Raw genomic sequence first — 72,089 nt, 5'->3', positions numbered from 1 at the left:
CAAAATATGTGTTAGTAAGCTTTTGCTTTAACCAAGTTCATCTTATATTCTTGACGAAAGTCAAAAGATGATCATGTAAAAATCGCCTTGTAACATCTTAGATGATTTGTGCGAGACAGTGTAGATGGGGGAAAGCGATTTGCTAGTTTTAAAGGAATTGAGGAGACGTCCGTACGGAGGAGACTCCTCGAACCGAGCGAAATGTTAAACCTCACACAGATGCACCGCTGCAAAGGGGGTGCTTTAGATTCGAGAGATCAATCTTTAGTACTCCGGCCTAAATCAAGACAATGACCGTTCCAGAGTAAATTCGGTCACAAGAGAGGATGGGTTGATCTGTAGGAGGGAAGCTAGGAAATATGTGGAATCAATGGTAATCAAAGATTGTGGGTGTGTGAATTCTGAATATGATAAGCTCTGAATGATTGAAATTGCTCAATTGAGAGTAGTTGCTCAATTGATGAGTTGATGATCTCGTGTTGTCGATGAGACGTGAAATTGATGATACTTTTGATGTTGATGATTCAATCATGATTCGGAGACTTATTTATATTGCTGGAATTTTTAGACACATGATCCCATGAAGTGTGACAGTTGATGGAATCAAGGAGTAGGGAAGTGGAGATTGTGTTTGAAACCAGTTGCTCAACGTGTGGAGACTTGGTCGTTTTTCCACCCACTAACTCGTGAATTCCTTCAACTGATTGCACGACTTGCTCACATTCCATCGTGTGTTTGAACACACGTGTCGTAGACCGCCAGACCAAAACCCTAAGTGATATCCCCCCAAAGTGACACGATTGACGTCTCGTGGTATGTTAGTCAATTGATGACTTCGTGGTTTGATGGGACGATGAGTCCATGTAGTTGCTGAGTTGAACATGATGTTCTGAAACTCATGAGTTGAACATGTCATGAGACAGAGGTATAGTTCTTACGATGAAGCGAGCAAGTATTGCTCATTCGATGGATCGTTGAATATTGATTGTTGAACCAATATTCTTTGGTTTGAGCAAATATTTATCATCTGAGAAAATGTTGCTCATGTGATGAATTGTTGAATATTTGATCGTCTAAGTATGTGTTGCTCATCTGATGGATTATTGGCAGCGTACCAAAAATATTAATTAGAATACTGGTCGTTGAATCCGAGCATAATTAATAAAATTAATGACCATGAGGTCATCGTAAAATTATTAAGGTTGGAATCTGGAATGATGATCCTTGGATTCAGAAACCCTAATTTGATCAATTCATGGTTCGTCAGAATTTTAACCATGGGACGAAGGAGGGAGTGACTACATGGGACCGTGGATCAACCATGTAGTGTTCATATGCTCACGTGAGCAAATACAAAGAACTCCTGAAGAGTTGACGATTTGTTGGTGAAAGATTGATCAAATGTTGGTTTAATCATTTATTCGAAAATGCTCGTCTGAGCCTTAGGTGAGAAAACCTAATTAATTATGATGGAGTGAGGGACCGACCATGGGGTCATGAAACCGGCCCTGGGTAGTCACGTGACCGCCTGATGATCGCTTCATGAAAAATCCAAAGTGTTTGGAAGAGTCTTGGACCTAATACATGCAATTGTGCAAATTAGGTCAAAACTCTGAAACTTGATGGGACCGGCTTCTGTAAGCCAAAGAGCCAATCTTGGTCGGTCAAGATAGCATGCTCATGTCCCCAAGGCGTACGCGTCTCAGTCCTGAGAATTTTGATATTTTCGGGCATGCAATTGAGCATCCATTCGAGAAAATATGCCAAAATTAGGGTTTCTACGAAACTGGGGAAAACACCATGAGATGATGGAAAATAATTATAAAATAAGGAATAAGGAGGCGTGGGACCGCTGAGGCCAACGCATGGTCGACCGGTCGTAGCCACGGTCTCGTGGTGCCTTTTCCTTAATTTTATAATATTTTGATGATTTTATGAAAAAATCATGAATTTTGAGATATTTGATGAATTTAGGGAGTTTCCATGAATTGAAGGAGTTTTCATGAGTTCAGGGAAGCAAAAAATATTAAAATAATAAAAACAAGGGCGTGTGGGATCGTGGAGGCGTGGCCGGCCGGCTAGGTCCCGGTCCCACGAGTTTCCCTAATTTTTATGTATTTTTAATGTATTTTTCCATGATTTGAAGGTATTTTCCTAATTTGAGAGAAATACCATGAAATCAAGGAGTTTCATGGGATGAAGGAAATCCTAAAAATAATAATAATAAAATACATGGGCGTGGGGGACCGGCTGAGGCATGGCCGGCCGGCTGGGGCCCGGTCCCACGTGTTTTCTTAATTTTATATTATTATTTTTAATGTATTTTTCCATGATTTGAAGGGATTTTCCTAATTTGAGAGAAATACCATGAAATCAAGGAGTTTCATGGGATGAAGGAAATCCTAAAAATAATAATAATAAAATACATGGGCGTGTGGGACCGGCTGAGGCATGGCTGGCCGACTGGGGCCCGATCCCATGTGTTTCCCTAATTTTATATTATTATTTTTTATGTATTTTGAAAATACCATGATTTGAAGGATTTTCATGAAATCAGGGAAATAATAATAATAAAATAATGAGGAACCATAAGGTGTGGGGTCGGTTGGGACCAAGACATGGCCGGTTGGCCAATGATCACGCCCCACACTATTTTTCCTTAACTTTATATTATTTTCATGGGTTTATGAAAACACCATGAAGCCGAGGAGTTTCTCGAGACGAAGGAGATTTGATAAAACGAGAGAATTTTCATCAAATCATGGAAAATAATAAAAATTCATTAAAAATATAAAACTTGCGTGGGATTGACCACGACACGGTCGGTTGGTCGTATGTCCGTGCTCCCAACACCCTTGTCAATATTTCTAATTATTTATTATTTTCTTCCCTATTTTGCATAGGCTCATCGTTTCGTTGTATTTTGAAATACTCGTTCGTGCGGTGACTGTTAGTGCATTGTCGATGAATACACTTTCACCATATAAATCGGGGCTTACTTAGAGGTAGCTCAGACGCCCGGTTGTTGATTATTTATTACTAATTGTGGAATTCAGTGGAGAATAATTCACGTAATAAGATGTTTATTATTAATTCATAGGATCAGCTGAGGATTCGACTACGAATTCAGAATAATAAAGTGAGCATTACCATTCCATGGGATCGTAGATTCGACCATAAAATCAGAGTAATTAAGTTTTATCTATTACTATTTATGAGACCAGTTGTGGATTCGATCATGAAATCGGAGTAATGAGATAATATAGTTATTGTTATTCTATGAGATCAAGCCGTGGATTCGATCATAGAATCAGAACAATTGTTTATTGCCATTCCATGGGACCAGTCGTGGATTCGACCATAGAATCGGAGCAATTCTTATTGCCATTCCATGGGACCAGTCGTGGATTCGATCATGGAATAGGAGCAATAATAGATTATTCTGGGAATTCAGTAGTGAATGTCACGGCAGAATTAATCTTAATTAGGAATAATTAACTTTGTGGCTCTATACTAGCAGAGCAAGCTGTCTAGGAGCATTAATTATCCCGATATGAGCTTGTCGGTAAGTCATATCCTTTATATAGTCAGGGTAAACTCGTTGTTTGTTCCTGAAGACGTTACCGCTCTATACTAGCAGAGCAAGCTGTTTAGGAGCCGTCCATCTCGTGATGCTATATAGAAATAATCACTGAAAGTATTCAGTATTCATGAGATATGTCGTTGTCCAGTCGTGAGACTACATATCTACATGTACTCTAAGAGAAAGTACTCTCCGTTGAGAATTCGATGAGAGACCCGTGTCTCGATACTCACGTCTGATTGCTGGATCAGAGCTTCGTATAATTATGAGTTCACGATTTTAGACCTTGTCGAAAATCCACCATCTAGATTAAGTCCCCTGCTTACTGAGAAAAGCGGTGTTCCTCAGTCAGCATTAACTGGTGATTTTCCAGCCATAAATAACAATACCAGTAATTGAACTTAGTTGTAAGTTGAGACGTTACCGGATTTATAGAGCATGAGCAAACCACGAATTGACGAAGGATTCAATTTCATGATTGGAGTGTCGTTTGGTGAGCATAAATTGGTGTTGAACCGCTGGTTTGGACGACGGAACCTTGGTCGTTTAGGATTTGCGGGCCGGGCCCAATAAGGAAATCCTTGGAAAATTAGGTTTTGGAAATAAAAAATTGTATAAAAGGAATTAATCCTTTTTTTAAAAAAAATTCTCCACGTCCAGCTCTCCATAACCTCTCCTCATTCACGCCAGCAGCTCGAAGTTCCACCGCCACCTGATCGCCGCCGCCGTCGCCGGCCAACTTCCGGCCGACCAGGTGCGTGCGTTTTTTTTTGTTTTTTTTTTGATGTTTGCTGATGTTGTGACCTTCATGAGTTGTTTATGTTTTGATCATGATGAAACCATATACATGTGTGTTTTTATTGGTACGAGTTTTATGAAAACCCTCGTTTTTGAAAACGTATGTTCGTTCGATCGTTAGTTTTGAAAACTAACTATAATCCCTGATTTAGGAGAGATTTTTTTTTTAATATATGAAATTAGGTCCAGTGATAAAACTTAGTGTATGAGCTTTCATGTGTACCACGGTTTTATCATAAAAGGAGTAAATTTTCACGAAATCGAAATAATCCTTCGTTTTAAAGGCAAATTACGACGACTCGAAGGGAAATTCATATGATGAACTTGTGTCCAGTGATAAAATTTTGCTTATGAGCTTTCATGTAAATACAAAACTTTATCATATGTATAACTTGTGAGTTTTCACAGTGTTTTGAAATAAACCTTCGTTTTAAAACAAATAACGACGAAACGAAGGAAAAATAGTTTTTTTTATATATATATATATGCAGCCGTGACATATATTATACAAAATATGATGATATATTTTATTTTCATGAGTTTGTTTTCATTAAATAAAATCCTTGAGAGTTTATGTATGCAAGTTGCATTAATTGCTGCTTTTTTCGAAAAATCAAAGCGTGTGTTTTGAGGAACCTTCGAAGATAGACAACATATTTATAATGAAATATTTTATTGTTATAAACTTCATAGGTCAGTTGTGTGAATGTTCACATTATGAAAATTGTGTCCGTGATTTTATGAAAAATCAGTTTCGGAAATTAAATAAAGTTTCGTTCGTTTTTGCAGTTTTCGAAGAGACGAACGATTTTGAGGTGTTAACTCTTACGGCATAACTACTACCATTAGTAGAATTGTAAAAAGGTAAGAGTTCAGAGTTACCTTTTTTGCTGATGTTGGTTGTTTACATAGTAGTAATATTTGATCTTCCGGTTCCATAAAATGTCGACCAACAACAACAGCAATTACGATTACTGGTATTCCTCTTCTTTCTCTGGCTCTTCTGATGAGGATTCCGATGCTCCTGTAGAAAAATCAAAGTATAGGGTTCCCCATGAAGGGGCGAAGCCTAATGTTCCCTTGGGTGAGCGAAGAGTCTCTTTTGCTGAACTCAAGAACAGAGGAGCTGAAGACAAAAAGGAGGATGCCCGTCAACGTGAGAAAGATCGCACCCGACGTAAGAGACATAGGGTTGAGGAGAAGCGTCGATTCTTGGATGGAGTGCCTTTTGATTCCGATGCTGATGCTTCTGAAGAAAAGATCACATGGGAACCATCCGAGCGTTACATTAATCCTGATCGATATGAAAGAGAGCATCAGAGGATGATGAAGAAAATTGAAGCTGAAGCTGTATCAGAAGATGACTCGGATTCAGATGATGATGATATTATATTCCGTCCATCGGACTTTACCAATGATTCTGACAGTAACTCTGAAGAAGATGATTCCGATAAGGATAGTGACGATGAATCTGACAATTCGGATGAGTCCGACGAGTAGTTTTACTTCCATCTTCTTTAAACGTTAGAGCATTCCCTTTTAGTCTTCATAGTGGATATCTTTCTTTTGACTGTTTAAATGACTTTACTTCAATTAAACTTTTCTTCTGAATGATGAACATTTTGTTAACGTCGATTTCTTCTAATCCATGACATGGACCAATGCCCATACATCCAAATTCATCATGACTTGTCGATTTTCATGAGAAGTAACATAACGCACGGATGAGAATTCATGACGTGTACAAGGCCGTGTGGCTTATTCTTTGACCCGTGATGTTCAGTCCCCAGTGCGTTATTTTCCTCCGCGTCTTCAGTATCGATCTTTGAATCCTAGGGTTTCAGTGAAACACGTAACTGAGTTGACTATTCGCGAGTGATGACTATCGCCTAATATATATATCTTCAAGACTCCAAATCTACGATCCACGCAAATATTTCTTCCATTCTTGAGTCAGTTTCATCGTGCAGAGAAGTTTTGGTCCTACCTCCTTGCCGTCATGTCGAGCAATAGCATTTCTTCTCAAGATGATCTTCAGTCGAAGCGTGAAATAGCAACGTCTATCTCAGTAAGTTGTACACCTCTTCTTCTTCTCCTTTCTAGTCTCTGTTCGATCGAGATTGTTGATCACAAGAGAATGATTTGTCGTAGGACTGCAAGAAGAATGCTACTCCTCATAATCCAAGGCCTAAGCGGACTGTTAGAGCTCCTGCCCGGTATGGATCGGCTCGTGCTGAAGCTGGATCGTCTGTAAGTAACCTATGACTCTTGAGATTGTACTGAGTCCCGGGATTAACACTCCTTCGTTTCATCGTAGGCGGATGTCTGTGTCGTCGTCGATGCTAGACGAAGAAAGAGTGGAAAGTCCATGACCGTGGTTGATGTTGAGGAAAGCAGCAACCAGGCATGTGAAGATTCTGCAGGATCCGTGGAGACTGGAGACAGTGTCCATGTTCGTGAATACCCAACCGCTGGACTCTTATTCGAAGCTCCATTGATTAATACCTTCCCAGATAATGAAGTGGTCGGTGGATTCGTGATTCCCAAATGTCATGCGCCTCTGTACACCAAGATTTGGAAGAGGTATGGTCACATTGCTACCACAGAAGTGTGGAAAGGTTTTCTTCCAACTCTTTTAACCACGGTAGCGGGGCTATTGCCGATCATCGAGGAAATGAACCAGATGCATTTGCGAGACGTCAAAAATCATGAATTGCACAAATGGGATGAAATGATATCGAATTGTGAGATATTGCGATTCAATGTAAGCTGGCTCCGTCGTCGTCTTGAGATAATCAAGGTTCATAAGGCGGCAGAGGCTGCCGATGCAATTTCCATGAATGCCGCTTTACTGGATGAGGAGAGGATACTGACTCTGGAGTCAGCAAGGGTTGAGAAAGCGGTCGAAGACTTGAAGGCAAAGACCAAGATTTTTCAGAAGAAGCTTGACGAGGCTTCTTACAAGGATTATCCGTTGCTGGATGGTTTGCTCTGAGTGAGCATTTGTGGTTGTTGTTTTTCTTTGAATAAATCTGAGTTTCTAGTTAGGTGAAACAGTTGATCATGGTATGAACGAATTTTGCTCATTTATGAAATGTTTAATGAACAAAGGAGCATTCGCATGCTCTTTGGAGGAATGAAATTACATTTTGGAAAATGCCTGAAATGATGAAGAGGTAGTTTGTTTCATGGATCAGGCATAATAAGCTTTGATCCATTTGCTATTGATGATGTTTCCTTCCTTTCCTCCATCGATTGCTAAAATTTCGTAGTATCCGCTAGACACTGCTTTGATAACAACATACGGTCCTTCCCATTTAGGAGAGAATTTAGGAGCAGACATGTCTTGTTGAATGTGCTTTGCCGTCTTTAATACCAAATCTCCTACTTGAAATGTTCGAGGTCTTACCATTTTGTTGTAGGCTCTGGAGATCCTCTGTTTTTAAGCTTCCACATATTTTTCCACCTTGGTTCTCCTTGATTCAAGCATATCTAGCTCAGCGATCCTTGATCTGGAAATTTCAGCCTCATCCCATTGTACACCACTGGATGCTGCAATCCTGGCTGAGGGAACTTTGATTTCTGCTGGAAGTATGGCGTCGGCTCCATAGACAAGGGAATATGGTGAAGTACCGATCGAGCTCCTTGGTGCAGTTCTGTAAGCCCATAGATCCATGGGTAATTGCTCATGCCATGATCGAGGATTGTCATGAATCACCCGACTGATAATCTTGATCAAAGTCTTGTTGGTACTTTCTGCTTGACCATTTCCTTTTGGATAGTAAGGTGTGGAGAAGATTTGTTTGATCCCATATTTATTGAGCAGCTTCTCAACATTTTGATTGGCAAAAGGAGTTCTGTTATCTGTGATGATATGCTTAGGAACTCTGAATATGCATATTATGTGTTCTTTAATGAAGGCGGCAATCGTAACTCCAGTGGTGCTTCGAAGAGGAATAGCTTCGACCCACTTGGTGAAGTACTCTGTCGCAGTGATGATGTATTCATGTTGTTTTGAAGATGCTGGATTGATCTTCCCAATGATATCTAGTCCCCAGCTGTAGAAAGGCCACGTACTATTCACAGAATTCAACGGGAGACAAGGAGTGTGGATGAGATTACGATGGTTTTGGAATTGGTGACACCTATGAACGTGTGCGGCTGCATCATCTTCCATGGTTGGGCAATAATATTTCTCATGAATTTGAAGAAATAGTTTCCTCTTTCCTTGATGTTCTCCATCATGTACTTCCTTCAGGATTGTAGGGATTTCATGTTCGGCTAAGCACCTCAGTAAATTCCCACCAAAGCTTTTGCGGTATAAGATCCCATCGAGATAGACGAATCTCTTAGCTTTCTGAATGAGTTTGACTGCTTGCTTCTTTTCCTGTGGTAGTTCGTTATCCCGGAGGTATTTGATGTAAGGCTCCTTCCAGTCCCCGGTGCGGTGGACTGTCAAAATCTTCAGGTGATGAGGAGGTGTTTGGCAATCAGGACAAGATCCTTGTAAATATCTTGACTGAGTTTCCATGGATGGCAAGTAGTATCCCATTCTTTGAAGCTTTCTGTAAAGTGTTACCACTAACGTTTGCCCGCAGATTTCTTCATGTATGCGCTTGAGTTGTTCTTCCGCTTCGTTGCTCCCAAGACATCGTGATAGAGATCCATTAGGGTTTCGATAGTATAGTCCTCCATGGAGCAAGAAGTATTTCTTCAACTCTTTGAGGCTGACTTGGCCTTCTGAAACAGAGCTGCTCAATTCATGAATGATGGGTGCTCGCCAATCGTTTCCTAGAATGTCTTCTATCGAGTGAGCCAAGTTGAAGATACGGTACGCCTCTGTACAATGATCGTTTTCTCTGCTCCTTCAAATTGCAGCTTGGAGGCGAGAGTTGCTAAGCAATCATCATGCCTATTGTTAGTCCGTCCAGTATGGACGATCGTTGCGTCAGCAAAATAGGTCAACAGTCGCTGAGCTTCAGTTATGAATGGAGCAAGTGTGATTTTCTTGAGAGAATACGTTCCATTCATCTGGTTGACCAATAATTTTGAATCCCCCCTTATCTCAAGGTGTGTTGTTCCTGCTTGCTTGGCCAAGGATAATCCTAATAGGAAGGCTTCATATTCTGCTGAGTTGTTGGTGCAGTGGAAATCAAACTTGAACGAATGTGAGAAAACTTCACCAGATGGAGACACCAGTATTATACCCGCTCCTCCGGTGTCACTACTAGGGGTGGCAGATCCATCAAAGTATAGAAGCCATGTTTCTTCCTTGATGACCAAGATGTTTGGGAATTCGCCGGGCACTTCTTCATGTAGTGTTGTTGTGTCTTCCCCTGGAAACGCAGCGAGCAAGTCTGCGACCGCTTGACCTTTGATGGCTTTAGGTGGCGTGCAAGCTATGTCAAATTCTGACATCTGGAGTAGCCACTTCGCTGGTCTCCCTATCAAGGCTGGATTTGATAGAAAGAAATTTATGGGATCAGCTTTGGAGATGAGTACGAACCTGTTAGATAGTAAGTAATGTCTGAACTTATGGATTGCATGTACCAATGCCAGGCATTCCCTTTCGGCCTTTGGATATCGGAGTTGAGCATCTCTCATTGTGCGGCTGAAGTAGTAAATCGGTCGTTCGACGCCTTCGTCGTCTTCCTGAGCGAGGAGTGCGCCGATGGCGACGTCACTGGAGGCTGTGTAAAGAATCAGAGGTCGTCCCTGCACTGAAGACCTCATGATGGCCGGTGACAATAATATTTGTTGTATTTTATGGAAAGCTTCTTGTTGAACAGCTGTCCAGGTGAAGCTTGCTACTTTTTTTAGCAGAGGTGTGAACGAAGCAATGAGTTGAGCTAATCCAGGAATGAAACGTCGAATATAATTTACCTTGCCCATAAATCTCTGTAGTTCCTTCTAGGTTCGTGGAGGAGGCATGGTGGTAATAGCTTTTGCCTTGTCTGGGTCGACTTTGATCCCTTCAGCCGTGACCAGGAATCCTAAGAATTTTCCAGAAGAAACTCCGAATGCGCACTTTAAAGGATTCATTTTTAATTTGTATTCTCTGCATCTTTCAACACACCTGCCTTAGAACTTCGATATGAGATGCTCGAGTCTTCGATTTTACCACCACATCATCAACATAGTCTTCTACTTGCTTGTGCATCATGTCGTGGAATATGGCAGTCATGGCTCGTTGATAGGTGGCACCAGCATTCTTTAATCCAAAGGGCATCACAGTGTAGTGCAAATTCCCAATGGGAGTACGGAACGCAGTCTTGTTGGCGTCATGTTCATACATCTTGATCTGGTTGTTGATAGGCACATTTTTGTGTCTTATATAATCTCAATTGTATATATTATCAGTGCTCGATTTTATATTTATTATGGCTTTTTATGTCCCTGTAGGTATTTTTGGAGAAATAAGCTTTTGCGGCGAAATTGGCTAAAAAAGTGGCTTTTGCGCTCGTGGGAGAAAATTACTATACGGACTCTCACTTTGGATAAGGGGAGGTCATCTTCTTCATTTGAAATTTGAATTTTGGAGGGAAAATAAGAAAAAATTTGGGTTGAAGAATTGAAGTTATTCTAGGGAGATTCAATGGCTGAAATCAAATGGGTTTGTCCCTCTTGGATAAACAGGGCTGGTAATGGTCTTATTTTTTCCCAGAATTGGCTAGACAATCCGCAGGAGATGAATCAAGTTTTATAGTTTTTGGCGGGAAAAATATGCATGCAACTGGCAGAGTTGGGGATTGAATTCGATCGATTTCCAGAGTGATTCAATGGCTGAAATTGATTGGGTTTACTCCCTAGGCCTAAACAGGTCTGGTGAAGTCTTTTGTTTGAACCCAAATTGACTAGAATAGCGGGAAAAAGAAATAGAAGTCAGGTTTTGCACGGGTCTCTGTATGACTTATTTTTGGAATTCTAGGAAGACTAAAGGCAAGAAACTCTTCCCAAAGATACATATCTATCTAAGGAATAGCTTGAGATAAGTTGGAAAGCTCAGAAACGCGTGAAAAAATTTTGGGAAGAGATTATTGCCGTAACTACCAAGAAAAGAAGAGATTTCGAGAAGTTTTGGGGAGATTAACGCTCTGTTGGCTATATATAAGTTGTTGGGAGTTCATAGAAGGGAGTCGAGACTTCGGGGAACCGAGCTGAGGGCTTGGTGAAGCTGCAGAGGTGAAAATCAAGAGTTGCAGATGAGACGTTTCTGCTGCTGAAGAACAACGTCGTAGAACACTTCGCAACTTAGCAAGAAATCGTTACCTAATCTTTCAAATCCAATACCTTTGTAACAGCTTTACAACAACTATTCCTGTTAGAATTTATTTGTAAGGGCAGCTTCCGTAACAGTGGATTCTGTAACAATTATATCTGTTACAGATTCACTTCTTCAATAAAAACACCTATTTGAGCCATGATTAAATATTTTGAGCGTGATTTTGACATGAGGAGCTAAACCCCTACACTGGGATGATGGAGGAAGCCCTATTTCACAATCACTTGGTAATTATAATTGATTCTTTATGACTTTTGCACTTGTTTTAATCGATTTATGATTTTTCTTGATTAGTTGTGATTTTGTTTGATGTCGCATGCTGGGTTTTAGGAACTTTTGATGCGTCATGCTTGTGATTTACATCTAATGCTTTATAAAATCTACTTTTGGCAAAGAAAAGAGTCAACAAAAGAGCTAGAATTGTTATGAGTCATCATATGAACCAATTGAATGTGATTAGTGGTGAAATCCTAAGTCTCAGTACCTCTCGATATTCGTGACAACCTTGTGAATATATTTTTAGTATTTTTATTCTTAGTTCTTAAATCAAACCTTTACACAATCCGAGTTGAACGAACTTTACTACCACTTTCAAAACTACATCAATTTTTGGCGCCGCCGACACGGATTTGTATTAGGTTTTAGGTTTTAGATTTATTTTATTTCTTTTAGAATTTTTGTTCTCTTTTACGCCTTTGGTATTTTTCGATTCTTTTCAGATTGGAGTGAAGCTACAAGGAAAGAAAAAAGTACTATAAAAGGAAAGCATCGCCAAAGAAGGAAAGAAGAGAGGAATCCGAAAGGAGTGAAGAATAATATTTTGTATATAGTTATTTTGTTTTATTTTTAGAAACTGTAAATAGGGTTTTAGTTTTTGTAATTTTTCTTTTTATTTTTGGACACTTTTTGGACTTTATTTTTGGACTGGACATTATTTTTTAAAACCCTATGGAAGTGTTAAGATTAAATATAAACTGTTTGCAGGGAAGGACGACAGTTATGATACTGTCTCGGTCCCTCGGGTTCGTACACTGACATCGGAGTCGGTGGCCTGAGTCGACTTCAACGGTTCATCGCCCGTCTGGTACGGGAGGTAAGACTCTATCCACCCATGAATCCCCTGTCAGTGGGTTTTATTTTGTGTGACAACTCACACCCCTGCAATAGAATGTCGAACTGGTATTACAAGAGCCAATACAACGAATATCCGACTGAGTTTCAAAATGGACGTTACTACTTTGACCATAATGTGAATAGTAGTTGGGAACATCAGCCTTTTCAAGGTTATGGATCATACCTTGATGAGCCCAATTACTATCCACACACGCACCGGTCATACGAGCAAAATTCTTATATTTCTCCTTTAGAAGAGTCCCTTAGGAAATTAGAGGAGTCGATACGTAAGTTAGCTGAGATGAATAACTTAGTTTATGACGAAAGAGAACTTTCTATAGAGGAATCCTTCAAGTTGATAGCTGAGACGAACGAAAGAATTGCTCAAAATAATCTTAATTTCCAATACAGTGATTCCAATAGTACCCTTGAAAATGAAGATAGTTATTTGCATAATCAAGATGACGAGGATAAAATTGGTAACACTACTTGTTTAGATGAGGTTCAACCATTTTCATGTTATTATGATGATTATGATGTAGATAGTGTTGATGAAGAATTTGAAATATGTATGCATAGTGATGAGGAATTTGTTACTCCAAATAAACTTTATGATGATAGTGTTATTTCTGGTTCAGATCCCGATAATTTTAATGATTATTCACCTATTCAAAAGGACGAGGATTTGATTAGAGATACCACTTCTTTAGATGATGTAGTATTTCCTTTTGATTACGAAGTCGATAATGGTTTAGAGGAACGAGTTTATTCTGAGAATACCGTTTTAGAGTCTAGCGATTTAGAAACAATGGTCTTAGACGAAGAAAATGAACTCGTACAACTATTAAATATGAGTGAGGATGCGTCACTTGAGTATAACCTAGAAGAAGCAATTGACTATTTTCAGGATTCCAACGATATAGAAATTAAGGAAATTGTAGCTAGTCTATCTAGAGATACCCAAAACTCTAAGTTTGGGGGTGATTATCATTCTCCATGTGCCTTAACTCTTAGAAAGGTCCCTCACTTCGGACTTGACATATGTGCCTCAACCATTTTGCAAGATTATCTTCATACACGTTTTCCTGAACCTAGTGATGTCCATAAGGAAGTTCAGTTGTTAGAAACCCATCCTCTGGTTGATGAGGTTAGACCAGGATATGATACCAAGAGCGACTTTGTTTTCCCACCAAATATTTTTCAACCAATTGTGGGAACGTATAAATTTCAGATGTATCAATTATTTAGTTTTGAGACTAAACCTAATTACTTTAAGAGATTAGGGTCGATACATTTGCTTAAGATTGACCACCAGTTTCATCGTGGTCGATTGTGTGAGTCAAAACTGATTGACTTTAAGGATCCTCAATTATTCAGGTTATTATTATGTGCTTTTAAATTTTTACTTGAGTTTCTTCAGACTCTAATACCTGAACCGGATCTTAGCTTTGAGGAATTCCAACCCATGAAAATATTTTATTTGGACCCAGTTATAGAACTTGAACCTGAACCACAGCTAGATGTAGTTGTCTTAAACAGGAAACTAGACAATGGTGTGATTTATTTGTTTATTTTCTTGACAGGTTGCAGATTCCTTTTATTTGTGATAGCTTTATTTGGTTTTGATGACCCACAGAAATTTCGGCTATTAATTTATGATTCTATGAGGTGACTAATCCTTTCTTAGTCTGGCTGAAGACTTTAAACTTAGCACTTCTTGGGAGGTAACCCAACATTCATGCGACACGGTAATATCTTTCCTTATCTCTTTTGCTTCAAATGGTAACAGTTTCTCCTTGTTCATGCTTTTAATTTCATCTTTAGAACATTGAGGACAATGTTAGATTTAAGTTTGGGGGTATGGGAGAAACATTTTAGTTGTAGTATGAATAAATAAACTCCAGAGCTTAGAAACTTATGCCTATTGAGGATTGCACTAACTAATCTAAGTGGATGGAAGCATTTTGATCGTAGGAGTTGAGGAACCAATCTGATTAGATGGAAACATCGAGAAGAGTCTATTAATAAAAGCACATAGCTCAGGTGTTGGAAATAACATGATAATTTCACCATATCTCTTTGAGTCCTTTTCACTTCTATTTTTATTTTATTTTGTTTTTAAACCATGTTTCTCTAAGTGATAGGTGGGGCCCACGATTCAAGTTGTTACCAATGCTAGGGTGAATTAGAGTGATTGAGTTACAAAGAAAAAGAAAAAAAAAACAGACCAATTAGACCAAAAGGATCAAAAAAAAAATCAGTGAATAAAGTCGACCACTGGTTCCCTTGTATATGCCAGATGTGTCGAACTAGAATTAGGAGTATCGATCACTGGTTCCCGTGTATATGCCAGTGTTTTGATATTAGTCAGACTAGTATCTCAATCCATTAGGATAGGTTCATTTTGGCGGAGGCCTTCAGACAGATATGGGAAACGCCGTTCACTTAGTAAACATCAAAACCATCTATGTTTTTCTCTATATCCATCTTCTTGATCTATCCATGTGATTAGTTTTGACTCCGGATATTGATGTCCATAGTGCGACTATCTGAGTAGAGCGCTGTCACTTTATATGAATTTTAGTATGCTTGAGTGCAAACTCGTGTACAGCAATTGGAATTTCGCATCAGGGTACTTCCTCCTGTAGTCAATAAGTATGCCAACCAAGGAGATTCTTTAGTGCCTTCCAAGGTTCTGCCTAGATAGCTAGGGTCTGGAGTGTAAAGGTTTTTTGGGTATATCTCTTGTAAGACCTCCGGAGACAACACTCCGCCACTAGGGACACTTAGGGGTTTAAAGGCTTATTGCATACGCTAAATGCAATCGACGATGCCTGCGTCAGTGAGTTAGGATTTTATTTTATTTAATTTACTCGAGGAATAGCAAATAATAAGTTTGGGGGTATTTGATAGGCACATTTTTGTGTCTTATATAATCTCAATTGTATATATTATTAGTGCTCGATTTTATATTTATTATGGCTTTTTATGTCCCTGTAGGTATTTTTGGAGAAATAAGCTTTTGCGGCGAAATTGGCTAAAAAATTGGTTTTTGCGCTCATGGGAGAAAATTATTATACGGACTCTCACTTTGGATAAGGGGAGGTCATCTTCTTCATTTGAAATTTGAATTTTGGAGGGAAAATAAGAACAAAATTAGGGTTGAAGAATTGAAGGTGTTCTAGGGAGATTCAATGGCTGAAATCAAATGGGTTTGTCCCTCTTGGCTAAACAGGGCTGGTAATTGTCTTATTTTTGCCCATAATTGGCTAGACAATCCGCAGGAGATGAATCAAGTTTTATAGTTTTTGGCGGGAAAACTATGCATGCAACTGGCAGAGTTAGGGATTGAATTCGATCGATTTCCAGAGTGATTCAATGGCTGAAATTGATTGGGTTTACTCCCTAGACCTAAACAGGCCTGGTGAAGTCTTTTGTTTGAACCCAAATTGGCTAGAATAGCCGGAAAAAGAAATAGAAGTCACGTTTTGCACGGGTCTCTGTATGACTTATTTTTGGAATTCTAGGAAGACTAAAGGCAAGAAACTCTTCCCAAAGATACATATCTATCTAAGGAAGAGTTTGAGATAAGTTGGACAACTCAGAAACGCGTGAAACAATTTTGGGAAGAGATTATTGCCGTAACTACCAAGAAAAGAAAAGAAGAGATTTCGAGAAGTTTTGGGGAGATTAAATCGCTCTGTTGGTTATATATAAGTTGTTGGGAGTTCATAGAAGGGAGTCGAGACTTTGGGGGACCGATCTGAGGGCTTGGTGAAGCTGTAGAGGTGAAAATCAAGAGTTGCAGAGAAGACGTTTCTGCTGCTGAAGAACAACGTCGTAGAACACTTTGCAACTTAGCAAGAAATCGTTACCTAATCTTTCAAATCCAATACCTCTGTAACAGCTTTGCAACAACTATTCATGTTAAAATTTATTTGTAAGGGCAGCTTCCGTAACAGTGGATTCTGTAACAATTATATCTGTTACAGATTCACTTCTTCAATAAAAACACCTATTTGAGCCATGATTAACTATTTTGAGCGTGTTTTTGACATGAGGAGCTAAACCCCAACACTGGGATGATGGAGGAAGCCCTATTTCACAATTACTTGGCAACTATGATTGATTCTTTATGACTTTTGCACTTGTTTTAATCGATTTATGATTTTTCTTGATTAGTTGTGATTTTGTTTGATGTCGCATGCTGGGTTTTAGGAACTTTTGATGCGTCATGCTTGTGATTTACATCTAATGCTTTATAAAATCTACTTTTGGCAAAGAAAAGAGTCAACAAAAGAGCTAGAATTGTTATGAGTCATCATATGAACCAATTGAATGTGATTAGTGGTGAAACCCTAAGTCTCAGTACCTCTCGATATTCGTGACAACCTTGTGAATATATTTTTAGTATTTTTATTCTTAGTTCTTAAATCAAACCTTTACACAATCCGAGTTGAACGAACTTTACTACCACTTTCAAAACTACATCAGTTGTACCCACTATAGCCATCCATGAATGAGAACATACCGTGACCACTGGTTGCATCGACGAGCATGTCAATGTTGGGTAGAGGAAAATCATCCTTTGGACAACATTTATTCAAGTTCCTGAAGTCGACACAACATCTGATTTGACCATTTTTCTTCGTAACAGGTACCACATTTGCTAGCCAAGTTGGATGAAGAATAGGCTTGATGAACCCTGCTGCCAACAGTTTCTGGATTTCGACCTTGATTTGCTCCTCGACTTCGTGTCTAAATTGTCTGGGCGGTTGTTTGACAGCTTTGGAACCCGGGACGATGTGCAGGTGATGGGTGACGAGTTTGTCATCCTGACCCGGCATTTCTTCGTACGTCCAGGCGAAGACATCTTGATATTCTTTCAACAATTTTATCAGCTTGGTCCGCTCCTCTGGTGATAGTGCTGAACTGATCAGGATTGGCCTTGGATCGTCTTCAGTCCCAATATTGATTGTTTCAAGATCGTCAGTGGTAGAGTCAGTGTCGTCCTGTAGTTGTGGTGGGGCATCCTGGACTTATTCTTCAAGTGATAGCTCACTCTGACACGATTCTTCATGGTGGGAAGACTTTTCATCGTTCTCCCCGATTAATTGCTAATCTTTCCGTCGGCGATAAATGACTCTCCCTTCTACATCTCGATCGGTAGTGAAGTTTGACCCTGGAGTTGAGACTTGACCATTATGGAGTTTAGTCGGTGTAGTAGGTGACTTGATCATTTTAGCAGCTGAGGATAACGGATCGTTATCAGCCTTCTCGATAGTCTTCCGGCTTGGAAGTGGAGTACTGCGAATCCTGCTTGAAGGCTCCGGGACGCCCTTTTGAGATTCAAGGAACTCAGTGTCATAGACAGGAGCATAAGGAGATGATGAAGCCGGAATGCGAACGATCTTGTTGTCGAGCAGAGCCTTCATGCATTGATGGTATGTTGAAGGAACCACCTTGTTATCATGGAGCCATGGGCGACCCAGTATTATGTGGTAGTCAGGTTCTTGCTCGATCACATGAAACTTTGCTTTCGATCGAATCGGCCCAACCCTCAAATATATGTATGCATATCCATATGTATGGCTTTGACTTCCTTCAAATCCTGTCATTAGGATGGGATAGCGAACGATTTTACCTTGAGGGAATCTGTCCATCCTGAGAGTCTTCATAGTGACAATGTTAGTGGAAGCACCGGTATCGACAAGAGCTCTTCTAAATTCGGTGCCTTTGATGAAACCAGTAACATACAATGCTCGGTTGTGTTCTTCATCTGTCATGCGATCTTCTTCTCCAAAAGAGATGTTGTCGATTGAATGCACAGGCACTAAGGAGACTTCTTCAACTGACGGTGTTGGTGACGTTATTTGCACGCTGGATGATATCTGGTTGAGTGCTGAAAATGTGTTTGTGCGCTGATCCCTGGAGAAATGTAGGAGTTCACATAGATTTTCAATCAAATGTGTGACCTCTTGTTCCACCGGCTTCTCGTATGTGGTGAAGCTGTTGACTTGAGGGTCAGATGACGCTTCAGTCCCCGGTGTTGAGGCTTATGGAGCGGAGATACCGCCTAACTCGTATGTTAATCTGATGAGAAATTCGAGGATGTGGTTTATCGTCTCCTTCATCAGGTTCATGTTCCTGGTATGGACCTCTAGGATTTGAGCTAACTCTGCCAAAGTCGGGATCCCTCTGCCTTCCATGCCGCCAGGTGTAACATGAGGAATGTCGCCGTTTGAAATATTCTGATCTGAATTAGTTGAATTAGTCCTAAGACCAACCATCTTGTGGAATTTTGAGATTGCAACCGAGAGAATGATCTCCCACTGTGGTCGCCAATCTGTAGATGGGGAAAAACGATTTGCTAGTTTTAAAGGAATTGAGGAGACGACCGTACGGAGGAGACTCCTCGAACCGAGTGAAATGTTAAACCTCACACATATGCACCGCTGCAAAGGGGGTGCTTTAGATTCGAGAGATCAATCTGTAGTACTCCGGCCTAAATCAAGACAATGACCGTTCCAGAGTAAATTCGGTCACAAGAGAGGATGGGTTGATCTGTAGGAGGGAAGCTAGGAAATGTGTGGAATCAATGGTAATCAAAGATTGTGGGTGTGTGAATTCTGAATATGATAAGCTATGAATGATTGAAATTCCTCAATTGAGAGTAGTTGCTCAATTGATGAGTTGATGATCTCGTGTAGTCGATGAGATGTGAGATTGATGATACTGTTGATGCTGATGATTCAATCATGATTCAGAGACTTATTTATATTGCTGGAATTTTTAGACACCATGATCCCATAAAGTGTGACAGTTGATGGAATCAAGGAGTGGGGAAGTGGAGATCGTGTTTGAAACCAGTTGCTCAACGTGTGGAGACTTGGTCGTTTTTCCACCCACTACCTCGTGAATTCCTTCAACTGATTGCACGACTTGCTCACATTCCATCGTGTCTTTGAACACACGTGACGTAGACCGCCAGACCAAAACCATAAGTGATATCCTCCCAAAATGACACGATTGACGTCTCGTGGTATGTTAGTCAATTGATGACTTCGTGGTTTGATGGGACGATGAGTCCATGTAGTTGCTGAGTTGAACATGATGTTCTGAAACTCATGAGTTGAACATTTCATGAGACAGAGGTATAGTTTTTACGATGAAGCGAGCAAGTATTTCTCATTCGATGAGTCGTTGAATATTGATTGTTGAACCAATATTCTTTGGTTTGAGCAAATATTTATCATCTGAGCAAGTGTTGCTTTTGTGATGAATTGTTGAATATTTGATCGTCTGAGTATGTGTTGCTCATCTGATGGATTATTGGCAGCGTACCAAAAATATTAATTATAATAATGGTCGTTGAATCCGAGCATAATTAATAAAATTAATGACCATGAGGTCGTCGTAAAATTATTAAGGTTGGAATCTGGAATGACGATCCTTGGATTCAGAAACCCTAATTTGATAAATTGATGATCAATTCATGGTTCGTCAGAATTTTAACCATGGGACGAAGGAGGGAGCGACTACATGGGACCGTGGATCAACCATGTAGTGTCCATATGCTCACGTGAGCAAATACAAAAAACTCCTGAAGAGTTGACGATTTGTTGGTGAAAGAATGATCAAATGCTGGTTTAATCATTTATTCGAAAATGCTCGTCTGAGCCTTAGGTGAGAAAACCTAATTAATTATGACGGAGTGAGGGATCGACCATGGGGTCATGAAACCGGCCCTGGGTAGTTACGTGACTGCCTGATGATTGCTTCATGAAAAATCCAAAGTGTTTGGAAGAGTCTTGGACCTAATACATGCAATTGTGCAAATTAGGTCAAAACTGTGAAACTTGATGGGACCGGCTTCTGTAAGCCAAAGAGCCAATCTTGGTCGGTCAATATAGCGTGCTCGTGTCCCCAAGGCGTCCGCGTCTTAGTCCTGAGAATTTTGATATTTTCTGGCATGCAATTGAGCATCCATTCGAGAAAATATGCCAAAATTAGGGTTTCGACGAAACTGAGGAAAACACCATGAGATGATGGAAAATAATTATAAAATAAGGAATAAGGAGGCGTGGGACCCCGAGGCCAAGGCATGGTGGGCCGGTCGTGGCCACGGTCCCGTGTGCCTTTTCCTTAATTTTATAATATTTTGATGATTTTATGAAAAATTCATGAATTTTGAGAAATTTGATGAATTTAGGGAGTTTCCATGAATTTAAGGAGTTTTCATGAGTTCAGGGAAGCAAAAAATATTAAAATAATAAAAACAAGGGCTTGTGGGACCGCGGAGGCGCGACCGGCCGGCTAGGGCCCGATCCCACGAGTTTCCCTAATTTTTATGTATTTTTAATGTATTTTTCCATGATTTGAAGGGATTTTCCTAATTTGAGAGAAATACCATGAAATCAAGGAGTTTCATGGGATGAAGGAAATCCTAAAAATAATAATAATAAAATACATGGGCGTGTGGGACCGGCTGAGGCATGGCCGGCCGGCTGGGGCCCAGTCCCACGTGTTTCCCTAATTTTATATTATTATTTTTTAATGTATTTTTCCATGATTTGAAGGGATTTTCCTAATTTGAGAGAAATACCATGAAATCAAGGAGTTTCATGGGATGAAGGAAATCCTAAAAATAATAATAAAAAAATACATGGGCGTGGGACCGGCTGAGGCATGGCCGACCGGCTGGGGCCCGGTCCCACGTTTTTCCCTAATTTTATATTATTATTTTTTATGTATTTTGAAAATACCATGATTTGAAGGAATTTTCATGAAATCAGGGAAATAATAATAATAATAATAAAATAATGAGGAACCATAAGATGTGGGGCCGGCTGGGACCAAGACATGGCCGGTTGGCCAATGGTCACGCCCCACACTATTTTTCCTTACTTTTATATTATTTTCATGGGTTTATGAAAACACCATGAAGCCGAGGAGTTTCTCGAGACGAAGGAGATTTGATAAAACGAGAGAATTTTCATCAAATCATGGAAAATAATAAAAATGCATTAAAAATATAAAACTGGTGTGGGATTGACCACGACACGGTCGGTTGGTCGTGTGTCCGTGCTCCCAGCACCCTGGTCAACATTTTTAATTATTTATTATTTTCTTCCCTATTTTGCATAGGTTCATCCTTTCGTTGTATTTTGAAATACTCGTTCGTGCGGTGACTGTTAGTGCATTGTCGTTGAATACACTTTCACCATATAAATCGGGGCTTACTTAGAGGTAGCTCAGACGCCCGGTTGTTGATTATTTTTTACTAATTGTGGAATTCAGTGGAGAATAATTCACGTAATAAGATGTTTAATATTAATTCATAGGATCAGCTGAGGATTCGACTACGAATTCAGAATAATAAAGTGAGCATTACCATTCCATAGGATCGTAGATTCGACCATAGAATCAGAGTAATTAAGTTTTATCTATTACCATTTATGAGACCAGTTGTGGATTCGATCATGAAATCGGAGTAATGAGATAATATAATTATTGTTATTCTATGAGATCAAGCTGTGGATTCGATCATAGAATCAGAACAATTGTTTATTGTCATTCCATGGGACCAGTCGTGGATTCGACCATAGAATCGGAGCAATTGTTATTGCCATTCCATGGGACCAGTCGTGGATTCGACCCTGGAATAGGAGCAATAATATATTATTCTGGGAATTCAGTAGTGAATGTCACGACAGAATTAATCTTAATTAGGAATAATTAACTTTGTGGCTCTATACTAGCAGAGCAAGCTGTCTAGGAGCATTAATTATCCCGATATGAGCTTGTCGGTAAGTCATATCCTTTATATAGTCAGGGTAAACTCGTTGTTTGTTCCTGAAGACTTTATCGCTCTATACTAGCAGACCAGGATGTCTATGATCCGTCCATCTCGTGATACTATATAGAAATAATCACTGAAAGTGTTCAGTGTTCATGAGATATGTCGTTGTCCAGTCGTGAGACTACATATCTACATGTATTCTGAGAGAAAGTACTCTCCGTTGAGAATTTGGTGAGAGACCCGTGTCTCAATACTCATGTCTGATTGCTGGATCAGAGCTTCGTATAATTATGAGTTCACGAATATAGCCCTTTTCGAAAATCCACCATCTACAAACAGTCATTTGATGTAGACTCGGAATGTTTCATATTGATCATTCTGAAAAAGGGGGGGGGTCTAACAACCAGATCCAATATTTCGCTTAGCAATCTATATGGACTAACTCAAATATACTTTTAAGATAATTAACTAGACAGTCAGACTCAATCTTAATAAAAAGTATATCAAGGAGTTATATCTCAATTTCTCGATTTAATACTTACTCAAGCAAATAGAAATCTGCGAGTCTAACTGAACACAAGAGAAATTAACTTGAACGGTACCAAATACCATTGTTCAAGTATCAATCAATTTCAATTAACAACCAAAGGTTGGATTTACCAATTGATCGATTCAACGCACAACCTGTGATATTTCAATTATATAACAAAATATAATGCGGAAATGAAATAACACATACACCAGAAGTTTTGTTAATGAGGAAACCGCAAATGCAGAAAAACCCCGGAACCTAGTCCATATTGAACACACACTGTATTAATCCGCTACAGACACTAGCCTACTACAAACTAACTTCGGTCTGGACTGTAGTTGAACCCCAATCAATCTCACACTGATCCAAGGTACAGTTGCGCTCCTTATGTCTCTGATCCCAGCAGAATAGTACACATTTGATTCCGTTAGATGATCTCACCCATAACTAAGAGTTGCTACGACCCAAAGTCGAATACTTTAATAGAAAAATTTGTATCACACAGAAAAGTCTACAGGAATAGATAAATCTATCTCCCACAGACTAAAAGTTTTGTTCCGTCTTTTGATAAATCAAGGTGAACAAGAACCAATCGATAACCCAGACTTATATTCCTGAGAACAACCTAGAATTATCTATCACCTCACAATAATCTAAATCGTATGATGGCGAAACTACGGAATCACAAACGATGACACGAAGATATTTGTGACTACTTTTCTATCTTGCCTATCGGAGAAATTAATCTCAAGCCAATGTTACGATTGTACTCAAATACGATAGAAACGGCAAGATCAGATCACGCAATTGCAGAGAAAATAGTTGGGTCTGGCTTCACAATCCCAATGAAGTCTTCAAGTCGTTAACCTACATGGTCTCGATATAAACCTAAGGTTAAAGGAGAATCGAATCTAGCTTATACAACTAGTATCACACAGGAGGTGTAGGGATTAGTTTTCCCAGTTGCTAGAGTTCTCCTTTATATAGTCTTCAAATCAGGTTTGCACTCAATGCTACCTTGGTAACAAAGCATTCAATATTCATCGTTAGATGAAAACCTGGTTAGATTCAAGCTAATATTTTTCAACCGTTAGAACGAATCTTAGCTTGTTATACACACATGAAATGTAACTTTATTTAGGTTTGAGTAACCGTACCTAAACGTGTACAAGTCGTTGGTTCAACGATAGTTAACCATAGGTTAGCCATATGAGCACTTTCATATCAACCTTATTCTTCTTTACCACAACTAGTTCAAATGACTCAAATGAACTAGTTAGAGAGTTGTTCAATTGCTTAGATCTCATAGAAGTATACAAGACACAATCGAAACAAAAACAGTTTTGATTCACTCGAATCGGTTCATGAACATTATAGCTACGGTTTGCAAAGATTGCATTCCTTAAAATATAAATGTCTTAGTTCACGAATTAAACTGTTTTTAGAAAATAACCTACTTAAGTCCGCATACTGGTACGCGGACTTAAGTACCCAAATTAAGTTTTTTTTCAGTTCACAAACTCCAGCAGAAATTTACGGGATGTGAACTTACGACAGTGCGCGTACTGGTACGCGGACTTTAGTTCTGGTTTTCCTGAGCAGCAAAGTACGCATACTTTGGTTCAAGGAATAAGGACTTACACACGTATGTGTTACCACACAATGTTTATATCCTTCCAAGGTTATGTATTCTAAACTCTCATTTCAATCATTGGAACATTCTTAGAAGACGTTATATAGTTGTTGTTCACAAACTATTTTTCGTCAAAACGATTTTCAAGTAATTGAAACTAATATGACTATCGTCACTAGTAAAGATGAACTTGGCCAAAGCGAAAGCTTACCAACACATATTTTGAGAAATAGATAAGCGGGATAAACTCGGCTCGAAATAGTACATGTGTATAATCAAATTCTATATAGCAATACGACTTTTGTCTCAAGATAGGAGATAAAGTAGACTTTTGAGTGATAGATAAGCTCAAGTCTCCACATACCTTTTTGTCGATGTAGTTCTTCGTCTTTTCATGATGAAAACCGTGGAGTCTAGAGCTCAACTACACTTTCTATCCTAGTCCGAGACTTAGCTATTAGTAGACTAGAAATCAAGACTTATAGTTTTGGCAACTAAACTTGAAAAACAAGCTTGAGATAGCAACGCTTGCGAGTTCGACCGAGCAGTGCTCTAACACATTCGATCACGTGAAAATTGCTTTGAAGCTAATAGTTTGTGTGAGACAGCTATTGTCGTCTACTAAGAATGTTTCGATGATTGAAATGGGAGTTTCGAACACTTAACCATAATTAGATTTAAGCACAGTATGCGTACTTGAATATGTGATAATCCAACACCGGAATGCAGTATACATACCCGTATGCGTACTGGCAAGGTCAGGTAAATTCCGGAAGCTATAGTATGCGTACCTGTAAGCGTACTGGCGAAGTCAGTTGAAGTCCGGGTACTATAGTATGCGTACCTATACGCGTACTGGATTTAAATGAAGTTTGGAAGTATAAGACACTATGCGTACCCGTTTGCATACTAGAAAACACAGTCCAAGTTCGGCTACTTAGGTATGCTACCCGTTTGCATACTTGAGTGGGTTATGTTCTAAAATCGGTTTGTTCATGAACTAATACATTTATATAATAAGGAATGCAATCTTTTGCAAACCGTGGCTATAATGTTCATGAATTTATTCGAGTGAATCAAAATCGATTTTCCTTCAATCGTGTCTTGTATACTTCTATGAGAATATAAACAATTGAACAACTTTAGAACTAGTTTCATTTGAACTAGTTATGGTTAAGATGAATAGGGTTGATATGAAAGTGTTCATATGACTAACTTCGGTTAACTATTGTTGGGCCAACAAAGGTGTACACGTTTAGGTACGGTTACTCATATCTAAATGAAGTCACGTTTCATTTGTGTGTAACAAGCTAAGTTAGATTTAACGGTTGAAAGATATTAGCTTGAATATAATCAGGTTTCAATCTAATGGTGAATATTGAATACTTTGTTACTAAGGTAACATTGATTGCAAAACCTGATTTGAAAACTATATAAGGGAAAACTCTAGCAACTAGGAAACCTAATCCCCACACCTCTTGTGTGATGCTAGTTGAGACTAGAGTCGATTCTCCTTTAACCTTAGGTTTCTCTAAAACCCTGTAGTTTAACGACTTGAAGACTTCATTGGGATTGTGAAGCCATACCCAATTATTTTCTCTGTAGTTGTGTGTTCTGATCTTGTTGTTTTCTATCGTGATTGAGTACTATCTTCTCTAAGATTTGCTCGAGATTTAATCTCCGATAGGCAAGATAAAAAGTAGTCACAAACATCTTCATCTCATCATTTGTGATTCCACAATATCTTGTTTCACTACCATACGATTAAGATTATTGTGAGGTGATTGATATTTCCAGGCTATTCTTCGGGAATATAAGGCTGGTATATCAATTGGTTCCTGTTCACCTTGATTTATCAAAAGACAGAACAAAACTCATAGATATATCTGTGGGAGACAGATTTATCTATTCAGTAGAATTTTCTGTGCGAGAAAGATTGGTTTATCAAGCCTTCGACTTTGGGTCGTAGAAATTCTTAGTTGTGGGTGAGATCATCTAAGGGAATCAAGTGCGCAGAATCCGGTGTGGTTCTAGAGGTGTAAGGAACGCGACTGTACCTTGATCAGTGTGAGATTGGTTAGGGCTCAACTACATTCCAGTATGAAGTTAACTTGGAGCAGGCTAGTGTCTGTTGCGGCTTAATACAATGTGTTGTTCAAATCTGGACTAGGTCCCGGAGTTTTTCTGCATTTGCGGTTTCCTCATTGACAAAACTTCTGGTGTCTGTGTTATTTCTTTTCCGCATTATATTTTCTGTATAATTGAAATATCACAGGCTGTGCGTAAGTTCAATCAATTGTGAATCCAACCTTTGGTTGTTGATTAAATTGATTGACACTTGGATATTGGTTTTTGATACCGTACAAGTTATTTCTTATATTCAATCAGGCTCGCAAATTCCTATTTGTTTGATTGCAAATTGAATTGAGAAATAGAGATATAACTCTTTGATATACTTTTCTTAAGATTGAGTCTGACTGTCTAGTTGATTCTCTTGAAAGTATATTGTAGTTAGTCCATAAAGATTGCTAAGCAAAATTTTTGTTGTGGTTGTTAGACCCCCGCTTTTTCACAAAATACAACATCACAGAAGATGAATGCATTTGTCGTAATTATGTTTTTTTTTACCCAAGATTGTATCGATGGTGCACAACAACATGGCAACACCATGTGGGAAAACATATTTCGTAAATATGAAGAACAAACCATGAACATCAATTATCGTGATGCAAAAGGGTTGGCCGAACGCTTCATTTTAATCAATAGGGCAGTCTCCTCTTATGTTGGATCGATAATGCAAGCCAAGAGAGGCCAGGAGAGTGGTCTTGTGGATTGTGATGTTGAAAGACAGGTTTGAACAATATGGTAGCGAAAACATGGCAAACAGTTCGCTTTCGTATTTTGAAGGTGTTGAACAAATACAATCCAGAATTGTTAGCAGCTAATCAACAAGTACCTGAAAGGTCACCATACAATTCTTCTCCCTCAACACCAAATTCTTCACCATTTTCAACCGGTCCATCAAATTCTTCACCAGATACCCCAAAAAACTCAAATATCAACTTAGTTCTCAATAATAATGATGCTAATAAAAAACTTATAGGAAGAGAGCAAGACTTGCTAGAAAAACAGCTCAAGAAGGATGGATTTAACATGGCGGAGTTTATGGAACATCAGAAGACCGTTGAGAAGCAAAGAGTAATTGATAGGAAATTTCAAAACAGGGATAATAAGAAAAGTCGTCTTTCTCAAGAAAAATTGTGAATGACTATGACAAGCATAACATTCTTCAAGCTGACACTTCAATTATGAACCCCCAGCGAAAACATGTGTGGCAAATCGAATTTGACAGGATTCAAGTACAGATTGAACAACAAGCTGGATTTAATAACAATCAACCTGGTGGTGATGATGATGAGGATGAGTACGATGTAGTAGAACCTCTAGATTATTTATGTATTAATTTAAGTTTTAATTGGAAGTGTTGCATTTTAATTTGATACGTTGTTATTGCATTCTATTTAATATTAGTTTGAAATGAAAAGTTGATTAATTTGAAATGTTGTTGTAGTCTACTTAAATAATTTCACTCACTTACTTAATATTGATAAAACAAATTAACAGAGAAAACTAAAATATATAACTTAATAATTACGCCCACCCGCTCTTCCATAATCTACCCAAAGATTCACTCTCAGATCTTCTCTTAAACCGTCATACAGATTCTGGTTTGGAATGTAATTAGTCATTTGCACATACTTTCTTGCAGGCATGCCTCTTTGTGGTTGAATCTCAGGCCTCAGATCTTCATCTTCATAGTTAGTCCACTTCTTATCGCGACGGGTTTCCTGAACTATCATGTTATGAAGAATTATGCAAGTGAGCATAGTCTTGTGCATTTCACGAGGACTTAACCCACGATATGGCCCACAAATGATAGCGAACTTCCTCTTCAAAATTCCAAAAGCGTGTTCCACATCCTTGTCACTGCCATATGGCGATTGTTAAAATGCCGGTATGAATGGCCCAATGCACCGACATGGGGCTGACGGTAACATTGAACCAAGGTTTACCATTTTGGGTAGATATCATCCTCAAGATAATACCCATGAGTGTACTAATGGTCGTTGATCATGAAATGGACTTAGGGAGAAATTTCTTACTTCATATCTTCAAATAGAGTCGACTTGTGCAATACATTAATATCATCTTGTGAACCCGGAAGACCAAAAAAAGTGTGCCATATCCAACAATCAGAAAAAGCAGCAACTTCAAGGATAACGGTCGGTTTCGGATAATGACCCTTATATTGACCGGCCCAATAAACAGGGCATCCTTGCCATACACAATGCATACAATCAAGACTACCTAACATTCCTGGGAATCCCCTTTCCTCATTCTCCTTCAATATTTGTCTAACATCTTCCCCGGTTGGTTTTCGTAAATATATTGGACCAAAATGATTAATTATTAACTCACAAAACAATGAAAGGTAAGTTAATGACGTTGTTTACCCATAAGAAGGTACGCATCGTTCGCATCTCCTGGTTTGTATAACCTAGAATATTCAGTGCATCAAACTGATAATTAAGTTGAGGTTCTACTCGACAAAGCTCTTCAATAATCTTTTTCACCAGATGCCGAGGCATGCAGAATCGACCTTAAAAATTTTAATCAGAGTGCACACAATTGGGATGAAAATAATCGTGCATCAGCTTCTGGTGGTAAAATTCCCTCCCTCGATACTATATCTTCATGAGAATACTTCTTTTGGCTCTGGAACTTTAGGTATTTGGCCCTAATGTACGAGTATCAGAGTGTCAATTAGTTTATTATCTTCAGCTTCCTCATCGCCAAGTTCTTGCAATTTCCTCTGATGCATTTCTTGTTGTAATCTAAACCGATTCATAATAACATTCCTCTCTTTATTGGATCTAGCCATTGATGATTATGGAATTTAAAATCGCGGATACAAATACAGAAACTGGTAAAATATATGTATAAGTAGGTGTGAGTGATTTGAAGAAGTATATGGGCGTATATATAGGAGAAAAAGGGGAGAAATAAGCGTTGAGCGGTATAGTGTCAAAAGAGCGATGGAATTTATGACGCCAACGATATTCACATTATCGCCAGCGCTTGGTATATAGTGTCTAAAGAGCGATGAAATTTGTGACGCCAACGATATTCACATTATCGCCAGCGCTTGGTATGTCAAACATGTTTTTTTAGCCATGTGCATAGGAATATAGGCCTAAGCAGGGCAGGCTGCCCAATCAAATCATGGTCTCCACAAAATGGAGTGGTGCCCAAAAATCGTTCATAATAGTGATCAGTTGAATGCTTTCAGTTTACAAAAGACATGTTGAACGTAGTAGAGCTTAATAATATAAAGGACGCCCCAGTTTGTAAGCCCAACAGCATATATAAAGTACTTTGGATATATGAATATTTACAGGATGCTCAACAACATCACATGGAGAGTAATAGATCTTCTTTTTCTTTGTTTTGAGATAATTCACTCTAAATCCAAGCTGGATCGTTTTTCTTATACATCTTTCAGAAAGGAGAGTATTGACTTTTTGTTCTGCAACTTGAGAAGACTAATGTTCTTCCTGGTTAAAGCAGTTGTAACTTGAGCTGGTCTCGGTTTTTGTAACCTGCACAGAAAGATTTGTATATTGGGCTTGAGATCAATATGAGAGCAAACATAAGCGGAATACGTAGTTAAGAACTCCTTTCAAAAAGAATGCAAAACCAACCTCTTCTGCTGAGGTATGAGAAAGTCCAGGTGTCGGATGAGAAACAAGTGATGACCAAAGAATAGGATCCGCCAAGGGATCAATAGTGCTGTAGTTAGTCATGAGTGGTACTGATAGGAAAGGAGTTCTCAACGGAGACAGAGTAGTCCTTTGGAATGGCAACCAGCTCATGCCTAGTGTTGTTGCTCCTCCCATCAGGTGTCTCTCATTCCCACCACCACTAACACCATCTCCACTAGTTGATTCCAAAGGGACAGGATCGCGAAATGGCATCTCTGTATTTGTGTTCTCGTTGTTCGTATTTTCATCATTATCTTGTTTTGAGGCTTTCTCTTGCAAACTCTTGTAGGCAGCAGACTGCGATAAAATATTCAAAGCTGAAGAAACTTCTTGATGCTTCTTCTTTCCTGCAGGGCCATGAGAAAGCCCTAAACGAGGCATCTGGTATGGCTCTGTAGGCTGGAGACCCCACTCACCACCACCAATATCTTCCAAACTGCCATGCTTTGTTTCATCGAAAGATTTACTTAGACGGCAGGTTTTGCTCGGCCCCCACCACTTGATGTAACCCGTCAGGTCAACTTTTCTTTCTATGCAAAACCTCCCTGGATATTCACTTTCTGCAGTACCACCCTCGCCTGTTATATATATATTAGAGAGATGACAGACATTTATAAGTCATAGTAATTGGAGACAGCAGCTATTAAAATTATGAAGTTGTTCATCTAGGTTAGCATGGATAGAATTTACCGTAGTGTAAGCTTCCACTAAATTGCTCCAGACCTCCTATTTGACTAAGGGAAGATTCCCACCGACTACTTTGACATGGTCTGACACAAATGATAAGAGGGTAAGATTCCATTAGATGAAACATGAGGGGGTAGTCTATCGATGAGCGGTATTTGAATAATGCTCTCATTCATAAAATGATTTGTAGTAATTAGAAACATGAGGATGAACTTGATGCCAAAACTAATAACCCTGTTCCAATGTAGTACTTAATTAAGATGTATCATAATGTACTGACATGTGAAAGTAAGAGTGGCATGCAGAGCATAGTGAAGGATCAAACCATAATATATTTAAACCATACCTAGAAAGCCCACGGTATTTAGCCATCCCTCTTGAGAAACCACTACTCTTTCTGCAATTTGTAGGAGTATCACGTAAGCAATGACAATGATCTGATAGAGCAGGAATAATAAAGTTTAAAATTACCTTCTTAGAGATGCAAGATACTCCTCTCTTGAAATGTTTTGCATCTCATCCAGATCTCTTGAATAGTCACTAACCTGCTCATTCAGATGAGTCAAGGCCAATCAGAAGGAATATGCATAGAAAGAAATTGGACATCTAATCCAGAAAGCGTATGCATGTGAGGTTTGGACAGAAACCACCACAGCACAGGGCTAAAGTGGAGATGATTCTACAACTGCATGTCGGAGAGGAAGATATCTCCACATTAACTCCCCGTGTGAAACGCTGGATGAATGTTCTCAACCAACGAGATGCAAACAACACTAAAAAGTTCTTTTTGTAGAGTTAAGGACACAAAATGAAATCTCACTGGAAAATTAATGAGTGTGCCAGGACCCCAGTATTTTAGAGCAGCAAGATCATACGCTCTAGCTGCAGCCTCCTCATCATCATATGCACCTGAAACAAGGTCCAGCGTCAAATCAAAAATGCTAAAGGAGTATCGAATATTCGAATTGCTACTCGACATTCCAAACTAGGCATTATTAAATCACACCAGCAATAACTGAATAGATCAGGGACAGCGAGTATCACAGTTCATGGAACTTACCCAAGTAAACTGAAGAATCAGCCCAAGCCAGCCGGTTTCATGCAAAGCACATAAATAACATCAGTCATCTCAAAATAAAAAATAAAAAAACAAACAGCAAACAAACAAACAAACAAACAAAGTGGACATAAAGAAAAGTATCGATAGAAATTGAGAACACCCAAAGTTTTGTTGTACCTTGCTTTCCCTTCTTATTTTGGTTTTGATTCCAGGTACTTTTATCCCAAAGGTGAGCTTCATAACGCCCAGTCCATCTATGCCTGAACCAAAACATGACTCTACCAGTGAGCAAACTTGTGAGACGCAAAAAATTCCCCCAAAATCATGTCTAAGAAATCAAACAGCTTCGGTACCCACAAATTGAAAATCACCGAAGTAAGTAAGTTATGTCAAATACTACAAGCAGAACATCCTTCCGAAAAACATAACAAAATTAATTTCTTTGAACTCCAATCCTAACAAGTATTCGAACAATCATCAATACACTGAATGAAATTATTGAAAAATAGTACTAATCTTCATCATTCAACATTGATTAAATCTCAATTAGAACTCAGTAGAAAAGATTAAACAAAAATAAAATAAATGAGCAAGAGAAGATGAAGATGAGGGTTTGATGAGATTTTAGAATCTTTTATAACATTTCTAGGGTTTGGGGGTTATAACAATTACCTAGTAACACCTCTATAAATGGAGCTCCTTTTTCCAGCTGCACAAGGTGGCATTTTACTAATTCTTTCTTTAGCTGTACACCCTCTATCTTTTCTTGATCTCTTTAATCCTCTATAAAGAAGAATTTTTTGATCATTATTATTTGCCATTGCTATAGTTGCTGTTGAAGGAACTGTTTCTGTAGCTTCTCCTCCTTCAGCTTTCAATCCTGATCCAAGATCTGATGATGAAGTAGTAGCCATGATGTTTATACTCAACAACAAACCCTTCCCCTCAATGAACCCTATCTGAAAGAGAGAAAGTGAGAGATTGAATTTTTAGAGATATGTACAGAGAATGTATTTTAGCTTTAAACAGTTCCAGAGGACTACTCGAGTAATAGAAGAAGAACCGCGCAAAATTACGATAATAACCTTCATTAAATTAGCGTTTAATGAAGTGGCAAATTTGTCCCTACTGGCTTCGGTACACGAGACTCGTGGTTTGGTCAGTATTTGGTCTGTGGGGTCCGTGAAACTGATAGTTTAAAGTACCAAAGACGGTACACGTGGCTACTGAACACTACGTTTAAAGTCTTAAAAAACGTCGAATTTCAAAATATATAGGCTAGATGACGAGAGTATCCCTAGAGATAGCATAGCCGTTAGAAGAAGTTGTGAGAATATTACACTGTGGTTACAAGAATGATAATTACACCGACAGATAAAAGTAAAACAGAAAATGTACAAATTTTGGACAACTAATAAAGTGAAGTAAAATGCATGTTTTCTACCTTAACAACATCAAACCTGTTTGATATTGGCTTGATTTTTAGGAAACATCAGTGTGATTTCTTAAATCAGTTTATACTGATTTTTGGAATGTGTTTAGACTTCTATCTAAACAAGGGTTTCCTATCTTAGCTACTTTGGATTTCCTAAATTAAAGTAAAGCTTGGTTTCTGTATCTACATCAACTACATCAATATTGTCTAAACCCTTAGGTTGTAGATATCTCCTCACAAAGAAAAGTAGTAATCTCTTCATTAGAGAGATGTAGATCCTCTAATAGCTTTAGGGCTGAGAGAGTTGAAGGTGAGTTGAGAATGTGAAGAAGAAGAAGGGGTGTTGGGTGTCATGTGCATTGTGTATTCTCTGATATATGAATGAAGTGAATTTCTGCTGCCCGTGGACGTAGGCCATTGCCGAACCACGTAAATCTGTGTGTCTTGTGTGTTCTATGTGCATTAACTTCCGTTGAATGTTCTAGTTTTCGTTTCTGATGCCTGATCCTGTGAAGCATTGAGGAACAATAAGAACCTCTCGGCACAACAAACTGGTATCAGAGCTTAGGTCTAGGTTCTTGAAATCTAGGGTTTGCTCCTTTGAATTGGGTCAGAAACGGTATGTGAAGATATCAAAGAAGATGTCAAATTTGAAGAAGAACACAAAGACAAGGTGACGTTTTTTGACTGAAATTTGTGGTAGAAGAATCGTGATAGTTCTGAAAACTTGTGGTGAAGATTGGTGACAGTTTTAGAACTATGGTGCAAAGTGGTAACAGTTTCGTCAGAAAACGTGAGAGGATTTATGGAAGAAGACATACTTGGAGATTGAAGTAAAAGCCTAGAAGAAGATGCATCAATAGGCATGTTGTAGAATCAAGTTATGTCGATTTGAAATCAGAGTTACTTTGGAATTCAGAAAATCATTGTATAGCCTCATGTGAAGAATCATGGAAACAAGATCGTTTGAATTGCATCAAGGTGAAGAGGTGGATTTTCTGATTTGACAAACACCATTTGAAGTATCAATTACTCATAAACGAATGTATTTGAAGTGTTTAATATTCGTTGATTGTTGATTGATACACTTTTGAAGTTGAAGCTCTACATGAAAGAAGGATTTGACGTTGGTATACTTCTTGAGGCTTAAACCCTATGTATTTTACATAGCTTCGGGTGAGTAATTTCATAACCTTATTAACTAGTTTGATAAAGGTGTTTGGTTGTTTTTTGTTCTTTACCTCGTTTGTTTGAGACTTTTGTGGACTATCTGGGAATACCTTGCTGGTTTTCCGTTTGAATGTGCTTGCTTTGCAAGCCAAGTTGCAAGGAAACAAGAGAATCATGTTTGAAGTACAAGTTGAATGGTTTGTACGTTGGAAGAGGTAAAGATGCAAAAATTGAATTCGTAAAAGATCCTTAGAATTGTTCGAAGTACCAAGGGGAACAATTGTGAATGTTACCGGTTGTCATTAGTTTGATCATGTTGTCCTTGACGTAGTCAAAAGAATTGAAGAAATTAAAACTCAAGTTTGCCTCAGTTGCATGGTGTAGCGAGGATTGCAGAAACCTATTAGTTGGTTTTCATGTGAGAATTATTGATCGTTTGAATGTATTAGTGTTGCGAGGGCACTAGTGGAAGGTTGATAAATTCTAGGTGAAGAGTTTAATTTCATGAAGAAGTGCTTGAAGCGGGTAGCTATAAGCATATTGCATTGTTAATGATCGATTGAGGACGCGGTAATAGACTTCCTATATGGAGATATTGTGTGTGGTGGAGCTGTAGTTTCTTGTTCTGTTTTGAAGAGAAGCGATTGAAAATGAAGTCGACACAATTTTTGGCATATACACCTTGGGTATATGATTGAATAAGGGTTTATTTGAATGTGTTGAGTTTGAAGCTTACTTGTAGAGTTAGCTTATGAGCATTGAATTTCTGCAAGCTTTTATTGTTTACACAACAATGTAGGAGCAGAATTTTTTGTACCGTTGAACACCGCAAATATGGTACATTTTGAATTATCCACTCGGATGTTTCCAGGCACCTCTTTGATTTACTGTTTTTGAAAGAGGAGCTAGGTGGTTTGTTACCTTTGTTGTTTTGATGATATTTGGCGGAGAATGAAGGTGTTTACCTTTTGAAGTCATCAAGTTGAAGAAGTGCAAGACCGTGGTGGAAAAACAGGTTGGTCATGTGGATACATTACGTTTTTTGAGGCGAAAACTTGGTTGCAAGGAACAAGGTATCATTGTGGCACTTCACAATTATAAGGTACAATACTACATGTGAAGAATATAGTTAAGCGAAGAAATCGCAAACTATTTGAAGAATGTTGTATGTGAATTGAATTGAATTGAATTGAATTGCTTTTTGTCATAAGAAAAAGCATTGGAAAATAGGAAAGAAGTTTCAAGTTCAAACGTGGATGTTGGAACATGAAGATTTGATGTTGATGAAGAATATGTGGAAGTTCTCGAGTGTTTGAATGTTTATGTATCATATACATCCTCTAGGGAATGGTTTCTGACTTTTAGGAGTTGGAGTTTGAAGTTGAAGATATAAGCATTCGTTTGAAGTACTTAGGTGCAACTCGAGAAGTTTGAAGTTGTTCGGTGTATACCGAAGTTTGAATAAGAATCTAAAATCCATTTAACTCCGTGGGGTTTAAAGTTGTTTAAACGGTGGAGTATTGAAGAAGTTTTCCAATGCGGTTGCAGTGATGAAAGGATTGAAGAATGGAAATCTGTATTGCTGAATATGGAAATAGAAGCGTTAGATAGTGCGCAATCTAATACATTTGAAGACTAAATCATGCAGTTAAGGCATGTATTTGAAGAACGCAGAATCATGCAGTTTAGGATTTTGCGAACATTGTGTGAAGGTGGAGAAAGAATCAAGCTTGGAGTTGAAGTAGAAAATTCTAGTTTTTTGAAGATATGAAATATCATGAATATCACCACATATGAAATATTGGAATGTGTTCACACAGATGTTTGGGAACTTACAAAGACTGCATCTTTGTAAGGTATGAATTATTTCATCTTTTGAAGAGAACTTCGTCGGTATGGGGGGTACACCATACAGTTGGATGTGATGAAATATTGAACTCTGCATCTAAAAACGAAGTGTTGGAATTTGAAGAAGTAGAATGGAGGAAGAGCTCAAACTTGAAAAGTGAAGTGGTGAGTTGAAGTCAAAGACTATATCCTACAAGTTGAAGCAAATGTGCAAAGAATTGAGTCTTGCAAGTTTGAAGAATATGTGCACGTGAGAATCTATGAAGTTGAAGACGCGTCAGGAATTCATAGATAACTGGAATTGTTGAAAAATCAGCAAAGTTACGAAAGAATTGGTGGTGTCTAAGATTGGTCATCTTGAACTAAATCAATGACTTACGTTTGCTGCATCTTTAGGTGCATTAGTATGTTGGTGTTTTTTAAGACGCAGTTGCAGCCCTAACATGGGATCGAATTTGTGAAGCACATGTGGAAGCACATTGCATCCTTAAAAGGAACTTGAAACACCATTTGGTGTGTTGGTGTCGATTGACACATTTGAACCTTAGACAAGGATTTTGGAAATTGTACCAGTGCAACGTCTTCGGATGAATGAAAAATTGAAGCCCATTTGTGGGAGTGCAGCATCTTTAGGATGATTGAAGTATGAAGACATCATTAGATGATTGGAGAATTGAAGCCCTGTGAGGGATTGAAACATCTTCGGATGGGTGGCACCTACGGGTGAGTAAAGTATTGAAGTCCTTTTATGGAAGTGAAACATCTTCGGATGGTTGGCACCTATGGGTGAGTGAAGTATTGAAGTCCTTTAGTGGAATTGAAGCATCTACGGATGATTGGCACCTCCGGGTGATTGAAGGCAGTAGAATATGAAGGCGTGGAAGGTGAATGTCGAGATTTCATGCCAAGGTGGAGAAATCAGAGAATAGTGAAGTTGAAGTTGTCCTGGAAATCTTGCCAAGGTGGAGAATTGTTCGATATTGGCTTGATTTTTAGGAAACATTAGTGTGATTTCCTAAATCAGTTTTTACTGATTTTTGGAATGTGTTTAGACTTCTATCTAAACAAGGGTTTCCTATCATAGCTAGTTTGGATTTCCTATATTAGAGTAAAGCTTGGTTTCCTATTTGAAGTATTGTAAGCCTATAAATAAAGGCATAACCTTTAGGTTATAGGTATCTACATCAACTACATCAATATTGTCTAAACCCTTAGGGTGTAGATATCTCCTCACAAAGAAAAGAAGTAATCTCTTCATTAGAGAGATGTAGATCCTCTAATAGCTTTAGGGCTGAGAGAGTTGAAGGTGAGTTGAGAAGAAGAAGAAGAAGAAGAAGAAGAAGAAGGGGTGTTGGGTGTCATGTGCATTGTGTATTCTCTTATATATGAATGAAGTGAATTTCTGGTGCCCGTGGATGTAGGCCATTGCCGAACCACGTAAATCTGCTTGTCTTGTGTGTTCTATGTGCATTAGCTTCCGTTGAATGTTCTAGTTTTCGTTTCTGATGCCTGATCCTGTGAAGCCTTGAGGAACAATAAGAACCTCTCGGCACAACAAAACCAGCACTCAGAAATACCCAGTTACTAAGTTACAGAGTTGTAATTACTTGCAGGAAAGTGTTGCTAGTGTAAATTTTGGGTGAGTCTTCAATTTAATCAAGTTCTGGGCAAAATCTTCTAGAAAATAGCCCACCCCTAACGTGATTTTGTCCTTTCATGACGTTCCGAGATTGGGTTCCCACCCTTATGAACAGGATGCGTCAGAAATATTCTTCAAGAGGTTAAGAGGACTTGGGTTCGAGACCTCAACGGTGTTAAGCTTTCATTTGCCAGTCCCTCTTTCAACTCTGACTATCATCAGTAGTAGTTTTTTCGGCATTGTGGCTATTACATGCCACCATGAACTCAACATTTTATCAGCAGACCTGTAAGAGAGTCAATATAGGTCTAAACATAGGTTAACACTTGATAATATTTCAAGAAATTGTGAAACTGATGCAAGCATGTATTTAATCAGACCAACAATGGAACAGTTGAAAAGTAAAAAGACTAGAAGTGTCTCACCAATTTCTGCAGAAAACTTTTTGCCAACTTGAATAGTCTTTTATTAGAAGATATAAACTCATGTTGGAGTTACTGTACAAGTGATGCTCCCATTTTATCGTGGAGTCATCTCGTCGGTAGAACTCAGACTTAGAAGCTTGAATCTTCTATCCCAAGCTGTTACAAGTAACATTGAGTTCTTCCCCAAATCTTCAACCAATCGATTCCTGATTTTGTTCCATCACTCATCAAAGGAGGCAGCTTGGTGAACATGTGTGTCACAGTCAGAATCCCCTTGATTAACTTTCCTTTTCAAGGATCCTGTAAATTCCGAAAACCAAATTAGAGCTCTTGAACTAACTAACGGAAGTTTGTAGCATCAAAAAACATGGAGACCTCCAGTTAAGCAACAAACCTATTCTTTCCTGGATGAGTGCAGAGTACTCTTCACTCTCTTTCAATGCATAAGGATAAATACTGCGGTACATTCCAAGTGAGGGTTGTATTCCTGCATCCTCCATCCACTGCAATACCTGCAATATAAGTTGCTGTTTTGCATGACTCTTCCAAAAAGGATTATACAAATTGCAGAGAAAAACAAGCAACAATTTGGAAGACGTGTTTGATAATATGAGTCTGGAAGAAAGAAAAAAATAAAAAAAACTTGTCCAACACCTACTCCTTGAATTTTGAGTATATTTTTTGATTTGTTTTGTTTTTGATCAAACAGTTGGAATTATAATGCTGACGAGTTTCAAACTCAAGTAGTGGGTATGAACACCACAACATTAAAGAGGCATCTGCTGTGAGTAAAACAATTTCCTACAACGAACTAAATAAAAAAAAAATTAAAAAAAAAAGGTACCTCTATATTTCCTCCATTTTCCGACAGCCAAAAGATTTTTCAGCAAAACTGAGTAAGTGCCAAAGTTGATCTCAGCACCCGATGCCACTATCTTGTGGAACAGCTGCGTATTGAAGGAAAATTCAACACTTAAATCGGAAACCAGAAGAGTGTTGTGTGAAGGATAGAAGATCTAAAGATGCCCGTATTTACTTCCTCTATAATTTTATCTTTCCAAAGTACAGAGGCTCACTTCTACAGATTGTGTGACGCAAATTTGCTCTAAAATAAACTCAGGAAATTTACGGAAGCGGGAGGGTAAAACGATCTTTTCAAGCACTGAGCAAAAGAAATGAGCCACCAGAATCCAAGAATACCTTCATCATCGTCTCAACCTTTCCACTTTTCCCTATAAAATAGAGAAGTTGATTTAGAAGTCCAATTGAAACTCGAGAAAATGAAGGCTCCATCATCTCAATCAAGCTCATTGTTGATCTCCAATCTCGTAGCCTGCAACCATTTGTTTCTCGATAACTCATATGTGAGATTGACAAATTTAAGAGAAAACTAGGAATGATATCAAAACAATGATGGGTATATGTTCTGTTAAATTTTTATGGTTTGCACAACAAATCATATTTAGCTTAAGCTCATTTCTATGCATAATAAAGCTGTAGAACATGATGGTTATACTGTTTAAGATGTTTATAATGTTGAAGAACTGATATGATATATATGTTTATAAGGTGATCATAGACAAGGATAAGGTAATCTAGTTTAAGCTATAAAGATGTCATGTTCAGGTGCTGAATTCTATGTGCAACTATTGTTATGTAATACACATGTTGTAGCGCGTGTTAACAACATGAGGTTTTGTGCTAATCATATCCATGCCTGAAGTATGATAGTTAGGTAAATTTTCAACATGTTCCACAATCACAAACATGAAAGATATTTCGAGACGATTAACTCTACAAAATATTGTTTCCTACAATAAATCCAATGGAAAGAAATGGGATGAGTCAAGCTTGAGTGCAGAATGGTATTTTAACATGTAATGCAAAGCTTAAACTTACATGCTGCATGCTGATATAATTTCAAAGAAGGTAGCTTCACTAAATGGAATTGCTTTCTCCCTCATCAACTGTGCTATACGGACAACCTGGGTTGGCTGGCATCCTTTATTGAAAGCTCTCATAAGAGACGAGCAGGCAATAGAATCTGGTTCAATTTCATTTATTTCCATATCTGCGAACAAGTCACAAGCCTTCTCCCAGTTCCCTAGAAGACAAAAGAAGTTGCAGAGTCAAACTCTGATTCAGTCACTTAGCTTATTCTTACCTAATTTATCTGAAAAAATATAACCAAGATAACCTGCTGCATCATATGCATGTATCATGGTAGTATATGCTATAGCATCAGGACAACAGTCACTCATCTTCATCTCAGAAAACATATATTCTGCTTCACTTAGCTGGCCCTGAAAGATTATTGAAATGATCATCATTTCCACTAGTAGCTAGAGCAAGATAACAACAGTAAAAGAGGTCTACAGAATAACCACTAGCCTGTTTGCTGTAAGCACAGATTGCAGATGAGTAAACCTCCTTAGAAAAAGGAATTTTCAAATCCTTCATCTCTTGAAGAAACTCAAGTGATTCACTATACTTTCCAATTTTACAAAAACCACTCATTAGTATATTGCAAGTAATAGAATCAGGTTTGACTTTCTTTATTCTCATAGCCTTGTATAAGGTTAAAGCTTTCTCATGCTCCTCCATGCTCAAGTAGCTCCCAATAGCAGAATTATACGCAGTTGTGTTCAATTCGATTCCACGAGATTTGGCTGCTGAAAGCACAGTATCAACTCTCACCATTTGACCACAACGGCCACAAGCAGCCAAGAGGGTGCATATTGTAACGACATTTGGCTGGATTCCGTCTCCTTCCATTTCACGCAAGACTTCCACAGCTTCAGTTAACAATCCTTCAGATCCATAAGCATCGATCAGTGCATTGTAGCTAACTAAATTTGGTTTCAGTGAGTTTCTTTTCATCATCTCCAATATTTCTCTTGCCTTTTCAGGCTGACCTGATCTACCATACGCATTTAGTAAAGATGTATATGATACAACATCAGGTTTAACTCCAATCCGTTTAAGACCATTAAAAACTGATAAAGCCTCTTTATCCATTCCTTGTGAAGCATATGAACCAATAAGTGCATTATATGATACAATACTGGGATTAAAGCCTTCAGCAAGCATCATAGCAAAAATGGCCTTGCAGTTTTCAATCTGTCCACAAGCAGAATAAGCACAGAGTATAGTAGTGTATGTCACAGTGTCAGGGTGGCATTCTGCTCTTTTTTCCCTCATTCCATTAAATATTTCCACAGCTCGCTCATATTCCTCAAGTTTTACCAAGCAATGAATGACTATGTTAAAAGTAGTCGTGTCAGGACGGATGTTTGTTCCTTCCATTAGGTCAAAATAGGACAAAGCTTTCGAGCACTGACCCCCACTTTTGTACGCAGTTAACACAATGTTATGAGTAACTAAATCAGGCCCAACTCCGTTGTCTGTCATTTTCTTGCAAACTTTTAACGCCTCTTGCCATTGTCCGCTGGATCCACAAGCATTAATTAGATTGTTGTACGTGGACCGGCTAGGAGCAATCTGCACCCATGACATCGGGTCAATAAAATTTCTACAAGTAAAGAACAAATTGTCATGTTCCTCAAGCAGTGAGAGGCACTGATTAAGACGTAACATTTTTCTGGTTCTGATTTTACCCGTGATTATAATCAAGAAATCATGAGAGCTTTATAATATGCAAAGAAAAGAATGACAAATGTTGTTACCATATGACATCCTCTACAGCCAATTAAAAAAGGGAGTATAGATACATACAGATGAACGAAGCATGTCATCCATGATGTTCATAGCCCACCTCCACTGACCAGCTCGACCATGTGCGTTAATGAGCGCGTTGTAGGTTTCAATATCTGGCTTGCACCTAACAGCAAAGTATACACTCTGTCACTTTATAATGCAGAGACTATCAAATGGAGAACCCCCGAACCAACAGCATGCTTTACTGTTCTAACCCTCCACTATGTTTTAGTTGCAACAAAAACTTGAAAGAACGCACAATAACCTTACCTCCACTCTTGCATTTCGAAAAACAAGCCGCGAGCTTGATCTATGTGATTATGTCTTCCGTATAACCTAATCATCATATTGTAGATATCATTTCGAGCACAATAAGTTTTTTGATTTTTCATCCACCGGAAAACTTCAACGCTATGTTCAATAGCACCACGTTTTGTTATCTCCTATAATCAACAAAAATAAGCAAATGTGAGGTTTTCCCTGGTACCAACTACTTCAAATTCTACAAAACCTAGAAAAATTCAATTACCTGAATGAGTAGAGGGTAATTTTTTCTAGCAAATCGACCAGCCCAGCGATTAAGAACTTTTCCATCAATATCATCCCAATGTTTGAGCTTAAGAATTTTTTCCACCACTTCAGAAATAGTCCAATCCTTCTGTGATGGGTCACCATCGACTCGTAACCTATAACGTTTCTGAATATCATCTTTTCTGAAACCAGTAACTTGAATTGAAATTTTTTGATGCTTCCCTTCGTCATAATCTACAAACCCTAGTTTTTTCTCCTCTTTGGAATCTTTTTTGTTTTCTTTGCTTAATTTACTGTTATGGATAGCATAAATTGTTGTTCTGTTATTGTTTATCTTGTAGTTGATTCTCTTCTGTTTCTTGTTTGTTTGAAATTGAAATTTAGGGTTCGATAGATATGAACGTGAAATGGGATTTAGGTCATTTGGAGATGGTTTGTAGATTCCTATCGTCGCCATGGGATGAACAAGTTGAAACGCGGGAAGAAAATGTTGAGGATAGAGTACTGAGAGTCGGCCGAATTTCTTTTGTTGGGTGTAGTCGTGTATAGGTTTCAGCAACGAATTTTACTATTTCCACCCTATATTTCATTTCTTTTTCGACCATGATATTGCGGATTCCTGTAACCGACAACACAACTTTTAAGTACATCACATGGTGTAAAATAAAAAGATTTTCTTCAACATAGGTGTCAGGGTCTCAAAACCGACTGGTGAAAACTAAGCCTTTTCTTTCATCTCGGCGGCCCTGACCTTGTTGTTCGTGGTCTCAGGCTTAGCTTCTTATCAAAGGTTTGTGCCCACGTCTCGATTCCCCTTGACTAAGTATTTTCTTATCAGCAAAGGATTTGGTGCCGATGAATTTCGAATTCAGACTACCGGTATCAGCACCCAGTGATTTTACCACTGTACTAAAATGACATCGATATATGCTGAGATATTGATCTGATTTATTTCTCGAAATGGATCAAGATGGTTTTTTTTTTCTCTTTTGTTAAGAGATTCATTTCTCGTGTATGTAAAGCTCATCATATTCATGGATATATCATACGAAAATGGTGAAAAAGAAACCTGGCGTTATTAGGGGCTATCCTGAAAGAATTTGGGGTGACTAATAAGACAAAATAGATTGAAAATACATATATGTCCCTTAATAATCGATAGTCTCGTGATGTTATTTTATCTATCGATTATAATTATGTCCTTCTCTTCTTCGCTTTGTTTTGAAATAATTAAATTTGGGACTACTACCACAATAGTAGGTAAAATAACATCACGAGACTACTGATTTAATCGGTAGAAAATAAACGCCAGGAAACTACCAATTGTGAAAAATGAATTTAGGGCAACCGACTATAATCGGTAGCAAATGAACATCATTTGACTACCGATTAAAATTGCCGACACAACCTTTAGACGACTAGATCACCCAAAACCTAGTCATTTCATTTTATTTCTTTTCTTTTTCAACTATTCTTCTCCTCTTCTTCTTCCCTTCCGATTGTGGAGAGTAAAAACACTACTCCCTTATTCAAACTTCAATACATCGTCTTCGTTCATAGCGAATCAAAAACATCGTCGATTCTTCTATAAAACGATGACTAATACAAATGAACCCACAGGAACTCGAGTAATTGCTTCAAATAACGAAGAAGACGACGAACACGAAGAAGATAAAGAAGATGAAGCCGCTCATGTAGGTGTAGGTGGTGGTGGTGGTGATTCTGATAATCAAACTCTCCAGGAAATTGCCCCAATTAGGTAAGTTTCTATCGTTTTATGTGTTTATGTTGCTTCAATTTGACGAATCCATGAAAAAAACTATAGGGTTTTCGGTTATTTCCCAGAATCGGTAGTTTAGATCTTCAATTTTTGCTCCTGATTGTGTCCATTTTATAGGGTTTTCGGTTTATCGACCAGGATCGAGAGTTAATATTTACGAGTGACTCCCGATTATATATCGTTGCTTGCCACTGAACCCTAAAATTGACTTAATCGGTAGCTTATTTTTTTGTTTTTTTTTTGCCTTACGGTTTGTATAGAGGATTAGAACATTTAGGGACACCCAGATTCGGTAGAATTGGGAGATACTATATATAGTATTTGTCTTCCGATTTACGTAATCATAGGGTAGACAAATTCAACCCACTATCGATTATGTAAGTTTTAAAATTTGAAAATTTTGTGATTTTAGCAAAATCCAATTTTGGGGCTACGTTTTAATCGGAAGCCATAGTCTATTTATTTACTTCCGAGTATATTCAATCGGGGGATATGTTAGATTGTTTAGTTCTGATTATATATGTCTCATGACTTTATCAGTTTCTGAACCCAATTGATGCTAAATCGGGAGAAACAACTAGAATATGACTTTCGATTTTGTATAATCGGAACAAAATATTTTACCCGTGCCTCCGATTGTGCATAATCGAAAGTCATATTTTAATTATGTGTTTGTGGGTGAAAACCGTTTCTGCTGATTTTGGTAATTTTGGGTGTGTGGGTGAGAAACGAATTTAAACCCTAAACAATGTACTGCACGGGAGTACTTTTGATTCGAGAGATCAATCTGTACAATCCTGGCCTAAACCAAGAAATGGTCGTTACAGGCTTGCTTCAGTCACAAAGTGAAGGAGAAGGGTTAGTCTTAGGGAGGGAAGCGAAGAAAGTGTGGAGACCAGAATAGTTGATTCTGGAAGTGTGGGCGTTTTGCGACTTGTATCAGAAAGTTGAACTGGCTAGCTGAGTGAGAAAGCTATCAGATGATTTCTGTATGTGGTATTGTTCTCCTGACCAAAACTTGTATTTTGGTGGAAAATAGGTGAGACCTATTTATACAAGTTGTAACAAAACGTACACTGGTCTCGTGGGAAGTGGAAACGATTGAGTGGTGGAAGAAGGGAATAGCGGGTAACGCCTGGAATTTATGTTTCCATAATGAATGATACGTTTACACCATTATTTCTTGCCATTACTAATCGCCCCGCTTTATGACACTTTCTGTAACGGGCGTATTGCACGCCGCATACTGTAAACCGCCAGACCAATACCCTGATGAGTATCCCCCAGTTTGTGACATGTTTTGATGTATCGAATGTTTTCGTGGAAAACATGTAGCACTTTGCTACGTGTGTCAAGTTTAGAATTGAGAGGCTTGCCGTAGGTAAATAGCATATGTGATGCTATGCTCGTTTTGGCTAGTCGCTTAAAACTTGTCACGAGCTAAACAGCTCGATGGCGAATTCCGATGGCTGAGATTACATCTCATGAGGAAGAGTGGTCGTTGATTATGGCTGCATCTTGTTACATAGCGAAGTGGCGCCATTGGTATAGTTGTGGCATGGTGGCATGCCTAGTGGCGGCGGCATGGTGGCATGCCAGTGGCTGTGGCATGGTGGCATGCCAGTGGTCGCGGTATGGTGGCATGCCAGTGGCCGTGTTGGAATTAGGGCTTGGCGTGGCCAACGCTCCGTGGAAGAATTCGCCGTGGAAGAATTAGGGATTAGCGTGTCCAAGGCTCCGTGGAAGAATTCGGCGTGGAAGAATTAGGGTTTGGCGTGGCCAAAACTTGGCGACGTGTAGTCGGACCCACATGTGGCAACATTGGCCTTGTTACCACGCCAATCTCTCTGCTCTGGGAAACGTTATTTGGCTTTGGTAGCAATTTTCCCAAATTAGGGTTTGGCATGTTGAAACCCTAATTAGTGCACGTGGCATGCGGCTGCGGCATGGCGCCACTTTCGTGCAATAGCGCCATGGCTATGCCAAAGGAACTAAGGCAAGGCCATAGTGTGGAAACGGCCACATGAGTAAGAATTGCCGTGGGTGGCTATTTATGGCAGGTTGCCACGAAGTGGCATGTTTGCGAGGTAGCATGTTGTGAAGTTGCCGCGGTAGAGTGGCATGTTGGCATGCTACCGCGGTAGAGTGGCATGTTGGCATGCCGACCAATATGTTGTTATGGTAGGGCGCGTTTGGCTTGTCAGTTTAGCATGGTGGCGCGACAGGGTGCATTTGGTCTTTAATGTATGGTGGCAAGTTCAGAGCAACTTGATTGGCCCAAAAGGGGGTCGGTCAAACATAGAGTGCGACTATACTTCTAGTGAGAGTATGGAGAGTTTAAAGCGACCTGAAAAAGCGGGGGTCTAACAACCACATCCAATATTTCGCTTAGCAATCTGTATGGACAAACTCCAATATACTTTTATGAGAATCAACTAGACAGTTAGACTCAATCGATAAAAGTATATCAAAGAGTTTTATATCTCAATCTCTCGATCTGATCTTTACTCAAGCAAATAGAAATCTGCGAGTCTTTATCAAAGAAAGATAACTTGGATTGTACCAAAGACCAATATCCAAGTGTCAATCAATTTAAATCAACAACCAAAAAGGTCGGATATTCTAATTGATTGAACAACGCACAACCTGTGATATTTAAATTATATAAACAAATATAATGCGGAATAGAAATAACACAGACATGAGGAAACCGCAAATGCAGAAAAACCCCGGGACCTAGTCCAGATTGAACACACACTGTATTAAGCCGCTACAGACACTAGCCTACTCCAAATTAACTTCGATCTGGACTGTAGTTGAACCCCAATCAATCTCACACTGATCCAAGGTACAGTTATGCTTCTACGCCTCTGATCCCAGCAGGATACTGCGCACTTGATTCCCTTAGCTGATCTCACCCACAACTAAGAGTTGCTACGACCCAAAGTCGAAGACTTTAATAAACAAATTTGTATCACACAGAAAAGTCTACGATAATATATAAATCCATCTCCCACGAATATACCTACGAGTTTTGTTCCGTCTTTTGATAAATCAAGGTGAACATGAACCAATCAATAATACCAGACTTATATTCCCGAAGAACAACTTACTATTATTAATCACCTCACAATAATCTTGATCGACGCAGCGAAAAAAGATATTGCGGAATCACAAATGATGAGACGAAGTTTGTTTGTGATTACTTTTTATCTTGCCTATCGGAGATATAAAATCTCAAGCCAATTATTTCAATTGTACTCTACGATAGAAGATGCAAGATCAGATCACACAACTACGATAAAAGTAGTATCGGTCTGGCTTAACAATCCCAATTAAGTCTTTAAGTCGTTAACCTGGTTTAGAAGAAGAAACCAAAGGTTAAAGTAGAATCGACTCTAGCTTAGCACAACTAGTATCACACAGAATGTGTGGGAATTAGGTTTCCCAGTTTCTAGAGTTCTCCCTTATATAAACTTTCAAATCAGGATTTGCAATCAATGTTAGCTTAGTAACAAAGCATTCAATATTCACCGTTAGATGAAAAACTGATTAGATTAAAGATAATATTTCTCAACCTTTAGATCGAAAACTTAGCTTGTCACACACAAATGAAATGTCCAATTTTGGGTTTATGAACCGTACCCAAACATTAACATTTGTTGGTTCAACAAGTTAACCAAATGGTTAGCCATATGATTACTCTCATATCAACCTTATTCTTCTTCGCCATAACTAGTTCAAATGACTCAAATGAACTATTTAGAGAGTTGTTCAATTGCAAGGAAATCTTATATAACTACACAAGACACAATTGAAGCAGAATCGGTTTGATTCACTCGAATCGGTTCATGAAATTTATAGCCACGGTTTGCAAAAGCATTCCTTAGTTTATTTAAACATTAGTTCAAGAACAACCGACTTTAGATATAACCTGCTCAAGTTCGCGGACTAGGTTCGCGGACTTAAGCTCATGGAAGGAGTACACAAACTCCAGCAGAAAATCTCGGGCCGAGAAGTTCCCCAAGTTCGCAGACTGAGTTCGCGTACTTGGCTCACACCACTTTCATTTCTTTGATCAACAAAGTTCGCAAACTTTGGTTTAAGGAATAAGGACTTATACATATATGTGTTTCCACAACAATGCTTATATCCTCCAATGGTTATGTAATCTAAACTCTCATTTCAATCATTGAAACATTCTCAGAAAACATTATATCCGTTATTCAAATACCATTTTTCATCAGAGCAATTTTCAAAGTGATTGAAATATAACATGACTTTCGTCACTTGGTAAAGATGAATTCGGCTAAATCGAAAGCTTACCAACACACATTTCAAGAAATAGATAGGCGAGATAAACTCGGCTCGAAATAGAAAATGTGTATAATGAAAGTCTATATATCAAAACGACTTTTGTCTCGAGAGTAGGAGATAGAGTAAATAGACTTTTGAGTGACAGATAAGTTCAAGTCTCCACATACCTTTTAGTCGATGAATATCCACCAGTTCCTTGAGTAGTCCTTCGTCTTGTATGATGATTTCCATGGAGTCTTGAGCTCAACTACACTTTCTATCCTAATCCAAGACCTTAGCTCTAATAGTCTAATAATCAAGACTTATAGTTTTGATCACTAATATTGACAAACATGCTTGAGATAGCAACGCATGCGAGTTCGACCGAGCAATGCTCTAACAATCTCCCCCTTTGTCAATTTTAGTGGAAAAACTATTAATACATATGAAATACAAAAAATAAATAAATTAACTTTTGTAGCTCCTATTCCACATGCCTAATCTTCAACATTACTCGAAATCTTCGTCACTTCAAAGTACTCCAATGATCCCAAAGGTTGTAAGTTTAGCATCATCGTTGTTGCAAATCCGTAGCTATAACAACAAGAAAACAATAGTTCTCAATCATTGTTATACAATGTCATAGTATCATTACACAACGTCAAAGTTCAATTGTATCACAACTTCAACAACAATACTATGGTGATAGTATCACTCCCCCTTAGTCACTCCATCTCACATGGAAACCACTCCCCCTTACATAATGATCCGAAACCATATGTATTTGTAGTGTGAACTACATATTAATTCTCCCTCTTTTTGTCAATAAAATTGGCAAAGGTACAAGAACGGGATCCTAATGAAATTTCCGAAAGAGACATTTCATGACCAAAAGAAAGAACACATATCATCTTATTTTGATGCAATCATAAAGCCGAAGCTAAATGCATTCATCAAGGAGTTTAAAGATACAAGATAACCCCTATAATATTCCACAGTCGCACTCCCCACAAAGATTTGGCAATTAAGCGCAAGTTCAAAAAGAACTCTCCCCCATAAAATGTCATTCCCAAGGGAACAACAAGAGCGACCTTAATTTCGAAAGAAAAGAAGGATTTCTTTGGACATAACAAATCTCATACAAGTATGAATTTGAATCCAAAATATTAAATTAACCACAAGAAGTTCATGATTAATTAAACCGAAAATGCTCAACACAAGTAAACTTATGGAGACTTAAGGGCGCTCAATTAGATTAATCACAAGTAAACCCATAATTAATCTAATCGAAATACACAACCAAATTAGCCACAAAAGTAATCAATTTAATTGGTCATACTTACATAAGAGAGTCTATGGAGCAATGACTAAGTTAAACAATCAACCCAGTCATGAACGCTCAAACATAAGAAGACTTATGGAGTCATAACTAAATAACCAAACAAGATGATTAATTTAGTTCAAAATGCTCAACATAAAGTACCTTACGGAACAACAACAAGGCTAATCATAAAAATAATCAACTTGGTTGTTTCGTGCTCAACACAAGACACATTACGGAGCCACACATTAATACATAAAATATGGATCAGGGAAGATCAATTACTGCGGAATATACAAGGATTCATTCTATTTTCCATCACTATTTGCATAACGACATTTAATAGACATAATCCTTGCAAACAAAAGATTTTAACCTATCTTCCATTAATAAATGACAATATAGGCTTAAGTTTTGTATTTGTCAAAAGTCCATTCATTCTTGCATCAATACATGCATATCAATTCATGAACGACTTTACTTTTGACAAGATATGGGACAATCAAGTTCACGGACGCAAACACACATATCCCATAACAATATTGCAATATATAAAACCATAAAGATTAATACTGCAAAAATCATCTTCCAAACAATTTTAGAGTTTAAACCAATAAATCTAAAAACATGAAGATGAAAACGTTGGACATAACTATGTGTAATCACAATAATGGCTATTCCAACCTCTAGTTATTCTTTTAAACAAAAACAAAAATATAGAAGATTTACTAGATGTTAAGACATTTGAATAATTCTTTATCGTCCCCGAACTCCTTGTCGTCGACAGCCATTGAAACATAAGGTTCATTAAGGTAGGAGTTTATATCAATAAACCTTCTTGGTTGATGTTGTCAAACCAGGGCCTTCTGAATCTCATGAGTCTTATACACAAAAGCCTTTATTTGTTGATTTTCTTTTGGCATCTCCTTCAACTCTTCAAGAACACCAGAAAACTTCTGAGAGTTTGAAGGAACGACTCTTGGCTTCCTCACATTCCTTCGTTTTCTTTTCAAGGTAGGAGATAACGGAGATTTTTATTTTCCCTTCATGATTGATGGCTTAACAATCACATTAACATCTTTTCCATCAGAAGACATCATACTTGGAGTATCCATAACGTATGGGTTTGTGAGAGGAAATCACAAATTGAACTCAACAAATAGTCTTGAGATAAAAAGAAGTCACGGCGAAGGAAAACAGGAATGTAGGGTTTCGAAACCTTTGAACAGGTTCGTACACGTCCAACTCACAATCCTATAAAGAGCATAATTGTCGATAATAACCCTCCTTTGATAGACAGGAAGAACAAAAACTAAGAAAAAAAGAAAGAAAAACTTTTCCTAAAGCCTGAGAGGTACAAAATCATTGTCTCTTTTGATCAGGAACATGAGACAAGATTTCCATATCAACACATTCAAGTTACGTTGCGGTGAACAACAATTTGTTCACCATTTTCCTCTTGAGAGGAATCCTCAGACTTCTGTCTATCAAAACGACTTGACCATACTTTCTTCTCTAATGGTCTTGGTTTATCCTTGGAAACTAACTTCTTAGACGAAGATAAGATCCTACATACCTCAGCGGTCTTCTGAGCAAGTTTAATCTTCCTTGCTAAATGATTTGCTCTTCGTTGAAGTTTGTTGACGTGCCTCAATTGGTGTTTGTACTTGTAACACCTTGAAAGTTCATGACCTTTTGGAGAACAATACGAACACGTCAAACTAGGATATAAATCAGGATTTTGAGATGTGCATGTAGCTAGACACATGGTGGAACCTGAAACATTACAAACAGAGTTTCCAAGAAATAGGTCAATTTTTCCTTCCAGATTAGTTGGATTATCTTCTGAAAGAATATTGAGATTGATGTATGTATTGCTACAGTTATCAAAATCAATATTTTCACCAAGAAGTGCAACACTTGATTTCTCGTCTCCATTAGAACCATAACTGTCAGATATTTCATCAAGAGTTGCAGCAAGACCTTTGTTCCCAGTGTATTTTCTACGATTTGGACACTCGTTTGCAAAATGACCAAATTCTTTACACTTAAATCACCGAGGCATATCCTCATCATCAGTCTCATCTGTTTCCCTATTTTTAGGAGGAATATGATTATGAGGTTTAACTGATGCTTTAGGTTTATCTCTGGAGAACAGTTTACTTCTCTTTAACAGAAGATCTCTAAACTGTCTTGTGATCATCAAGACTGACTTGTCAAGATCTTCATCTGATGAATCTGTCTCAGAATGATCATCTTCAGAGATATACACTTTTTTACTCTTATCAAGTAATTTAGTGTCCTTTTGTACTTTGTACGCAACATCCTTAGTTTTGGATGAATGTTCGTGATCAAAAATCTTAATCTTCCCAACCAGCATATTTCTGGAAAGATTATCAAGGTTATTTCCCTCAACGATGGCATGCTTCTTAGAATCGTATCTACATGGCAGCGATCTGAGAATTTTCATCACAATGTTCTTTTCAGGAATAGTTTTACCCAATGCAAAAGATGCATTAACAATTTCAGATACTTTGTGATTAAACTCATCAAATGTTTCTTCATCTGCCATACGAAGGTTTTCCCAATCGGAATTAAGGTTTTGAAGCCTAGCTTCCTTTTCGCTGGAGTTACCTTCGAATACGGTTTCCAAGATATCTCGAGCTTCTTGCGACTTAGTGCAATTAGTCACATGGTGCTGAAGATTTGGGGTAATGGCATGTATGATCGCATTTAAACCGTCGGAGTTTTGCTTTGCAGCAAGTATCTCAGCAGGGTTGTATTCACCAATAGGTTTGGGAACGTTTACATCTCCAACTTCCACAACGGGAGGATCATAGCCATTAACAACATATACACATGATTGAAAATCATGCGCTTGAAGAAAAGCTCGCATAACAATTTTTCACCTTAAGTAATTTGAGTCATCGAAGACTGGTGGTACGTCAATTGAGATATCACCTCTGTCCATAGAGTCAGATCGCTACAAACACAGACTTGTAAGGTCTTGAACGTGTTTGCCTGCTCTGATACCAATTGAAAAAGCGGGGGTCTAACAACCACACCCAATATTTCGCTTAGCAATCTGTATGGACAAACTCCTATATACTTTTATGAGAATCAACTAGACAGTTAGACTCAATCAATGAAAAGTATATCAAAGAGTTTTATATCTCAATCTCTCGATTTGATCTTTACTCAAGCAAATAGAAATCTGCGAGTCTTTATCAAAGAGAGATAACTTGGATGGTACCAAAGACCAATATCTAAGTGTCAATCAATTTAAATCAACAACCAAAAAGGTTGGATATTCTAATTGATTGAACAACGCACAACCTGTGATATTTCAATTATATAAACAAATATAATGCGAAATAGAAATAACACAGACACCAGAATTTTGTTAACGAGGAAACCGCAAATGCAGAAAACACCCGGGACCTAGTCCAGATTGAACACACACTATATTAATCCGCTACAGACACTAGTCTACTCCAAATTAACTTCGGTCTGGACTGTAGTTGAACCCCAATCAATCTCACACTGATCCAAGGTACAGTTATGCTCATATGCCTCTGATCCCAGCAGGATACTGCGCACTTGATTCCCTTAGCTGATCTCACCCACAACTAAGAGTTGTTACGACCCAAAGTCGAACACTTTAATAAACAAATATGTATCACACAGAAAAGTCTACGATAATAGATAAATCCGTCTCCCACGAATATACCTACGAGTTTTGTTCCGTCTTTTAATAAATCAAGGTGAACATGAACCAATCAATAATACCAGACTTATATTCCCGAAGAACAACTTAGTATTATTAATCACCTCGTGATAGGTTGAGAAACCTACAATAATATTACTGCAAGTGCACAGTGTCTAACTAGTAGAACAATGGCAAGTACAGGTCGTTCCCACGAGGAGTGTGAAATACTCTACCAACTAATACCAAAACTAAATAATCAAATAGACGATGTTTAACGATGTTTCAGATAATTGGGACGAAATAAAATAATAATAATTCTAACAATGAACAAAATGAGAATGAATTATTAGGGTTTTCGATTTCCACCAATTCGATCATATAAAACTCTACTAATCTCTATTTATTACTCAAGACAAATTTCGAAATCAATCTCATGTCTCGGAAGATTGTATGTTAAATTCTAAAATATTGTTTCTCCGTTGTAATTTCCTTCGCTTCATAGGTAGCGATTCTAAAGCATTACATATTAATAATATGATTTCAGGTGATTTTCCTCTGTTGTGGTTAAAAGTTGAATCAAGCTCTCTTCTTAGAGCTTCGGGACCTACCAAAAATATTTAGACCAACAGAAATACGTGGTTTTTCACACACCAAATATTTACTCAAACACCACCACGGAGTTTATTTTCCGTCCGCAACTAAACCCTAATCAGTAATCACCGAGTTTCTGAATACCACGTTTTTTTCTCCACTGCCTCTCCTCCCTTTTCCTCTGTCTGTTCTCCTTAATTGTCTTTTTAATTCCTAAGATTTCTTCTTCGGTGATCATGTCTGCCATTGTTGATTTGGCTCTAATTATTGTCCATTGTTTGCAGCTACGATTTTCGTTGCTCTGGACAAACCAAAAAAAAACTATGGTATGTTGACCTTAACCCTATTAATTTTTTTTTTTTTCTTCTTTTTTTTTTTTGTTCTTTTTGCGATTGTTTCTTCACAAGGATTATTATCATTATTTAGGTTAGGTCAGTATCTTCTTATTTAATTTAGGTGTTGCATTGTTCATACGAGTTCTTTAGTATTTTTCTATCGCTTTATTTTTGAATATTCAAAATCAGAAACTCACTTGATTTTAATAGTTCGGTAATGGTCTAATCTGATGTTTTGTTATCATACCTGTTCTTACATAGTTAACTTGCATTGTGTATTCTTGATTGGTGCAGATTTGACAGGATTTGAAGTCCTATTGGTGGTGGCTCTATGTCGGGTGTTGATTATTTCCAATGCCAAAATAATAGAACTGATGCCAGCTCTTAACACCTCCCAACCTGTTCTGTAAGGTATACTTTCAAGTTCCAGTTCCGAATTTCGGGTTAACTTATAGACCACCCGGGCCAGAGATCAGTCTTTTGAACTATGTTAGTTTTTCCTTTCACGAGAAAAGGTGAAGAAAATATATTGTTATCTCAGCTCAATGCTTACTTTTATAATCGAGCATATTGATATTGAGATTGGTATATTAATCACATGATAGGATCCTTACATTGAATATCATTATGTGTCTAAAGTTTGGAAGCTTAGTGATCGACAACTACTGGTGCAATTCATTCCGTGTTTGCATTAGCATCACAGCCTTAAACTAGCCGGTAGGAAAACGACGGGATAAGTTACTAATTGTGTAGAGTTGTAAGGCGAAGTGCTCAGGTTTTGAATGTAGTATGAATATATGAAAGACAAGTTGCTGATTCATTGTTCGGATTGTCTTGCCTATTGTTGCAATTTGCACGGGCACTTTAATGTAAAATATGAATTACTTACTGCACACCTAAAAAGAAAAATTTCTTCTGAGGATAATTTTAGTTTGCAAGTTCAACTATATTCTGGGAACATTTTTATTGTGAAAGTTAAACAGTCAAGTAGTACTATATACACATTTTAATATTTTGTACTTTTGCGCGGTATGGACAAAAGAATTCAAACTTTGTGTTGTTGTTCTCTTTGATATATGCAGACGGAGATGTTATTTTGCTCATCTGTCGGTGGGTTTCCTTTCTTGATTCCACCTATCTTTTTGTAACATGAGAAATGTCCAAAGCCTGGAATGCTTTTACATGAGTAAGTAAAGATCAGTATTGAACAGAATCAATACCTTCAGTTTCTGTTTTCTTAGTGAGATAAGAGTTTATTACTTCTTATAATGATTTCATCTTATGTTTGACTGGTCGTAATTTTAATATATATCTCCAATCATGTGCTTCCTAGGCTGTTATATAAGTGCACAAGATGTACTTCTTGCTCTTCATTTAACACTTCATCTAAAGTCAGGCCATATATAGATATTTTTTATATTTATATTAGGCGGATCCCTTTCTGCAAAGTATACCTGCTTATCTAACTCTCTTTTGCAATATGATATTTTTTTAGTGTTTCTTTTGCAATAAGATATTTTTTTCGTGTTTGGAATTGGTAAATTGAGTGTTTATCCAAAGCATTTCATGTTCTTATCGTTGGCGTGCTTTTATGTTTCCGGTCTAGGTTCAGGACTCAAAACTAGCTATATCAATCGGATCCCTCTTTGCAGGGTATAGCTCCGTTTACAAGGAAGTAAGGCACGCAGGTTGGTGGAGCTTTTGGTGAAAGATAGGAGAATGGGGAAGGGGAAAATGAGGGTATAGGAGGTTCAGATGGTTTATTATTATGTCTCTTTTGGGGTTATGTGTACATTTAGTCGCTTAGAGTCTTTTTTTTTTTTTTTTTGAACAACAGCTCATCTGTTTTGTATCATGTGCTCCAGTTCAGGGGGAAAGTACCCAGATTTGAAGATAGCTTAGATTTGTATGTAAAGTGAAATTTAACTTTCTTATGGGATGGTAAGTCTAAGGCTGTGCAACGCACGGCGCACATCTAGTCAATTCTAAAGCATATCACGTAAGGAATTTACCAAAGCACGAAATATCAATTGAAAAACATAAATAATCAAAAAAATCACATAAACGATTAAACACCGATTAAAAATCAATTGAAAAACTATATGAAGAGAAACTACTAGTCAAATGAATCTTATTAGAAATATCATCTTTGAGTTTATAAAATTAAATTGGCTTCTATCTAAACCCTAACAAACAATTTAGCAAATCATGGAGAAAATAAAATCAAAACGGCAAATCCTTCTATTATCCCACTCACGGCTCCGTAGCCGCCTCTTTTTTTCTCTTCCGTTTCTTTTCATTCAAACGGTACCCTGAACACAACAGCACATTCAAGTCTCGAGAAGAACTTGAACTCTACAGCCGAGAGATGAACAGCATCACCATTCTACTCAGCCGAACACCACCAGCAATCAAGATCGTTTCTCAATCACCACCGTGTCTGCAAAAACTCCAGCCTACACCATTTCCATTCCTCATCTTTCTTCGCAGGAATTCCAGCTACAACTCGAGCTCAAAATGACAACAGACTGGTGTTCCTTTCTTTTACCTTTTCTCATTAATATATCTCTGTAATTTCAATCTCTCGGCAAGAACTAGAAGCACCAGCAGCTGCTTCGGAGAAATGAAAACAAAATGGAAGCTGTAACCCTTCTTTAAGCCTGTTGACCCTGTTCCAAATCTTCTTTATTATAATAAAACGAGATATGCCGAAGTAGCTGTACACATCCCACCATCTCTTAAGCTCAAATGGGTCCACGCGCTTGCATGCACAGTGACAATTCTTAACTTAGCTGCACTATTCTCTGGCTATGACATGGGCTTTGCTGACAACTTAAATTGTTAGCACCACAGTCCACTATTAACACGATTCTCATTCTTCCATGCCGTAAATCGGAATATCGGTGATTTTTGTGGCAAATACCATTTAGCTTCTCGTTTTAGCTATTTATCCTTCGGAAGACCTGATTTACTCGTACTTTCTACAAAAGCACTAAAATAGAGTTGTTACCCGAAATATCGAGTCCTAACTAATATAAATATGGGTACAAAATGCAGCATTTATGTGTTAATCACCTCACAATAATCTTAATCGACGCAGCGAAAAAAGATATTGCGGAATCACAAACGATGAGACGAAGTTTGTTTGTGATTACTTTTTATCTTGCCTATCGGAGATATAAAATCTCAAGCCAATTATTTCAATTGTACTCGTACGATAGAAGATGCAAGATCAGATCACACAACTACGATAAAAGTAGTATCGGTCTGGCTTCACAATCCCAATGAAGTCTTTAAGTCGTTAACCTGGTTTAGAAGAATAAACCAAAGGTTAAAGGAGAATCGACTCTAGCTTAGCACAACTAGTATCACACATAAGGTGTGAGGATTATGTTTCCCAGTTGCTAGAGTTCTCCCTTATATAGTCTTTCAAATCAGGGTTTGCAATCAATGTTAGCTTGGTAACAAAGCATTCAATATTCACCGTTAGATGAAAACCTGATTAGATTCAAGCTAATATTTCTCAACCGTCGGATCGAAAACTTAGCTTGTTACACACAAATGAAATGTCCAATTTTGGGTTTATGAACCATTCCCAAACATTAACATTTGTTGGTTCAACAATAGTTAACCAAATGGTTAGCCATATGATCACTTTCATATCCACCATATTCTTCTTCACCATAACTAATCCAAATGACTCAAATGAACTAGTTAAAGAGTTGTTCAATTGCTTAGATCTTATGTAACTACACAAGACAAAATCGAAGCAAAAACTGTTTGATTCACTCGAATCGGTTCATGAACTTTATAGCCATGGTTTGGAAAAGCATTCCTTAGTTTATTTGAATTTTAGTTCAAGAACAACCGACTTTAGATATAACCTTCTCAAGTTCGCGGACTTAAGCTCATGGAAGGAGTACACAAACTCCATCAAAAAATCTCGGGACGAGAAGTTCCGCAAGTTCGCGGACTTGGCTCACGCCACTTCCATTTCTCTTGATCAACAAAGATCGCAAACTTTGGTTCAAGGAATAAGGACTTATACAGATATGTGTTTCCACAACATGCTTATATCCTCCAATGGTTATGTAATCTAAACTCTCATTTCAGTCATTGAAACATTCTCATAGAACGTTATATAGCCGTTATTCACATACCATTTTTCGTCAGAGCAATTTTCAAAGTGATTGAAACATAACATGACTTTCGTCACTTGATAAAGATGAATTCGGCTAAAGCGAAAGCTTACCAACACACATTTCGAGAAATAGATAGGCGAGATAAACTCGGCTCGAAATAGCAAATGTATATAATGAAAGTCTATATATCAAAACGACTTTTGTCTCAAGAGTATGAGATATAGTAAATATACTTTTGAGTGACAGATAAGTTCAAGTCTCCACATACCTTTTAATCGATGAAGATCCACCAGTTCCTTGAGTAGTCCTTCGTCTTGTATGATGATTGCCATGGAGTCTTGAGCTCAACTACACTTTCTATCCTAATCCAAGACCTTAGATTTAATAGGCTAGTAATTAAGATTTATAGTTTTGATCACTAATATTGACAAACATGCTTGAGATAGCAACGCATGCGAGTTCGACCGAGCAATGCTCTAACACGACCTGATTGGTCGAGGAAATAGGGTCGGGGCGTGGCCAATGGCGCTAGATGGCATCGGGCATGGCCACGCCTCTTTTTGCTGCTGCGGCTTGATAGACGCATTTATGTGTCTAATATATCTCAATTGTATATAGTGTTAGCACCCATTTTTGTACTTATTTGGTTATTTTATATATTTGTAGGTGTTTTCAGAAGAATAAGGATTTGCGGCGAAATTGGCTGAAAATGCGGCGTTTGAACCTCCGTTGATAGAGTGCCGGAAGCGCCCCAGAAGTGTACCGGAAGTACCCCAGAAATACCCCGGAGGAACCCCGAAAAAAGTACGGAAAATGCCCCAGAGGAAACTTGCTATATGGACCCTTGATTTTGGATAAGGGGTAACCTAATTACTAAGGGGTGACCCATTTCCAAGCAGCTGCTAAAGGGACACCAGGTCTGGTTAAGGGGACGCCACATTCAAAGTTCAAATAATGGAATTTGGCGGGAAAACTAAGTTCACGTCTGATAATTCTCTGTTGGATTTCTGGGCAGTTTTGAGGGAGATTAAATCCCTGAAATCAATTGGGCTAGGCCTGTTAAGAATAAACAGATCGTATGCAAGTGATTTTATCGATCAACTTGGGCTGAAATGGCTGGGAGAAGCGATCAAAGTCCAAACAGAATACGTGTTCTCTGTGAAGTTTTCAAATATATTTTTAGAGATTCTGGGAAAGTTTTACGTTGAAGTAAAGTGTATCTAGTCTTGTTTAAGGATTAGGAGAAGTTTGGAGCGTAAGAAATTGCCAGAAGACGCGTACAAAGCAACAGAAAAGAGATTTCTCTCTCAACTGCACGTGAAGAAAAAAGGGAGATAAACTCGGATTTAATCGAGTTATTTGGACCCTATTGGTATATAAAGGCTGGTGGGAAGTGAGAGAAAGTTTTATCAAGAAGTTTGGGGAAGTTTAGAGACCACAGAGACGCAGCAGAGAGGCTGGAAGACGAAGAACAGGAAGCTGCAGGAAAGCTCCCTGCTGCTGCTCGAGGAGGAAGAAGAAGACGAAGAACGGACCCTCCAGGACCGTCGTTCTTCAACAGTGCTAGCAGCAGTAGACATGCGTCGTTATTCAACAGCAGAATACCAGCGTCGCTTATCAACAGCAGCACCGAGGTATCGTTCTTTTCTGGACGCTTAAAGAGGGTCATAGTTTCACTGTATTATATTTTTCACTCTTTTAATCATATTTTGAGCATCAAGTATGTATTTTGAGAACATGATTATCATGAGTAGCTAAACCCCAATACTGGGATGATGGAGGAAGTTGTTTTTCAGCCGTGTGGTTATTTAAATAATTCTTAATTCACTTTTTGCACCGATTTTAATTGATTTATGATTTCAATTAATTACTTGTGATTTTGTTTGATGGAACATACTTAGTCCTAGGGATTCTTGATGTGCCATGCTTATAATATACAAGTAATATTTTATGGAATCTAATTTGGCAAAGATAGAGTTAATACTTGTTTTATTTTGAGCTATAATCGCCTAGGATTATTTTCTGAGCCACTTGAATATGAAACACATTGGAATCCTGAGTCCTGGTTCCTCTTGATCTTGTGACAAATTGTGTATATGTTTTTGTTTTAAAAATCTTTTCAAGTCCGAGTAACGAACTCTTATTTACCGCAATCGAAATACTACAACAAAATGGCGCCGCCGACGCGGACTTGTATATAGATTTGGTTTTAGGTTTAATTTTTTATTTATTTATTATTATTTGTTCCTTTTTACGTTTCTTTTTGTGTCTTTGATTTACAGGTTCGAAGTGGAATACTAAGGACTTGGGAACAAAAAGCTTAAAGCTAAAAGCTAAAAGCTAAAAGCTAAAAGAGAAGAAAAAAAAAGACATAATTTTTTTTAGGATTTAATTTTATTTTTATTATTAATATTTTTTTTTTTTATATAGCTTTTATATATTTTTTTTAGAATTTGTAAATAGGCTTTATTTTTCATAATTTTTGTAATTTTTGGACTTTTTATTTGGACTTTATTCTGGACTTTGGACATTATTTTTAAAAACCCTACGGAAGGGTTATAAATTAAAAAACAAATTAAATACAAACTGTTTGCAGGGAAGGACGACGATTACTATATCGTCTCGGCCCCTCGGGTTCGCACACGGCATAGGAGTCGTGGCCCGAGTCGACAACAACGGTTCATCGCCCGTCTGGTACGGGAGGTAAGTCCAATCGAAACACCCGCGAATCTCCTGCAAGCGGGTTACTGTCTGCCTTAAGGTGATAATTGTTTGAGGACGAACCGGAATGTTTTTAATTTCCTAGTAAAGGGCAAGGCCTGGCCAAATCAAGATAAGGACTCGGATTTCATCACCCTTTCCTTCTTGCCCGCCTTAGGAAAACGAAACCAAACGCGAACCTAAGCCTAAAATTTTGAATAGAACGAGACCAATAGGGTAACGAGCTTAATAGGAAACTCGTTCGAAAAATATTGGTTGCTCTTTAAGCACATTTCAAAGTTCATGATGGTTTTGTGCGTTGAATGCGTGACTGCGCCGCCTTGTGATAGCGGTGAGGCCTTGGGTATCAAAGCTCCACTGAGCTTCCCTCGCCTCGATTCAACTTACATTAGCTCGGATTGATTCCAGAGGGGTGTGCTCAAATTGTAACGAATTCCTTTTCGAAGGAATAGAAGCTGGTCTAGAAAACAATCTAAGTGGAGCCATCATGCTTTTTGTTTGCTAGAAATCTTTAGGTTTGTTTTGGTGGAGTCGAGTCGGCCTTGTTTGTGGTTGTGTAAAATTCCCTTGTAATTAAGAATGTCGAACTGGTATGATAGAAGCCAATACAATGAATATCGACCTGAATTTGAATATGGACATCATCAGTATTATGACCATAGTGAGAATAGTGGCTGGGGACGCCAACCTTTTCAAGGTTAGGTTCATACCATGGTGAGCCCAATTACTATCCGCACGCGCATCAGTCATACGGTCAAGAAGATTATAGTACTAGTTCTTCGTCTCTAGAGGATACAATCAAACTATTGAAAAGTAGTCCTTATTATGATCCTTCAGTTCCTATTCCTTCTCTAGAAGAGACTCTTAGTAATTTAGCTGAGTCTTCACGTCAGTTAGCTGAATCGACGTATAAATTAGATGAGGTGAATAACGTAGTTATGACGAAAGAACTGCAACAAAAACTGAATCTGTAGAAGATATCCTCAATAGATTAACTCAAAACTTAGATCCTACACTAAGGGAACTTTCTTTGGAAGAGACCCTTGAGAGGATAGCTGAGTCGACACGTAGACTTGAGTTAGAGACGAACGAAAGTATTGCTCGAAATAACTTGAATTGCCAATATAGTGTATCCAATAATACCCTTGAGAATGAAGATACTTTTTCACATAATCAAGATAACGAGGTTATAATTGGTAACACTACTTATTTAGATAAGGTTCAATCATCTTCGTACTATTATGATGATGAGGATAGTAGTGATGAAGAATCTGAAATATGTGGGCATAGTGATCAGGAATCTAGTAATCCAATTGAGCTGTATAGTGATTATATTATTTCTAGTTCAAATCCAAATAATTTTTATGATTATTCACCTATTCAAAAGGACGAGGATTTGATTAGGGATACTATCGTTTTAGACGATGTAGTTTTTCCTTTTGATTACGAAGCCGATAGTGGTTTAGAGGAACGGGTTCATTTCGAAAATACTGTTTTAGAGTCTAGCGACTTAGAAACAATAGTCTTGGAAGAAGAAGATAGACCCGTAGATATGAGTAAAGATGCACTACCTGATAATAACTTAGAAGAATCTCTTGAATATTTTAAGAACTCTGAAGATACGGAAATTCAAGAAATAATTAGTGGTGTATCTAGAGACACTGAAAACTCTAAGTTTGGGGGTGATTATCACTTCCCTAGTGCCTTACCTTTAACTCTCAGAAAGTCCTCACACTTAGGACTTGATATATGTGCCTCAACCATTTTACAAGATTACCTTCATACTCGTTTTCCCGAGCCTAATGATGTCCAGGAAGAAGTTCAGTCGTTAGAAACCCATCCTCTGGTTGATGTGGTTTGCCCAGGCTATGATCCCCAGATTGACTTTGTTTTCTCACCAAATAGTTTTCTTCCAACTGTGGGAACGTTTAGATTTCAAATGTGTCACTTATTAAGTTCTAAGACTAAGCCTAAGTACTTTAGGAAATTAGAATCGACACATTTGCTTCAGAATGACCACTACTCTGACTGTGGTCAACTATGTAAGTCATACCTAATTGACTTAGAGGATCCTAAATTATTTAGGTTATTTTGTGATTCCAGGTTCTTATCTGAGTTTTTCCAGACTCTAGGACCTAATAATTTGAATCCTACCTATGAGGAAATGCATCCGAGGAAAATAGTCTATTTAGACCCCTTCATAGAACCTGAACCTGAACCGCAATTAGCGATAGTTATCCAGAAACTAGGTAAGGGCATGCTAGTCTTGTACATTTTCTTGGTTCACTGCAGTTTCCTTTTGTCAGCTCTTTTTGGTTTTAAAGACCCACAGTTATTCCGGCTATTGTTATACGGTTCGAGTTGACTAAACCTTTTCTATGTCTGGCTGAAGACTTTAAACTTAGCACTTCTTGGGAGGTAACCCAAACTCATGCAACCAGGTAATATCTTTCCTTAACTCTTTTTCTTCGAATGGTAATAGTTTCTCCTTGTTCATGTTTTTAATTTTATCTTTAGAACATTGAGGACAATGTTAGGTTTAAGTTTGGGGGTATGGGAGAAACTTTTTAGTTGCAATAAATAAACTCCAGAGCCTAGAAATTTATGCCTATTGAGGATTGCACTAACTAATCTAAGTGGATGGAAGCATTTTGATTGTAGGAGTTTGAGGAACCAATCTGATTAGATGGAAACATCTAAAGAGTCTATTCATAAAAGCACAGAGCTCAGGTGTTAGAAATAACATGATAGTTTCACCATATCTCGTTGAGTCCTTTTCACTTCTATTTTTATTTTATTTTTTTTTAAACTATGTTTCTCTAAGTGATAGGTGGGGCCCACGATTCAAGTTGTTACCAATGCTAGGGTGAATTAGAGTGATTGAGATACCATGAAAAAAAAAAAAAAAAAAAAAAAAAAAAAAAAAAAAAAAAAAAAAAAAAAAAAAAAAAAAAAAAAAAAAAAAAAAAAAAAAAAAAAAAAAAAAAAAAAAAAAAAAAAAAAAAAAAAAAAAAAAAAAAAGAAAGAAAGAAATTGAGACCAGACCATTTGACCAAAAGGAATAAATTCAATAAAGTCGACCACTGGTACCCTTGTATATGCCAGTTGTGTTGACCTAGAGTTAGGTTATCGACCACTGGTACCCTTGTATATGCCAATGTGTTGATATTAGTCAGACTAATATCTCAATCCATTAGGATAGGTTCATTTTGGCGGAGGCCTTCAGACAGATATGGGAAACGTCGTTCACTTAGTAAACATCAAAACCATCTATGTTTTTCTATATCCATCTTCTTGATCTAACCATGTGATTAGTTTTGACTCCGAATATGATGTCCATAGTGCAACTATCTGAGTAGAGCTCTGTCACTTTATATGAATTTTAGTATGCTTGAGTGCAAACTCGTGTACAGCAATTGGAATTTCGCATCAGGGTACTTCTTCCTGTAGTCAATAAGTATGCCAACCAAGGAGATTCTTTAGTGCCTTCCAAGGTTCTGCGTAGATAGCTAAGGTCTGGAGTACAGGTTTTGTGGGTATATCTCTGGTAAGCCCTCCCGAGACTATAACTCGGCCACTAGGGCCACCTAGGGGTTTAAAGGCTTATTGCATACGCTAAATGCAATCGACGATGCCTGCGACAGTGAGTTAGGATTTTATTTTGTAGTTTTGATTTGCTCGGGACTAGCAAATAATAAGTTTGGGGGTATTTGATAGACGCATTTATGTGTCTAATATATCTCAATTGTATATAGTGTTAGCACCCATTTTTGTACTTATTTGGTTATTTTACGGCTCCCTGTTTTTTCTTATTCTGAGCGAGGTTCTGCACCTGCTAATCCATGGCGGATAAATACTTAGTTTGCTTAGGCTTAATTTTGACAAGCAAGGTTTGGTATATTGCACGAGGCGCAAAACCCTAACTTCTGCAAGTTATTCAGGACGATTGACTGAATTCTATGTGTTGACACAGAGCTTTTTTAAGTTCGTTGCCAGAGAGCAGCATGCTTTTCTGATTGAATACCTTATGCAGAGATCTTATTATTGATACTTGGAGATTCGTACTACTCTGCTGCGAGTGAACACGAATCGTCATGCCATATCAACATTAAGAGTTCAGCCGGAGAACATAGCATAGAAGGCATTCAGAGGAACTTATATTAAGTGAATATACGCGAGGCGCCGAAATTTACAGAACATCTGGGATTCGCCAGCCTGGATAAATTTCATGTAAGTATATTGAGCGGCTCAATGAATATGCCAGTGGAGAGGATAGCACACGCGGCTTTATTTCCTTGCAGAGTGACGTCACATCAGATGCAAGGTTTTACGATTTTAACCCTAGGCTAAAAACCACCATCAACACTAAGTCCCCTGCTTAGCTCGGAACAGTGGCATTATTGTGGGGTAAGCATGAGATGGTGTCAGATGAGGATGAAATCGAAACAACAAGTCATGAAGATATTGTCAGGGAGATTTGGCTAACCTTTGTCAAGAGGTACGAAGAATCTGCGATCCTTGTATAGGCGGTTTCGCATAAATTTGGTTTGGTCGTGGGGTGCTGGCCCCAGCACTGCAACTTTGGATGCTAATTGGCATAGGTGGTACTACGACTTGGTCCTCAGAGAGGCGAATGTTGCTAGCCGGCTAAGTTACGGAATGCATGGAGATGGCGTTGTCTTGAACGACCAAGATGGTGCTTCCTTGACTGGTGGAGATGGCGTTGCTTTAAACGGCCAAGATGGAGCTACTTTGAACGGCTACGGAAAGGTGGATGACGTGGCTAGCTTGGAAGGGCTAATGGAGTGACTTGCTTGGAAAGGCCAATGGAGTGTTGGCTTTGAATGATGCATGAACGATGGACGGCGCTGCTTGCTTGGATACATCCATGGAATGGTGCTGCTATTTAGATCCGCGTAACAGCGTTGTTGGCTAGGTTCGTGGAGCGGTGTTGTTGGCTAGGTCCGTGGAGCGGTGGATGGCACTTGGCTGGCTTAGGTCACGGAGAAGCAGAGATGGCACGACTGGCTCCTGATTTGTGGAGCGGTGGATGGCGTTGCTGGCTTGGACGCGGACTTCTGGCACGGGCATGGTGTTGTTGTCTTAGTTACGTCCGTGGCATGGTGTGAATTGGCTTTAGTTGCGGGAACTGGCTTCAGTCCGCGGAATGGTGGAAATTGGCTTCAGTCTGTGGAATGTTGAAAATATGGCGCTGGAACTTTGGCTACCAAATGGTGATGGTGGCGCTGATGGCTTCAGTCTGTGGAATGGTGGAAATGACACTTGGAAGGCTTGCTGGCTGGATCACGGAATGCTGGAGCGTTGACGCTAACTTAACCATAGAGTGCTGGAGTCATGGAGAGTTGGATTTGACCACGGAGTGTTGGAGCCATGGAGAGTTGGCTTGACCACGGAGTGCTGGAGCCTTGGAGAGTTTGTAGGTTGAGCGACTGGTGTCCCTCGTGCTGGCGCGCTGCTGGTTCGGTCATGCAGCGGAGATATTGGCACACTACTTGTCCGGCTATGGAGCATGAGTGTGCTGTGCCTAGTCATCTATTCTCGTTCATGGAGCAATAAGGAATCCTTATTCTGTTCAAACTCTAGAAACTGCGTTCGTATGAAAAGGGGTATCGACCCTCTTCTGTTTTTGTTGTTCGTTCGGCTTCGTGCTTTCATCTGCAGCGTCTGGATCCTCTTCGTCATTTGTCAGTGATGGTAGAGCGAGCATTAATGGCAACAAAGCAATCTCCAATAGTTATAATCAACATCAAGGAAATCCAGGAGAACTCAAGGTAGATGCTCTCACATGTATCCACCCAACTGTACCGTCGATCCTCTCCAGAATGTATAATAAGGCTCTGAATCCAAAAGAATGAGTATCTAACCTCTCCAGTGGATTTCAAAATTTACCAAACTCCATTGCGATCTTGGGATAGATGGATGAAACACCTGCTCGGCAATGATCATGTCAGGGCATATCCTGGAGATTGTGGTTGCGTTGTTGGTCCATCCTTGATTTTAGGTTATTTGGTTCCTGGAATTTCTGATTGCCATGATGATATGTTGTGGATGCTTGCATGGTCGAAATCTTCTGGAGCCATTGGGTGAAGTAGACGAGCTGAGAGCATTCTGTGGCCGATGTGCTGCTATCAAGTATTTAAGGATTTCGTTCCAAGCGGCATCCTTTGCACCATTTTCTGAATCTTGGACTATTACATGGAACAAGATGTGGTGAGCAGTCCCCAGTTATACTTCTGTTAGATCCGATGGCGTGGCCGTATATGTGAATGTATATCTATGGCGTACTTTTGGGGTCTTTGATGCGCGTGTACGACTTCTTGTTGAGTTGCGGCTCGTAAAACTTCGACAGCGATGATGTTGAAATCGGGAATAACCTGGTTGAGGGCAGTAAAGACACCCCATTATGGTGGTCCCCATGTGTGATTATCCTGAGCCTATTTTCTCGTGGAAGATGTGCTTCTGCTGCATTCACTGGTAAGGTGGTGACCGCGTTCAAGCTTCTAAACATGAAGAAGGCTTCAGTCCCTAGGTGTAGCCTACTTTAATTGCATCGCCTTGAATCCACGCCTATGGTATTTGATACAATCTTATCATACTCTCCTGGATGTGATGTTGGGATGCTTGGAATATCACATGGACGAACCATTATGGATAACGAAGAAGTAGAAGTGAGAGAGTCCCGTCGTTAATCGTGGCTCCCTCTGTCTCTTCAAGAAAAATGTTTCGGCCGCGTCTCTGGTGTTATCTCATGAATGCTTGATTGTTGTCGGGGATGGACCGTGATGAGCAATCCCCAGTCGCACTTCTCTTTGGTTACTGAAGTTGTTTTCTCTGAGTAGGCTTGGGATCCGACGCGGCCTCATAAAGTGTTGTGGGCGCCTTCTAGACAGAGAGGTGATGATGTTCTTACGCTACACCTTTGAAGGGTGGATGACCTTGTCGTGGATATGACTTTTGGTTGACCGTGTCTTCTGAGCTTTGACAGTGAAGGGATCCCGTGTAGATCTTTAGTCCCCAAGTGTGGTTTACATGTTCATATCAGGTGTGGTCAGTGAGTTGACCATGATAAGGATATCACCATCTTGCATCCATGTTAGTGACTCTATTACTTTTTCCATGTGAAACTAAAACATGGAGAAATACGGATTACCCTTGTAGCGGTTGTTGCCATGGTGAAGCTCTGGCTGGTATCGACAAACGAGCAACAACAATTCTTGGCAGCAAATGTGATCAGAAGAGACCACATCGCGTGGGAACCAAAATAGGTTGGCTGGAATTGCATGGGCGTCCTTGGAAGCAAAGGGATCATCTGTATGCGTAAGCGAGTAAATTGTCCACGACCACGAGGTTTGGCGAGATGGATCAAAAAGTGGCCACAACTGTGATCCTTGGATGGTTGTGATCACGATCCTTGACAGGGAGGAGTGTGGTGGCTACGGGCACGAACCTTGGAAGGAAGGAGTGTGGCGGCTACGACACGATCTTTGGCAGGAATAAGTGGCGTTGAAGCGGCTCGGCTCTTAGAGAGGACGTTGAAGCGGAGCGACTTATGGAAAGAACGTTGAAGTGGAGCCGTTGCTGGAGGACGTTGAAGTGGAGCCGCTGCTGGAGAACGTTGAAGTGGAGCCGCTGCTGGAGAACGTTGAAGTGGAGCAACTTCTGGAGAGAACGTTGAAGCGGCTCCTGGAGAAAAACGTCGAAGCGACTCCTGAAGAAAGCTCCAGTGAGGGCGCCATTAACCCTTGACTTCGAAAAACGACTTGGTACGATATGGCATATGGGAAGACGTCACAAATAGTGTTGGTCGGCAAGTAGCGTTTTTCTCTTCACGGGAAAGAGTACGCTTCTTTTGTTTGATTTTCCCTTGCAACTCTCAAAGCCTTGACGGTTACAATGTTGAAGTCGGAGGCTGCGTCAATCAGTGTGCTGTCAAACTCGATATCCTTCAAGTGAACAGCGGTTAGGACTCCCCAGTTTCATCTATCAATCGTGCTTTCCAGGAGAGGTTGGGGTTCGGGAACGACTTCCCTGGATGGAAACAGTTGCTTTCCTGATGCAGTGTGGTTGAGGGCTGCAAATATGTCTTCACGCTGCGCCTTGGAGAAATACAGAATCTCACATAAATGTTTCATCATAGACTGCACGATTTTGTGGGCGAAGTCCCCAAAAATCATGCAGCTCCTGATGGGAAGAGGGTCTCTGTGAACTCGGGAGGGTTGCTGATTTTCTTTGCCCCGATTTTGGAGAGGTCGTTCCTGATCTTCACGTGTGATGAAATTGTATTGTTGATTCTTTTCTACTGGGCGTTTAGGAGCAACGCGAGCCTCTTCATCTATAAAGGCGCGTCCTGCTGAAGTGCTTGCGTCGGATGTTAAAAGTATTCCTTGTCAGCTCCATCTAGGGTTGACGTAACTCTTGTGGCAGCCGCTCATTAGTGTCTTGAGGAAAATAACTATGTCCTTCTGAGTTGTAGCCATGTTTGTCTGAGCCCTACGAGAACTTTTTGTCTTTCCATCAAATCAATAGTGGTAAGGGGAGGTTGGCTTCCCCTGGATCCTCCAGTCTCCGGTCCCGGTGATAGAGTAGCAGCGGCTCTGATGACGGTTGGAGTTGTCACGCTTGAAGAAACGTTGGAAGTGGCGGCAACGGCTCTGGCTCTGGTGATCGGTGGTATAACACCTGAAGGAACATTTTCCGCGCCGCTGGTATTGGCAGGTAGCGTATTAGTGCCACTGGAAGGAGCGTTAGTACCAGGGATGATTTCAGCGCTAGTGTTCTTAGGGTTTGTTGCTGATCCGGACCTGAGTTTTACCATCTTGAGATCGGGTTGAAGATGAAATCGGGAATTGGAAATTGATATTGTAACCGAGAGATTAATCTCCCACTGTGGTCGCCAATTGTTTGTGGGTGAAAACTGTTTCTGCTGATTTTGGTAATCTTGGGTGTGTGGGTGAGAAACGAATCTAAACCCTAAACAATGTACTGCACGGGAGTACTTTTGATTCGAGAGATCAATATGTACAATCCTGGCCTAAACCAAGAAATGGCCGTTCCAGGCTTGCTTCGGTCACAAAGTGAAGGAGAAGGGTTGGTCTTAGGGAGGGAAGCGAAGAAAGTGTTGAGACCAGAATAGTAGATTCTGGAAGTGTGGGCATTTTGCGACTTGTATCAGAAAGTTGAACTGGATAGCTGAGTGAGAAAGCTATCAGATGATTTCTGGATGTGGTATTGTTCTCCTGACCAAAACTTGTATTTTGGTGGAAAATAGGTGAGACCTATTTATACAAGTTGTAACAAAACGTACCCTGGTCTCGTGGGAAGTGGAAACGATTGAGTGATGGAAGAAGGGAGTAACGGGTAACACCTGGAATTTATTTTTCCATAATGAAGGATATGTTTACACCATTATTTCTTGCCATTACTAATCGCCCCGCTTTATGACACTTTCTATAACGGGCGTATTGCACGCCCCATGCTGTAAACCGCCAGACCAATACCCTGATGAGTATCCCCCAGTTTGTGACATGTTTTGATGTTTCGAATATTTTTCGTGGAAAACATGTAGCACTTTTCTACGTGTGGCAAGTTTAGAATTGAGAGGCTTTTCGTAGGTAAATAGCATACGTGATGCTAGGCTCGTTTTTGGCTAGTCGCTTAAAACTTGTCACGAGTTGAACCGCTCGGTGGCGAATTCTGATGGCTGAGATTACATCTCATGAGGAAGAGTGGTCGTTGATTATGGCCACATCTTGTTACATAGCGAAGTGGCGCCATTGGTATAGTAGTGCATGGTGGCATGTCAGTAGCTGTGGCACGGTGGCATGCCTAGTGGCCGGGGCACGGTGGCATGCCAGTGGCCGCGACATGGTGGCATGCCAGTGGCCGTGGCATGGTGGCATGCCAGTGGCCGTGGTGGAATTAGGGCTTGGCGTAGCCAAGGATCCGTGGAAGAATTAGGGCTTGGTGTGGCCAAGGCTCCGTGGAAGAATTCGTCGTGGAAGAATTAGGGATTAGCGTGGCCAAGGCTCCGTGGAAGAATTCGTCGTATAAGAATTAGGGTTTGGCGTGGACAAAACTTGGCGTCGTGGAGTCGGAC

At 38.9% G+C, this 72,089-nt stretch overlaps 2 protein-coding genes and 1 long non-coding RNA gene across 5 annotated transcripts; 1 reads left to right on the top strand and 2 right to left on the bottom strand.

Annotated features, from left to right (window-relative positions):
* Nucleotides 1–30,046: 30,046 nt before the first annotated feature.
* Nucleotides 30,047–33,321, bottom strand: LOC113314191 (AP2-like ethylene-responsive transcription factor At2g41710). Its single transcript, XM_026562961.1, has 9 exons — nt 32,985–33,321; nt 32,490–32,572; nt 32,313–32,321; nt 32,073–32,161; nt 31,724–31,797; nt 31,599–31,649; nt 31,256–31,335; nt 30,506–31,143; nt 30,047–30,403 (listed from the first exon to the last, which is right to left on the bottom strand). The coding sequence occupies exons 1-9, from the start codon at nt 33,224–33,226 to the stop codon at nt 30,347–30,349; spliced, it is 1,323 nt and encodes a 440-aa protein (XP_026418746.1). The 5' UTR covers nt 33,227–33,321; the 3' UTR covers nt 30,047–30,346.
* Nucleotides 33,322–33,747: 426 nt separating this feature from the next.
* On the bottom strand, nt 33,748–43,580 carry LOC113314460 (pentatricopeptide repeat-containing protein At2g41720-like). 3 transcript variants are annotated; one of them, XM_026563253.1, is made up of 12 exons: nt 43,076–43,580; nt 42,817–42,989; nt 42,565–42,670; nt 41,221–42,330; nt 41,027–41,132; nt 40,729–40,933; nt 40,030–40,162; nt 39,674–39,776; nt 39,224–39,341; nt 38,830–39,129; nt 38,327–38,712; nt 33,748–33,772 (listed from the first exon to the last, which is right to left on the bottom strand). In XM_026563253.1, the coding sequence occupies exons 1-9, from the start codon at nt 43,532–43,534 to the stop codon at nt 39,256–39,258; spliced, it is 2,481 nt and encodes an 826-aa protein (XP_026419038.1). In that variant the 5' UTR covers nt 43,535–43,580; the 3' UTR covers nt 33,748–33,772; nt 38,327–38,712; nt 38,830–39,129; nt 39,224–39,255. The 3 variants fall into 3 exon arrangements, with proteins under 3 accessions (XP_026419038.1, XP_026419036.1, XP_026419037.1); XM_026563251.1 differs by lacking the exon at nt 33,748–33,772 and having other exon boundaries at nt 38,142–38,712; XM_026563252.1 differs by lacking the exon at nt 33,748–33,772 and having other exon boundaries at nt 38,142–38,690.
* An 11,309-nt stretch (nt 43,581–54,889) lies between these two features.
* LOC113313919 lies at nt 54,890–57,083 on the top strand. The gene is made up of 4 exons (XR_003342124.1): nt 54,890–55,100; nt 55,404–55,520; nt 56,192–56,295; nt 56,716–57,083. It is a non-coding gene; the product is annotated as an uncharacterized LOC113313919 (long non-coding RNA).
* The last annotated feature ends 15,006 nt before the right edge of the window (nt 57,084–72,089 follow it).

Source organism: Papaver somniferum, chromosome 9, assembly GCF_003573695.1.
Source record: "Papaver somniferum cultivar HN1 chromosome 9, ASM357369v1, whole genome shotgun sequence".
In the NCBI taxonomy this organism is placed as follows: domain Eukaryota; kingdom Viridiplantae; phylum Streptophyta; class Magnoliopsida; order Ranunculales; family Papaveraceae; genus Papaver; species Papaver somniferum.
Note: the sequence above shows the minus strand (reverse complement) of the source record. Positions and strands in the feature narration are given on the sequence as shown.

Coding starts and splice junctions, on each gene's coding strand:
- LOC113314460 (XM_026563253.1), bottom strand. CDS start 43,534: ATGGCGACGATAGGAATCTACAAACCATCTCCAAATGACCTAAATCCC. Junction 40,934..41,026: donor ACATGCATATGATGCAGCAG/GTTATCTTGGTT, acceptor TTTGTCTTCTAG/GGAACTGGGAGAAGGCTTGT. Junction 40,163..40,728: donor ATTATATCAGCATGCAGCAT/GTAAGTTTAAGC, acceptor AAATGGTTGCAG/GCTACGAGATTGGAGATCAA.
- LOC113314191 (XM_026562961.1), bottom strand. CDS start 33,226: ATGGCTACTACTTCATCATCAGATCTTGGATCAGGATTGAAAGCTGAA. Junction 32,573..32,984: donor ATTTATAGAGGTGTTACTAG/GTAATTGTTATA, acceptor GTTTTGGTTCAG/GCATAGATGGACTGGGCGTT. Junction 31,144..31,255: donor TAGTGGAAGCTTACACTACG/GTAAATTCTATC, acceptor TATATATAACAG/GCGAGGGTGGTACTGCAGAA.